Raw genomic sequence first — 67,767 nt, 5'->3', positions numbered from 1 at the left:
ACGCCGAATGTCTTACATGGCACTTCCGATACTAACGTAGATAATTTCTCTAAATTTTTTTATTTTTATTTTTTTTCCTTTTTTTCCTTTTTCTGTTTTTTTTTTCCTTTTTCATTTCTTTTTTTCCTCTAGCGTCGGGCGAGGGCCGCCCTCGCCAAATCGCCGACATTGGGCGAGGTGGCCCTCGTCGGTGTCTTGCGAGGTTTGAGCTCGCCGGGGGCAAGTGGGCGGGGGCTACTCGAGGCCCACAAGGGTCGCTCTAGCCCAATCCAGCAAGGGCGGCCCTCGCCCGGCACCGGGGAGAAAAAGGAAGGATAAAACATGAAAAGAAAAGCATAAAAAGGAAAAAATAAATAAAAATATTTAAAATTATTCATCTCAATGGTGGCAGTGCCACGTAAGATGGCCGACGTCCGTGTTAGCGATTTACGGCTAACGAGACCGAATTGGCAAAAGGTGAAAATGTTTGGAATTAAATCGATAAACTTAAAAGTTTAGGACTATATTAGCAAAGTGTAAAAAATTGAGGACTTTTTTTTTATCATTTTTCCTAATTTTTTCCTAAGCAAGCACCCACATAGCGATTTTCTAACAATGTCAACTTCACATCGGCAAAAACCGTCATTGTAGATGTTCAATGACTATGAGGTGCACCTTTTAAAAGATTTTAAAAAAAATTTAAGCAAAATCCATCATATTTAAGATTCAGTTGTTTACCCGCTTGAGACTGGTAAAGTTATTAGATTGAAACTTTGAACTTCTACATTTGAGCAGCCGTCGGTCGCCGAACATGGATAAACGTCGTAGCAATGTAAAGTTTCCCACATGTACTCACGGGTGCAAAGAGCGCTTCTCTCGCCGATTGGTCGTGGTGGGGTGCTAACACAACGAATGTCATGATCATCGAGCTTAATTATAGATGGCATCAAAGTGTCCTGGAGGAGACATTGCGATGTTTCAGCCTTGTTTTTCCAGCGGACAAGGTTGACAGCTCATCTTTCAACAAAAAGCATGAACGAGAAGATTCCAGATCTGTGATGGGGCAAAGCCCTACCGGGCGTCTCAAATCTTCGCATGATTGGTTTCTTGGAGGGTCCCGCGGGGATAAGATTGGAGCGCGGTGCTGATTCCCCGCGGGGTCCATCGGTCAAATGGACGAATTGATTCGATCCAAATAAATTCATTTAATCTTTGTATGATTTACTTATTTTTTTGTCAAAATGTATGACTCGTTTATTTCAATATGAATGCAGCGACTCATATCCAATACATACCTGATCGTCCTAAATTCTTAAATCACTTGCATATTTAATCCATTCTAGAAAAATCGATACTCAAACTAAATTTAAAGTATGAAGTGAGTGAGCACAAAATCAAATGAAAATAGAGAGAGTTATAGAGATAGATTGAGTTTAAGTAAGTTGTAAATCAATTTACGATCAATTTATGACACATTTAATTTTCACATTATGTTTAAACCTGTTTATGACTTGTTTATTGAATGTGCATATAACAATTTAGCCTAGGTTAAAAAATGAGTTTATAACCCATTTTGGTAAGTCTATTCATCTCGTTGCCCGAGCCTACCATGAGAGTTTTCTACTCGAACTCTTTCATCATGTGATGCGGCAAAAAGACAATAATTTGGTTACGTAATTTTCACTTATTTCAATTAATCACGAGTGGATTTTAAACTTTCTCAACACATATAGCATTTTTTTCAATGAAATACGGACAACCCATATAATCGCTTAAATAAGAGTCTATGTTGGCGCAACTCATAAGGCTTAAAATTTATACTAGAGCTCCATTTATTTCGCATAAAATGAACGATTTAAAAAATATTTTTTAAAAAGTTATTGCTTGAAATAATTAATCAATTAAAAATATTTTCACTGTCGATAATAATTTGTATCTGAATAATTTCGTGGACGATAAAAATATTTTTTTATTGATTTATTTTGTAAACGATACAAGAGATCATTTTTAGAATGATATTTTCCAATTTGTTCATTTTATGCGAAATAAATTGAGCTTATATACGTAATAAGTGATGGGATAAATCGCATACCATGACTCATGCACTGCTCTCATTCCTATTTGTGGTGATCCGTCCCAATTCTTATGGATTAAACCTCCAAAAGGAACACTATAGTCATGACAATTTAGGAGTGATCGCACTTATACATCGCTTGTTATTACCTCTCTTGGTTCGTGGGAGACTTTTTCTGTTAAGTATTTAGGATTAATTACGAAAAATCCCAAACTATACACATGTGACAAATTAACCTTAAACTAATTTTTTTCCACGAAAGACATCAAACCGGTACACTCGTGACAAATATACCATCCGATAGTTTTTATTAAATTTTACATCAAATTATTGAGTTGAATGGCATGTGACGGTTGACGTGTGCACGGGTTTAGAGTTTTTATTATATGTTTGTTACATGCGTATCGGTTTGGAAATTTCGTGATATGAACCTAATTTAACGAAAGCTAAGGAAGGGTAAATTTGTCACGTGTATATTAGTATGGGATTTTGGTGGTTAAAAAATTAATTCGAGGAAAATTTATCATACGTGTACCATAGCACTAGCACTTCCATACTAGGTAAACACACAACTTACCCTAATAGGTTAGCTACTTATCGATTTTCTATTGGGAAATTCTACGATCCGATATAGAAAAATACGAGATCGGTCTTCTTCAATACGAGCCATTATATTAAAAGAATGGGTGGATTGTGGTGCTACCGTTCTTTTAGGAAACCTTCTGGCTTTAGTAAAAGCTCTTTCCCTTCATTCTCGGTCACACCTGTTCTATTCAGCCAATCCCAACTGCCACTCTTATCATTGAAACAGTCAAGCCTTTTCCTAATGTCCTTTTAAGGCACCAAGACCCAGATCACTATTCCTTATTGCCGAAAGACAGATCTTAGTATCTGCCACGTGGTAACCTTGAAGCACGATGGATCCCCTATCGAATGACTTTGAAAATCAATATTTAAGAACAAATTATTGACTATAGAATTAACAGCGTTTCTATTGGTTAGGGAAAGTGGTGACGTATATGGATAATTATTTACAAAGCCCTCTAATTTACAAACTACTCGGGAATTTTGCGTTGTTGAGGTAAGTTACTAAGTTGAAAAAGAAGAAGAAGAAGATAGTTTTAGGGCGTTTTATGATTTTTTCTCAAAAGCTACAAACGCTGAGATAATCATCTACTTTGACTTGTAAATTATTGAATGTGAATGAGGGTTATCTACTGGTTATTTTCAAGGACTTGCTTGAATAAGTGTACATGCCATAATTTACAACAATTCGATAAATATTGCTAGGACATTAGGTAATTACTAGAAGCCTTTCGACAACCCAATTAAGTGGCAGAAATTAAAAGATTCGGCACTTAATAGATTGTTTGACAATCACAACAGCAATGGCTTGATTCTATTAAGTCAAAAACTAATTTAATGGGATGAGTAAGGAATATGGGGAATTATTTTAAAAAAACTTAAATTTATTACAATTGTATCAATTCAATTTTAATTTTTTTTGAACTTGCATTTGCGTCAATTCAATTCATCAAGTCAATTGTGGCCGAAAATCGCTGACATGACACGACCGACGCTGATGTTTATAAATTTTAATGATATTGTAATGTTTTCTTTATTTTTTTAATATTCTGTACTTACTCCACCTAAAACATACGACGAGATCGACCTCGACTCGTGCCAAAACTTGATCGAACTCAACGACAATTGCATATAATAGGACAAGTCCCTGTGCAAATCGAGGGAAGGCAAGATAATTAGTAATTACCATTTCAAGAAATTTTCCACGTGCCACTTTAAAAGTGATGTTTAAATGATCGACAGAGAAATCGCCTCAAGTTACACATTTTGCATGTGAAGAATATGCATTGTTTCCAAGAATTTGAGGTCAAGACGCCAACGCAAGCACGTGCTCCATGAGTCTCGACTTCTCCATTCATATACGAAGGGATTTTTAGAAAGAGGACGCAAACGAGAATCCTGCGAGTCTATGAATTCTATCGGACATTATGAAAAAACGAAAGGGAGAAAATAAATGGTTTCTATAACACTTCTCATATTAGTTTCTTACCGACTCTTCTTTCCTTCTTTATTTTTTACCGAAACTAATCAGCATCGTTTAACTCCAACTTAAATTAACTCCGTGTATGAAACTACTACCATTGTTATCAACTTTTCTTGATTAAGTTATCAACTAGTTGGCTACTAATCATCATTTGGAGTTACGGAAAATGTCACAAATGATTTATGAACCTTGACCCCAATATGCAATGTAATACATGAACTTTTAATTTAAAAAATACGATCCTTGAATTTTAATTCTGTGTGTAATGTGGTCCTTGAATTTTTAATTTAACTAATATGATTCATGCCGGGACTATAGGAAGATATTCAGTGCGGTCCTTCCATTAATTCAAGTTTAAGGATGACATTGGGCACTTTTTTACATTTCAAGGACTTGGTTGAATATGTTTCAAAAGTTCATGAACGATATTGAACAAATTGAAAGTTCGGGGACCGCATTGCATACCGGGCTAAAGTTCATGGACCATTAATCAAATTAAAAATTTAGAAACTACATTGCACATTGGGCCAAAATTTAGGGACCACGTGCGTCATTTTCCCTTTGAACTACTTATCCACATGCACTTTTTTTTTTTAACCAGCTTCTCTTTTTGAGGGGATGAGATTAATCAAGCAATCGCTAATTTTTATTTTTTTACGCTTACCAGCTGTTTTATAAATCTATCAGCATGTAACAACTCGGTTTTTTAGAAGGCCAAGGTAGAGCTTCAATCAAAAGCTAATATAATACCTTCTAGATGGTTGGTCTGACGCTAAAGGGGTCACCATATTTTACTAGGTCATTATACAGACTTGCCAACCTTCAAATCTTCGAATCAAGGCGGTGCAAAGTGATTATGACTCAAATCAAACATTCTATAGCAGGTATAAAACTCTATGGTAACGTCCAAAGGGGATTGCTAATGCTAGTCGCTTGTCCTCACCCTTTTCAATTATCGAAATTGAAAGAAAAGAACAAGAAAAAGAAAAAGCTATTAGATGCCTTATGAGGATTGAATTTCGCTAGCAAAAGTGAATATATTTGCTTTTCAATGAAGTGATGAGACCTTTATTTTAGGTTCTTATTTGGTACAATCGCCTTGGATGCCTTTGACTTTTCTACTTTTCTAGATGGTCCTTTCGCGTCTTGTTAACGCACAAAACATATACAAGAAAAATTGTATAAAGTTGCATAGAGCATAAAATTTAGAAGTCTCTCATAGACTAAGTACATATGAAAATCTCATAAACCTTTCGGAAAAACATAAATTTACTCTTATCAAATTGTAATAAACAGGGATATCGAGTACATCGGTTGGTCATGAATCGATGGGCCAAAATAGCGAACGGAAAGCCTGCCGCCACTATTGGACTCGCCGTGCATGTCAAAGTACATACATTCCTATGTTCCAAACTTCTTGTAGAGACGGATGAGCGTAGTTTTGGAACCATGTGACCAACGGATGTTCACGGTGCAAAACGATACAAGATGGAAATCGAATCGGAACTACCGTGAGAGCATCGGAACGAGGAATTTCGACTCGGATGGATCGATTCCATTTTCGAATTCGCCCACGAGCCCAATGTGGAGTTTCCCTGTGGAGATAAAGAGCGAGGGTGGTCTTTTAAACTGACTCGTACTTGCCTAACCAAAACTGGACTTCCAATTGGCAACGGAACAAACAAAAGTCAGGGCCTCCCATCACCGATCGTGACAAAAGGACGCTCGCTGGCACTGCATTTATCACCGTGGGATCTTCGGTGGGGGCCCACTTCTGGCCCGGGACCTGGGTCCGCGCGGGTCGGGCCGTAGGATCCGTTGGATCACGTGCTCGTTGGAAAATTGATGGCTGGGATTGCGAAGAGCTGTGTGGCCCCCGCGAGTGTTTGTTATGCGCAGTTGTGGGCTTCTGATTGGGCGACTGTCCTTCTTTCTCTTTACTTTCCTGACAGTGATGGAGATTGGGAAGAGACCGGATTTGGCATTGCCAGCTGCGTATGCTTTCTGGCTGATGAGTTCAGAGAATAAAAAGTTGGGAGACAGAGATCGGAAAAGGAATTGACATTGCACGGAAGGAAGTGGGTCTTAGGGGCCCCCGCGGTTATCCAATTTACAGCTTTGATCCTGACGGCGGCCTCGTTCCGTGATGCCGATACGCGTGACAACGACTCACCTCCAATGTTAAAGTCACGTGAGTTCCATTTGAAATTTCATGGAGCACACACCTCATTATCTAATGGTGTGTATGAGTTTTAAGTGCAGCCAAGGTGCTTTTCTTAAAATAGGAAAATAAATATTGCATGGAGTCGGGTCTGTCGAACCAAATCTATCTTAATCATGATCATTTGGGATGCAAATAACGGTTTAGACGAACTCATTCGGAATTAGGAAGGCAATAATCCGATATATAGGGATATGGAGTGCAAATATCGATTCAAACTTTATTACGATAAGTGAATCATTCCAATGGTAGATGACTTAAATATAATAAACTCATCGGGATCTACTAAAGCTCGAATACGGATGAGAAGACCTCCGAGTATTCTTTGAATGTCGTTGCTTGAGGCTATTTGCTCCGGCCACACATAAGTAATTCGATCAAACAATGATTTATTTGAGGATTAGGGTGATTTGGGAAGTTGTGATCCTTTTAGCGTTTACTTGGACAGTGGTAAGAACTCCTAAGGTTGACAGCCAGTTACAATTAGCATGTGTTTTACATGCTAATATCATTAGACTCTAACGTTGGCTCGATAATGAAGACCACTGGGCCTCTTGACCAAAAAGTACGCAGTTGAAAAAGAAAAAAAAAACTGTTAATCGTAAGCCAGCTCAAGCTGACGCCAAAAGTAATCTCATCATTACTATGTCATAACATAACAATGATGGACCTCAAGATCTTAAGTCAATCTGCAAAGACAGTCTCAGTCTACCGATCTCTATGCAAAATCCAGTGGACCGTTCTGTGATTATCGGCTTTAAAGAAATGGAATCGCGTATCATCGTCAGAGATTCATCGACCATCGGGAACTAAAAACCTTGAACTTGAAGGCCGCAACAAATAGCACCGTTAAGATACGGCCCAAATTCTCGCGAGACGATAAAATGAAGCTCTCTTCGTCCAGCTCGTGTTCCTTTCTGTACGTTGGGTTCATGTACTTGCCGCGGCTCGCGAGAGGTACGGAGGGGCCCCGACGCTGGCCGGACTCAAGACGGCGGATGTTAAGGGTGCGCGTGAAAACACTTCTTGATGAGAAATTAACTTCTAATCAGAAGTTGATTTCTCTACTTCTTCTCAAAAGTAGAAATTGATTTTTTATTTTTGTTCCAGATTGACTTCTAATAAGAAAAATTCGTTTGATAACAATTGAAAATTTCTACTTTTGAAATATTATTAACAAAATCTTCGGTGACAATGGTCGATAGTAGTAGTGGTCGGCGATGGTCGGTGGCAACGGCGATGGTCGGTGGCGGCGGCGGTGGTGGTGATCGGTGGCGGTCGCGGTGGCAACAGTGGTCGCGGCCAGACAATCATAGCAACGATGGTCGACGATGGTTGGTGGTGGTGGTCGGCGGCAGCGGCGGTCGGCGGCAGCTGCGGTCATCGGCGGCGGCGCCAGTCGGCGAGGCCAGTGTGATCCAAGAAGTGATTCCGGGGCTCGGAAGTTAAAATTTTTTACTTCTCAAAATTGGCCAAAAATCCTATCAGAAGTGAAAAATCTTGCCATAAGTGAAAAATCCTACCATAAGTCAATTTTTTTACCAAATGGATCAAGTTTTTATCAAACACATTTCTTTGCTAGATGGGCTTCGCGCAGAGAAATGCAATTTCTAAAGTATTTTCATGCGCACCCTAAACCGCTTTTGTTGACCGCATCACATCTCGTCGCCATGCACCCATCGGACAGTCTAGAAGCGAGGCAATAGGTATACTAGTTTCTCGCACCACGAGAGATTTTCATTGGTTAAAAAAATTTGGGATGATTCACAAATGATTTTTGAATTTTAATTTAATGTATAATGTGATCCATAAAATTTTAATACATTCATTAGGATATCTAAACTTTATTCAACTTTCATTTGTTAATATAATCTCTAAAATAAATAAAAAATTTTAATGTGCTTCTTGAACTTAAATTAATGAAAGGACAAATTGAATAATTTCATATTTAGTTTATGGAATAAATTAACATGTACCGCAAATTCAGAAACTACATTAAATATATTTAAATTTCATGGATGACGTTGCATGTTGGGCTAAAGTTCATGAACTATATTGAATAAATTAAAACTTCATTAATTACATTATATATTGGGCCAAAATTAATGGACATTTTTTTCCATATTTCCTAAATTTGTCGTCCTAAATCTTAATCATTTGACCATCAGCACCATCGCCGCGAGCATCTATATTTGAGAAAAAAGCCATCATTCTTAATTAAGGAATAATGTGGTGCAAAAATTGCATGAAGGCCCTGCAGTTTTGTAAGACTCGATATGAATCCACCGATTGTCGATATGTGAATAGCTTAACTCGATAAAATGAAAATCCATGTGGTATGTTTGAAATCACATGGTAAAGAAGTCATGTCCTACTTCAACTAATATGTGTCAAAATATGTGTATTTGTCAACACAACATAAATTTTCGATGCGATAAAAATCTCATAACTACCATGAAAATAGGAAAAAGTCCAAATAAGGGTTTGAAGTGGCCATAAATATTTCAAATAAGGGCCTAACTTCATCACCAAGCTAAATATTCCAACCGGTCAATGCCATTTTCGTTAAGGGGTTGAAGTGGCAATATCAATCTAAAAAAGGGTCTGGCTCACCGAGTTAGTTAGGGGCATTTTTGTCCTTTATATTTATATTTATGTTTTTTTCTCTGTCTTTTCCTTTTTATGTTTGTTAAAAAAATTTAAGAAACTAAAAGTTAAAATAAATATAAAAAACACAGCCCTCCCTTATTTGAGAAAATGAGGGCACTTCGGGCCTTTTTTATTATTATTATCGAAAAGGCCTTTATTTAAAACGAACTCTATTTCATGCTTTTAGTTGAAAAAATAAGGGTACTTTCAGATTATTATTTTTTCATAGAAATATGAATGATGTTATATAGTTGAAAAGCATTAATCGAGCACGTGGAGATCCTGTCATATTTATAAGTGAGATTTGTTATGTTCAAAATAGTTAATACGGGTATTACAAATATCATCAGAACAATCGTCGGGAATTGTACCTTTTTCTTACTCGGTCACTTAACAACTGTTAAAAGGCATTTTGTTGATAAAATCCATTTTCGAAACGCTCCTTATTCTTTCGTATCGCATTCGCATCTAATCCATGCATGAAAAAATTAAAGCCGGCGGCTTCCAATATGAAAATAAGGATGCTAGACATATATTTAACGTCTCCGTCAGCGTCGCCGTCTCGCGTTGGAGCGATGGAACCCTCCGAGAAAACCTCACGGCGAGAAGTGACTTGGGTGCGCGACTCCCGAGGTCACTGTCCCTTCAACAGTACCAGTACTACTAATACCGTCCCAGAGTGGCCAGCCAAAACACAGAGAAAATCTCGCACCACCCGAAAGTGGGAGAAGCAGAACGCCCAGTGCTCTCCGCTGTGCACCGATTCCCACCGTCCGAGGAGATCGCCCAGTTCACATTCGCTCTCTCGCTTCACTGACCGGCGATCTCCCCCCCCCCCCTCTCTCATTTGCGCGCATCCTCTCTTTGTCATTCTGTGAGGCCAGTGTCGTTGCCATATTCTTTACCGCGAGAAGTGCGAGGATCGATTGCTGGTTCATTCATGGTGGCGAGTCTCGCTGGGGCTCGAACTTGAAGCCAGGGAGCTGCTTCCTGGAGCGGCGATGGATCCACCCGCCACGATGATCAACGGCGGGGCCTTCCCCAGTGGCGACGCGGTTCCGTACAACCTGGCGGACATCTGGCAGCTGCCGACCGGCGGGGGGTTGGGGCTCGGGAGGCCTCCTCCGGTGGCTCGGAGCATCGGCCAGTTCCTGACCGGCCGCAAGGGCGCGAATCTCGAGGCCTCCGGGGGTGAGCCGGTGAGTGCGGAGGCCAGATGTGGCGGCGGCGGCGGCTCTAGAAAGCGGCGGGACGCGGAGGACGAATCGGCGGCTAGGAGTAGGAGCGTCTCCACCAGCAATGGCATGGTATTCACTCCATCTGGGCACTTGGTTTCCTATCGATCTGTGCCGGCGTTGACACGTACACAGCTGGTTTTGATTTGTTCAATTGCATTGACTTTCTTTCCTCTGAGGTCGTAATCATCACGTGCCAATCTGCATCATGAAAAATAAGGGACTGTTGAGGGTGATATAATTTCTTTGATTGAATCCAGTTTTTAGCCGTCAAATAGAATATATTCCTGTGGCAACTGGGATCTAGCTATGTAATCAGGTAAAGCAGAGAGCGAGACCAATGATTAGAAAATAGTTGAGCGAATTCCACTCAAAAGTGTGCAGCCTCTGATTGGCGAAGCTAAAAGTCAGTCGAAATCAGTTTCTTGATGTGAATACTCACTGTTCTTCTGTTCTATGAACGAAGCCGAACTGTGTGGATGGCGGTAAACGGGTTAAAACTTCCGGATGCGAAGACGATAGTGGAGGTACCAAAGCAGAGGGAGAGCCCAGCTCGGCCAAACCTACGGAAGAAAGTAAGCCGCAGCCAGAGCCGCCCAAGCAAGACTACATCCATGTGCGAGCCCGAAGAGGCCAAGCCACGGATAGCCACAGCTTAGCCGAAAGAGTAACATCTTTACCCCTAAAATAACCCGTTCACACGTAGTCGGAAAATTGGAGATTATGCGATTGAAATGACGAAAAATGATTTCTTTTTGCTGATGCGATTATGTAGAGATGCATGTTATAGTGATAAAGTATGCAGTGGACAGCATATGGCCTAGAAATTCTACTGATTGAAGCGACTGACTGTGATGGTGGACAGGCCAGAAGAGAAAAGATAAGCGAGAGGATGAAAATTCTTCAGGATCTAGTGCCTGGATGTAACAAGGTATGGCTTTTGCAATCCTTCTACCTAGATAATAAGCAATCTCGTGCGGCCTAACTTACTGAAGCCTAAATGTAATGCCTGGTTTCTATCGATGCTTTCTTGGGTGAACAACTGTTAGGTAATTGGCAAAGCGCTGGTTCTTGATGAGATAATCAATTACATCCAATCGCTACAACATCAGGTTGAGGTATGCCTTCTTCGCTTTATTGCTGGCCCGTTACATGACAGATCAATTTCCTTCTAATAAGGACTTTTGAGTGATGCAAAAATTACTGATATTGCAGTTCCTGTCAATGAAACTCGAGGCTGTTAATTCGCGAATGAACCCCCACATCGAAGTATTTTCTTCTAAAGAAGTAAGTCCAAGTCATTTTGCTTTTCGAAAGCACTTTTTCAATACACTTCAGATTGCTTCTAGTTGTAGCTTCACCAAGAAACTTTCGGTCAGGAAACTTGTGAAGTTAAGCCACAGTAATCTGATAAAGAAGAAGTCTTCTTGTCGTAGCTTGCAGAAATGGACTTGTTATTATATTCATAGATAACCCGCTTGGCAAGATCTGGAGACAATAGTAGCTGCTCATCCTTAGCTTTTACATTAAATCAAACCGACTTGATCGTCTCATCTATCTCTCGGAAAGAGCTTTAACGGTTGTCACGGTACGAGGGTCTGTTTTCTCATACATACAGATACCGACTGCTCAACTTTCATTTCACTATTTGTTTGGTGTTGACACATGCTTCAGCTGTCAATTAGTTGCCACTGAAATTAAAAGACTTCTTGGTTCCTCATTGATGATCTTTCTTAATGGGAATATATTGCTACAGAGTAGGCATCAGTTCATTAACAATTAGTGCTCGGTTAGGAGAAGGGGACATACTTGAAACAAGTCAAATTAATTAGATATTGGCTTTCTGCTGTTTTTCAATTCTCATACAATCTCACGTGCTTTCAGTTTGGTCAACAGCCATATGATACTGGCGGCATGCCTTTCGGGTCACAAGCTTCCAGAGAATATGGCCGTGGTTCCTCGCCGGAATGGTTACATATGCAGGTTGGTGGTGGCTTCGACAGGACAATTTGATCTGCGATATCCACGTCTACTAGGAATAAGAGTATAAGAAGCAAAGCTTCATCTCAATTCTTCGTTAGGTTGAAAAAAAATACTCTCCCGTGTGTCAGTGGATAGAAAAAGACAGTAGAGCTCCATCTTCAAAATCACGCCTTCAGCTGTGATTGCTGTCAAATAAGACTGATGAAGTTAGTATTCTGGCACCGGCATTGATCTTCTAAATTAATTCTTTTTATCCAGCTTTCTTAGACTTCCAATTCTCCCACCACACTGATATGCAAATGGGCTGCCTGTAATGAATATCGTTAAATATAGTGACATTCCTACTGCTTTACATCTTGTTAGAAGCCCTCCTATAGCGATTTTTCCACGTAGTGAATGAAGCTCTGTTACGAGATCGAATTCCTCGAGTGCCTGCATGCTGTTAAATCCCAAAACAATTTTCGGAGCCGCGAGTAAAGTGAGTTTTTCCTACTCTTGGCAAAGAGTTGCACTATTCGTCGAGTTTACAACATGGGCTAGAGTCTGGTTTCCCGATTTTGGGAACTTATCATTGCTCTGCTTTATGTGGCACTAGATAGCCACTCCCTCGCCACTGCCTAGGAAGTTTACATGGCAGTCCTTTAAACTTGAGCATCCAGAATGCTTAAAATCCTTGCCCAGGATTGTGCGGATGTGTCTGTTTGGCCGAAATCTGGTGCTAAAATGGGGTCATGTCATCTCTGATTGTTCCGTGAACAATTAAATGGCGTTTCCCGAATGAAATCAGCTCATAGAAAGACTCAGAATTGCAAATCCACGGTTTTATGCACTTCATGAGAATCTGCAAACCACGCACCCTCAGAAATGGACTCGGTATCAGAGAGCTCTAACCGTCTGTTAAAGCGACGAATCTTCAGGAACAAATCTCACCTGCTTATTTTTGGAGTGACACCACCTTTATTTTCCACGCCTACAGTCTTGTCGTGCTCTAAAGAATGCTCCGGGAAATGCTAAAGAGGTGGTGTTTTGTGCGTAAGCGCAATTGAAACCACTTCTCTTTCGCAAGTACGACGAGTATTAGTTTCTCCTGCTCCAATCCAAGTGTGCTCCTCACAACGGGTCCTGGCCCTATTCTCAGTAGAGCCGGCAATATGGGTCGTGTACCCATTTTCTGACTCAGATTTAAGGGGCCCAACTTTAAATGGGTAACTCGTTTTCTGGCAAACTGGGCTAAAATGGATTGAAAAAAATTGAAGGCCCCAATAACAGGTAAAATATGGGAATCCATATTTTCCCCAACTCCACGAACGCGACCCCGACCCTCTTTTCTTTCCTTTCGTTTTACTTCGTCTCCGTTTGCATCTTCTTTAGCTTCACTGAGACCGAGAGCAACGAGCACAAAGGAAGAACTGGTTCTATGAGCCGTGACTTCAATAAGCGGCTTCACTTCATCTTCGTTTCTTTTATCCGTTACAAATCTTTGACTGTTTGATTCCAAGGTGCGTGTGTTTGATTCTAAGGGTTCTTGATTCTAATTTTGTCACATGTCCATCACCTGAGGATTGGGTCAGAGCTAGGAAAGTTGCATTCTTGTTGCAACCTTTTTATGAAATTTCTACTCTCTTCTCTGGAGTTAGATATCCGACGGTAAATTTATATTTTTATGGAGTATGGCAAATCCAGTTTCGTTTGATAAAGGCGAGGACACCGGGGACTAGTGAGGATGTAGCTATTAGTTTCATGGCTAAGGCAATGCTGAAGAAGTTTGAAAAATATTGGCAGTATTATAGTGTTGCTGTTATGTTAGATCCTCGTTATAAGCTACACTTTTTAGAGTTTTGCTATTCGAAGTTAGAGATGGATGATCATGTCGCATATGTACGAAGCATTCGGGAGAAGATGTATATGCTTTTTGATGAATATTTGGCCTCAACGTCGATAGATGATCGCTCTACATAGACGTGGTTGGTTCCAGTTCCTAAAAAAGGTGGAACCGCCGGTTCCGATTCCGATTCGGAACCGCCGGTTCCTAGGCCCAACGGTTCTATATCTCCGGGCCTCCTCCCTTTTAAAAAAAAAAAATTTCGAGTCGGAACCGGCGGTTCCAACAAATATGGAACCGTGGGCTCGGTCAACGAGCCGGTTCCTTGCCTCGGTTCATTTTGGCCATGTATAGGTCTACATTTTCAACAAGTCGAGGTAATATTTCAGCTGAGAACACTGTTGAGAACATTGGAGACAAGCTTGATGAGTATGATGCATTCAAGAGTGAATACTTTGGCTCGCAGTCTACCGAGTCACAATTGGATTTGTATTTAGAGGAGAATAGGCTTGACTTAAAAAAATACCAAGATCTTAATGTCCTTGATTATTGGAAAGGTCATTCACATCGATATCCGGAGTTGTCTCTCTTGGCACGTGATATATTGAGCATTCCTATCACGATTGTTGCCTTGGAGTCGGCATTTAGCATCGGAGGACGCATTTTAAATAAATATCAGAGTTCTCTTTTGCCTAAAAATGTAGAGGCCAAGCTATGCACCAGAGATTGGTTATTTGGAGTTCCGCTTGAAGAAGATTTTGATGACAAGTCTCTCATTGTTGACTTGCAAGACTATTTGGACTAGGTACTCTCTTTATCTCATTCTTTTGGTCTACTCACGTGCTTCTTAATTTGTATAACCTTTGGTAAAATGTGTTTCTTAATTTGATATAACCTCTGCTACAATGTGCTTGTATTAAAGACAATTTTGTTGCTCGTGAGTGCTGCAGGCTAATATTATTCCTCTCCCTCACCATGCCTAGAACCGATGACGGCAATGATGGGAATCATCATTTGCGGTTTGTTGATTAGAGCGTTGATTCATCCGCTACATGCATTGATGGTAGTTCATGGGAGTTGTTCGAGCCGCGCACAAGTCTATGCAATATAGGCTTTAGGAGACTCTTTGAATGTCTCAATTCGTTTACTGCAGTTGTAATTTCACTTAATATACCAATGCATGTTGATGTAAGAATTTCCTTATTTCCTATACATCACACATTATGTTTAAGGAGTTTATTGGGCGAAGGGTTTGTAGTTTTTTGTTCCAAACTGTCCTCCAAATACTTAAGGTTGGATTGTATTGTGTATATTCGATTTTAGAACTTTTAGTGCACAATTTGTCTGATTGTAAGGTATTACTTTCAATATCACAGTAATTATAATGTCCCAAAATTTCGAGATAATAACATTTAGCACTTTAGATCCCATGACTTGCTTGAGTGAGGCGTGGGTTTCGGAAAACGGGTTAAAATATTTGTGAACTTTTTTGTGGGCTTTATTTTTTCTCGACTCATTTATAACTCATTGAAAAAAAATGAGTTACCCGTAAGAAATTGGACTTATTACCGAGTTTGTTATCAGTATTTTAATTTATAGAATTTTGCATTTCTTATTTTATTTACTAATTTTTTCTACTGTTTAATTTTTTTAAAAATTCGATGTGAAGGTATTATCCGAATAATATATAAGCTTAAAGTGGGTTAAATAGATGGGTATTGGTTTTCCTGGAATGTTAAAATTATTTTGGTAATATGGGTCAGGTATGGGTCGGGTTGGATATGGGTCATTGATTTTGCATTAGATGAATATGGGTCAAAACGGGGTTAAATAGGTCAATATGGGTCGGACCATATTTGACTCGACTCAAACCCGACCCAACCCACTCATTTGACACATCTACTTCTCACCTGCCGGTGGTACTTCTTTATTCTAGGATCCTCACCGATAGTACCGCACTCTGAGTATTTCTCTTCTACGAGTGTGTAACATTAGATATGGGGCTATTACGTCGTACAATCTCTTGTCCGACGTACATCCAACGGCAATTGAATCGCTATACCACCGTGAGGCGGTCCTATAAATTCAACTTTTAGGAATGGGAGTTTTTCGATTAAAAGCTCTCGGCCCACTCGGCATTGTGGTCCAGATGGAACCTTAAGCCCGGGGTCGATCCCCGCGGCATAAGGAAATTAAAGCTTGGGCTGCGTACTTCAAGATTGGGTCTACGCTCATGCAAGCTCGTTTGCATCAAATTGTTTAGTCTTAAAATGCTGCTGCGATACACAACCCGGATGACCGGAAGGTTTGAGGTCAGATCGCGGATGAACCCCTCCGTGGGCGATTTCCGAATTAATTTGGGATTTCGGTCTCTTTCGACTTGTCCGAGGTCCGGCTAACGGACCCGTGCGACCGGGCCCGTCGACCCGTCCTTGCTTGTCTCCCCCATTAACGACTACTGGGCGATGCCGTTTCAGACCGGGCCTTAGTCACCTTTAGGCTAAATCACTGACGTGGGCCGAGCCCCACTCTCTAAGCCCAATGCTTGTTCCCATCTCCATTTGCCTTCATGAAGACGACAGGAGGAGGAAGTCCCGTGGAAACGAAGTCGTTTTTTCAGCATTGATTCCAACGAAGGAGAAGACTCTTCTTTGACGCATTTTTGGTTTTGGGCCGTTAAGCGAAACTCCCTTCAACGCCCATTACCAACCGCCGGACGACCCCCCAGCGTCCCCCTCACGCGCGTCCGCTGCACCTGACCGACGTTCTCGTAACACGCGCGTTGGCGCGCGTAAACAGGAAGCTCCAGCTCTTGAAAATGAAAATGAAAGGGCAAAACGAAATAACCAATTAACAATTTACGCGGTTTTAGGATTGGGAAGGGAACCGAATCGATTAAGATCAGGAATAATGGGGCGAGGCGAAATTTTAAAATTGACGGTAAAAAAGAATTATTTGAGAGGGTTCTAACGAGAACGAAATCGAGGAAGAGAGTGAAAAAAAGGAAAAAGCAGAGGATGAATCAAGTCAAATCAGAATAGGGGAGAGAGAGAGAGAGAGTTCAGCTTTGGCTTTGGATAGTTAATTTTTTGGTTTTCCTTGTGCGTGGGGGGTATATGCTCGCTGCGTTCCTCTGTTTCATCGTCGCCAGTTTGTGTTTGGGGGGGAAGAGCTTTTGATTCGCTGGAGCTTCGTGGATCGAGCGATTCGTTGAGGGAGGAGGAAGATGAACGGATGGGAGAGGGTGAAGTCGTCGAAATCCAGATTTGGCCGCCTCTCGCACATCAGCAGCGACGACCGCGCGCCGTCGTCGCGGACGGTCCGGCTCGGCCGCGTCCAGCCTCAGGCCCCGACTTACCGCACCATCTACTGCAACGATCGCGAGGCCAATCTGCTGGTGAAATTCAAGGTCAGTCGCGTTTCGTTTCGTTTCTTTCCGATCCGTTCATGTTAGGTCGCGAGATTTGTGAGGTGAAAGTGTTGCGATGAGGAAATTCGTTTGGTGGAGAGGTCGCTGGAGAGGCTCGGAAATGGAGCTCGAGTGTACTTAGTTTTTTTTTTTGGTCATAGAGTGTCCTGAGTTTGAAGCGATTGATTTTGTTTAGTTTTGTTTCCTTTTTCCTGTCCAAATATTGCGGAGCGTGGATGAGTCGGTCTGTCATGGATGAAGATGTGCTGTGGGTTTTGTCCAGTTGTGATGTGAAAATATGCTTTTCTGAGGTTTCAGTGATGAGTAATTTGGTTCCTCTCGAGGTGATGATGAGTCTTTGCTACACTTAATACTGCAGAGTATGATTTCGTAAGAGTTGGTGCTATTGTATGGTGTACTGGTGAATGGTGTAGATCAAGCCATTGGTGTAGCTGTTGAACTGAAATGTGATACTGCTGGGCTCACGTTAAGGAAATTATTCTGGGAAGCAACTGATCTGTTGATATGCTCACGCAGTTTGAACCATGTGAATTTTAATCTTCCAGCTGGGCAAAAAAATTAAATGCTCTAGATTCGATTTGTGATGAGTATCGTCTGAGACAAAGTCATTTTACATACATGAAAAGCTGATCACTGGTTTGGTTTAATGTCCTTGTCCTTCCTCGAACTTTGTTTCTGTTATCCACGATTGTGGGCAAGCCTTCTGTTGTTGTTGTTGTTTTTTTTTTGTTTTGTTAGTACCTTCTGTTGTTTGAGAAGATGGACAATCAGCAAGTTTGTTCTTTTTTTCTTTTGATAAACTAGTAGACAAGTAATTTGCATAATGTTTACTAGTTCATCCTGCAAATAATGTGCATGTTCGGTCATTTGGCAGGATAAAGAACCCTCTATATTTCCATGCCTACCTGCACAAACCTGTCATTGTAGGAAATCATAATCTCTTAAGATGGTCTTGATCGTTCCCATCCATGGTGAAGCTGTTGGAATTCTCATCAGTAACCTTAACTGCATTTTTGTGGGCTTTTTATACCCAAACGACTGCATCACCTTAACTGCATTTTTGTTGGCCTCTTATGAGCTGAGAAGCACCACACATTTTGATGACCCCACTTGTAATCACTTTAACTGCAGTTTTGTTGGCCTCTTATGAGCTGAGAAAAGCCACACCGTGTGATGACCCGACTTTGGAATGCATTTGAAAGCTCGGAAACCTTACAAACTCACATGCACCTATGATTTCCTTCAATTCCTTGAGTAAAGTCTTATTTTGAAAGTATTTCACTTGATGATGCTTCTTTCACTTTAGATTAGTTTGATCCCCACGAAAGTTTAATTTTCTTGGTGATTTCAAAGTGGACTCAAATAAAGAAGCTGTACTTTGATGAACTAGTTGTTGCTTAATTTCATTATAGAAGATCTGAAACCTGTTTTTTCTTTTATTTTTAATTTTTTGTTATTATCACTATCAAATTTTCTGGAGTGCCGTTACACCTTTGCACCCTTTAGGACACTTCATTGTGTCATATTGGGTACGAGGTTTTTGTGTTCGGCTACTTCTCTGTATTGAGCTCTTTGAAAAGTTCAATATATACTTACTTTACCCAATAAAAAAAAAAGAAAAATAATTTCTGGACCTTATTAAGTTTCTTTAAGACTGATAAGAGCCTTTTTCAAGGTAATTGTTATGTGAATTGATTCATTGAAAGGGTTCTATTAGGAGAATTCATCAATAATCTATGGTCATATCTTGCTCTCTTGCTGCATTTATTGTTCTGCTAATAGGATCTGACTGGCGACACTAATATTTGAGATTGGACTCTCCATCTTGACCAGAAGCTTTATGTTATATCCAATATATCATGGATGGAATTTCCATAAGTTTGATACTTGAATGAGATTATCTGCAGTTGTCATCGCATTCTATTATTTATGAAGCTTCCAAGTGTTCTTGCTCTCTCTTGTTGTCTTTAACCGCCATGTTTTTAATTGTCAAGGGAAACTCAATATCGACAACCAAGTACAACTTCTTCACATTTATACCTAAAGGGTTGTTTGAACAGGTAAATCAGTGTGAAATCTTTCATGCCCTAGAGTTTATGGTTTCTTGTACTTGTTGCTATGTAAACGTTGTTTTGTGTTGGTGCATTACTGGCCATGTGAAATTTCAATTGTTTAGATGCCTGACATCATATATGTCATCAAATTGACAGTTCAGGCGGGTTGCTAACCTGTACTTTCTCATGATATCAATTTTGTCGGCGACACCTTTCAGGTATGTTAAGATATTCTTGACCGTATTGGCCAGCTGATTGTATGAGTGAGCGTTGAGACTAGCGTACTCTTGGGTACCATCATTTTAGAGCTTTTCATAGCCTGTTTCTAAGATTCTGTACATTGTCAAACCTGGTAGTTATTTTCTTATGGTACGATGGTCTATGCCGATTCATGCCAAAAAGTAAATATTGAGGAGCAGAAAATGAAGAACCTGGCTGGTGATTGATAGAATGGAGCGCAACGTGCCTTTCCATCCTTCTGAACAGCACATTTGAGAGATTGAACTTCAATTTGGAATTAATGTAATATCATAACAAAAATCTTAGAAGTTCAAACTCTTTTGGATTCTCTTTCAATTCTGGTTTCATGCATTTGGTAGAAACTTTGTGCAAGAACCAGTGTTGTAACTTCAAATATCCTATCATGCTTTAACACAGGTTTCTAATTGTGAATATGTTTTTGAAAACTTTTGTGTGTTTTCATGATTTTATGTGCTTGTAAATGTTTTTGGAATGAATGCCTGCTCTGTAATGATCACCTTATTACTTGTTTTCACCTCAGACCCTTCATAGACACGTGTAATTATGTCGCCTTCTTGGGCTTTTCAATCAAGCAAAACTTCATCATATAGATAGATGTATGGAGTTAGGGACCTTGGTTTTGTTTGTATTAACTGTTGCTTTTTTATTGTGCTTCAAAGATGATATTTTGCTGTAACGAACTGCTTTTGATCTGTCAGTCCTGTGAGCCCTGTAACAAATATGGTCCCCCTCAGTTTGGTTCTTCTCGTATCTCTTTGTAAGGAGGCATATGAGGACTGGGTAAGTATAATATCTCGTGCGTAATTCTTCTTAATTTGCATGTTGTCGAGATTTTTTAGTTTTTTTTTTCTTTTCTATTCGGTAATCTTATTTCTTTTGATGCTATTTGGTGTTTCTAAAGGGTTCGTTTTGTTTCCTATGTACCAAATATAGTCTTAACCTGTTTTTTTTTTTTTTGTCTATTTATGCATGACAGAAACGTTTTCAAAATGACATGGCAATAAATAACACTCTTGTGGACGTGTTACAAGATCAACGGTGGGAGCCCATCCCCTGGAAAAAGTTACAAGTTGGAGATATTGTAAAAGTGAGTAGTGTTTATGTTTTTGGACCATTGTGTATGATTTGTCATGTGATTGTGTTTCTTCCGGTGAAAGACCTTGAATTTTATCGAAGTAAATCGTTTGTGTGGGAAGGTTGTCATCTTCAGAGTGTTATTTCTATGTTGGAGTTGGCAATATCATGCATCACAGGTTTTGTCATTTTGTGTTAGTTCTCCTATTTTATATGGGATGGTTATTGCTAGTTGAGCTTCTATGACCATGCCGTGTTCACTGTTTATTCCGCAAATTCTAAATATATATGTTTCTCTCTGACATCCATGCTTGTCTTCTGCCTTTGAGAGATTTTGGTGCTTGGAAGAAGCCGATTGCTCTTCTAATTCCGGAGTATTACATGCTCAATAATATTAAGTTATTTCATAGATCTTTAGTCTATCATGCTTGAAGATGGAAAAAAGATTTAAGTTATCTTGCTTATCTTGTTACATTTTATTGCTCCGCATGGTTTCATCACATTTTGGGTATGGTGACTAAGCATCGTGTGGCTCCAATTAAGGGTAAGGTGAGAGAAGTTCATTTGAGATGATTTGGTCACGTTGAACAAAGGTTAGATGCTTCCGTAAGGAGAGTAATCTGGGTATGGAGACTCGGGTTAGAAGGGGGAATGGAAGGCCTAAACGATGAAGAAAGGTGTGGACCACATCGAGGTTAAATGAGAAGACATGATGCAAATAGCTAGCTTCATTTAGAGAGGGATAAGTCTTTTCTTGTTGTCATTGTAGACATCCCTGTATTTGGGGAAGTGTAGCTTTTGAAGGATTGGACCTTTGAAACTGAGAGGAACCTGTTATGAGAAGTGTAGTTTTTCATAGATGTGCAATAACACTGCATTCTGTTGGCTGTACTCTTCATAATCTTGCATTTGGTGTTTCCCGTCTATCAATAAATCTCATTAATTTGGCTATGGCTGATTCACATTCTGATTTTCTTTTACTCTGGTGAAATTGTTTCTTGCACCCATTGCAGGTTAAACAGGATGGCTTCTTTCCTGCAGATTTGCTTTTTCTTGCAAGTACAAATGCTGACGGAGTCTGCTACACTGAGGTTTAAGAACAATCATTCTCAAATCTTGATATGCTGGTTGCATTTCGTTAGTTATTTATCTTTGTCACATTTGGTTTTGCTTATTCAAATTTTTAGACTGCAAATTTGGATGGTGAAACAAATTTGAAAATCCGGAAGGCTTTGGAGAGGACATGGGATTATTTTACCCCAGAGAAAGCGTCGGAATTCAAAGGTGGAGTTTTCTTTTGATCTCCCCTATTCTCTTCTCGTCTTTCTATGGACTCCATGCTCATTCATGTTTCTTAACCAGGGGAAAGGGCAGTATTAATATTTCCATATGACTTCATTAAATTTTATTTGTGACAAAATGGACATATTGGGATTTTATGCTCTAGGAGGGGAAGTGTTGAAAGATACTCATAATTATTAGTATAGGATCATATGGTCTATGATGTAGAGTGGGATATCTATAGTTACTATATTGAATTATATGAACAGTTAGGGAGACCAACCCCAATCTTTCGGAGAGAAGATCCCTCTCTTGGATATCATTTTTACAGTCATTTATATTTTTTGTGAGTAACTTTTAAGCAACAACTTTGTTGTTTTGTGCTTTTATTATGCTTCAAACTTTCAATGATAAGATCATGTTATTTGTTAAGAATACTTTGGAGTCTGAACTAGACAAACATACAACTTAAGTTAGTTGTTCACTGAGCATTGCCCAATGCGGACTGGTTGCAAATGTCTTTTTTCTGTATAACTTCTTGGATACTACACTTTAAGAGCTCTTATTAAAAAAGGCTTTACTATTTTCACGGGTACGAAATTTTTCCACAGTTGTCTCTACTCTTCCTCTCTCTCACACATTGCAAACTTCACTTCTCCTCTCTCTGTTTTCTATACCTCCTGCTGTATTAGAATGGGGTGGGAATTATACTCTTTCTACCTTTAATTATGTTGGTAAGAGGTACTTATGTCTCTTTTTGCTGTGGGAAGACGATATTACTTCATTCTTTTTGCTGAACAGCTTCTGGTGGACATAGCTTGTTCATCGTCCTCAATTTTGTAATATCGTAGTGGAAGATTAGATTACTTCATTCTTTTTTATGAATAGTTTCTGATGGACATAGCTTATAGCCTTTATATGTCCTTGTTGTGGAAATTTGCAGCAAGAAGAATCTTAAATATAGAAATATCTGTCTGTTGCTTTCCTTTGCTTACCTTTTACAACTTCATGTTGTTCTGATTGATATCTCCGTATGATGAGCTCTAGGATCATTGATGGCCGTTGAGGATCTTCCTGATGGTGGTGTATATTTCTGAATGATACATGAAGATGTGAATGACCTCTCTAAACCATCCTTTGATGTGCTGTACATGGACTTGTCTTAGTGATTGTGATTTGCACGATTGGTTGATTTTCTTATGCCAATGAATCTTAAAGCCATTTTATGTGATCTTTATTCTTCCCAGAGTCCTTTTTGAAGCCAACAAAACAGCATACCACTTCCAGTTAGTTCTACTTTTTAAACCCATGCAAGGAACCAAATGTGTTGGTATTCTTGTTGATGGGTTGGCATGCTGAGAATTTCCTCTCGAAATAGTATTGTGTATTTTGTTACTTCTGAAGCATGAGATCTGGAACTTTTACTTACAGACGTGTTTGCAGCTTCAATGCTGGAACGTTGATGGATTCAAATTATGGATTTATGACTAGTTTCGGAAAAATCATCATAAAGCATTCTTTTGCTTGCTCTATGGTAGATTAAACCGCAAGCATTTGCCCTTCGGTTGGCTTTTTGAGAGACCTTGGCAGTTATGGTCTTCTCTGCTTCTGTGAACTAAATGTAACATGTGTGTGCTCTGTGAACTAAAAGCAACAGCTTCCTAGCATGCACTAAGCAATCATCTTGTTCTACCATTTCTACCTTACAAACCTCACAGATTTAGCATCGAACAGGAAAAAACTCACGATACTTTTTTTGCCAATTGCAGGCGAAGTGCAGTGTGAGCAACCAAACAATTCGTTGTACACGTTCACTGGCAATCTTATACATCAAAAGCAAACTTTGCCTCTCACCCCAAACCAAATTCTGTTGCGGGTATGGTTGCTTTTCTGCTTGTTTATTGTCTTTTATATAGTTTGTAGGTCTTCATTTTTATTCATTAGGTTGCTATAATGTTTTTGATGCATGAACCTCTTACTCGAGTTCTCTGCATCTCTTGTAAATATGTGCTTTAGAAATACATTAGATCACTCAAGTACTGTGGATTTAATCTGTTCTTCTGCCTCTAGATGTTATTTGTGTTGATGTGGACTCTTCATTCACTGAACTGTGGCACCATGGCATAACATGTTCTCAGGGATGCAGTCTTAGGAACACCGAATACATTGTTGGTGCTGTCATTTTTACTGGTCATGAGACTAAGGTATGCTTCCAGAAATCTATTCAGACCCCTTTTTGGTCTTTCGTTACTTTCCTTAATAGCAAAGATCTCTGATAGTGCCAATGAAGCATCGGACAAGTTGGTGAGATGCCTGGGCCTTAGACAGTTAAACTAGTGAGGTTCCAGGTTTGACTCCCGGTGACCACGTCTTGGGGTACTTACTTGGTGGTATTGGCAAAAACCCCAGCACCCCGAGGAATAGTCAATTGCACGTGGGAAATCTCGGTTATCAAAAAAAAAAAAAAAGATCTCTGATAGTATGAAGCCGATTTAATTCTGCTGACGTCAATATGGTATTTTTGTAATACAAACATGCCCTGAATCATGGCATGCATTCTCCATCTATCTTGAGAACACTGATTTTATTAGGTTCATCTTTTGTTGGCACAAATAATTGCAGGTTATGATGAATGCCATGAATGTTCCTTCCAAGAGGAGTACATTAGAGAGAAAACTGGACAAACTTATCCTCACCCTTCTTGCTACTCTCTTGGTCATGTGTATCATTGGCGCCATTGGCAGGTTCGGCAATTTTCTGCCATGGATTTCTTGAATATGCTACCATCATTACATGAAATCTCTTATTCAACAAAAAAAAAGAAAGAATCTGCACCTCTGCTATTGCTATATTTTCTCGTCATTATCTTCACATTATCTCACACATGGTTTTATGCAGTGCTACTTTTATAGATCGCAAGCATTATTACTTGAGTCTTGGGAAGGGAGTGGAAGCTCAGTTTAATCCTGACAACAGACTAGTGGTACTTTATAATAGCCTCTCTCTCTCTCACACACGCACGCACGCACGCACATGCACGTACTTTAATGTTCTTTGCATATAAATTTTTTTTACAGGTATTTGCGGCGACGGTGCTCACCCTTGTTACCCTTTTCTCAACTATTATCCCAATATCTCTGTATGTATCCATTGAGGTTAGTCTTCCAGGCTTGTGGCCTGTGCAGATGAACAAGTTGTCTTGCTCTACAACAGAATTTACTTATCTAAATATAATTCTTTTGCCTCCACATTCATTTTGTGTTTGTCCTCCTTTTTGTGCAAACTTCAGATGATCAAGATTTTTCAGTCCACGCAATTTATCAACAAGGATTTGCGTATGTACCATGCTGAGACCAATACCCCAGCACTAGCTAGGACTTCCAATTTAAACGAAGAACTTGGACAGGTAGATGGGTATTATGGTTAAATTGGTCATTCTCATAATTTTTCTGTACAACCGTAACTATAACAGTGTAGATAGATGACCTTGTTTTACTTTGTAGAAAGATAAAGCTGTTAGAGAGGTTCTTTGTCACTTGCTATTATCGTTTTACTACTGCCATGTCAAGAAATTGCTTTTCCAACTATTAATTGTGGGAATTGCTGCTTGGTACAGGTGGAATATATATTTTCGGATAAAACTGGAACTTTAACTAGAAATATGATGGAGTTTTTCAAGTGTTCAATTGGTGGAGAGGTTTATGGAACAGGCATGACAGAAATAGAGATGGGTGGGGCGCAACGGACTGGCAAGAGAGTGGAGGTATAGTGGGACATTTTTGAAAATTTGTGATGCATCTGTATCAGTTGATAAATTTATGTGCCATCATCATGCAGATGCACAGGTCAGCCAATGCGGTCCACGAGAAGGGTTTTAATTTTGATGATGCGAGGCTCATGCGTGGAGCTTGGAGGAACGAGCCAAATCCTGATATGTGCAAGGTTGGTGTTACATTATAAGGCAAATTGCCCATCAGCTTTTCTCATTTGGTGAAGGTTTGAGTATCAAGTATGCTGAGATTTAGGATACACTTCACTTGATATTGTCGTTGATTTTTAGGAGCCAGTTTTTGCCCCTACATGCTATTGAAGTTACAGTTAGATACATGTTTATGGTTTAGGTTGCGCATATGTATGTTTGTGTGTGCACATAGTTGGATGGGTGGTTTGCAAGCCCACATGGGAATGCACAAATTTTGACATCTCCTTAAATGTTTTGAGTCATCTCTAGTGTCTTTTTTAGATGCACCACGTCCAAAGTTATGCTAAAAAGGACTTAGATATCTTCCTTATGTGCATTATGAGAAAGAGGTATGATGTGTGATCCTACTAGATGCAGAGATCATGATTGATAAGTTGATGTTTGCAAGATCAATTGTACATTTTGTATATAAGATGCAAGTAAACAAATGGAAGATGTTAACAAGAAATATAGGCGAGGTAGCTTATTTTCTTTAAATGTTATGCATTTGGGAATATGCTTTTAGATATAACCAGCTATTCGAGAGATGCTCTCCCAGATTTAATTTTTGTTCGTCTCCTTTTATTGATCCATATTGTATGTAATCAATAGAGCCGGCAATATCGGTCATGTACCCATTTTATAACTCAGTTTGAGGAGGCCCTATTCTACATGGGTAACTCACTTTTTTCTAGAATGGGCTAAAATGGGTTGAAAAAAACTGAAGCCCAAAAAACAGGTTAAAATATGGGTCACTTTATTGACCCATATTTTAACCCATTTTTCAACTCTACAAGGCCACACCCACGATCACGAAGCCATTGCAGTCTTCATCTCTGTTTCCTTCTTCTTCCCGGGGCCAAGAGTGACGAACACAGAGATAGATCACCCGTACTTTCTCCTCCTCATGGCCGTTGCCTTGGAGCTTGGAGGAAGCAGCGATGGTGATGATGATGCCATTGATGACGTGGTAGATGTAGGGAGTCTCGAGCCACAAGACAAGCGAAAGCCACAGGATCTGGCACCAAGCATGCCGAGATCTGACCTCTAGCACGAGATCTAGCGAGCAGCTCGCCGGTCTCGAGGCTTTCGAAGACGCCGCGAACGGGAAGACTTATAATGCCCAGAGACCTCTGCCAACAGGCAAGCTCATGCTTGCCTGGATTGGCTGAACTGTAGGTCGCCAGGACGTGGCCGGTTGCTGGGCTACTGATCGTCGCCGAAGCCCTGCAACCCGCGGATGGAGGAGGAGTTGCAAACGGAGGAGGGAGAATGAAAAAAGAAAAATGGAAAAAAGAAAAGAAAAAAGGAAAAAAAAAAAAGAAAAATATCTTTAAAAAATAAAAAAATTTTGAAAAATTTTACTAAATTTGTATTGCATAAAAGTGTTTTAGCAGCTTCATTTTTTTTTTATCAAATTATTAGAACAAGTATTATATGATTTAGTTAAATATGGAAATGTTTAAGAAATATGGGTTGGGCATGGGTCGGGTCGGGCATGGATCATTAAATTTGTGTTGTATAAAAACGGGTCAATATGGGTTGTACCACATTCGACCTGACCCAAATCCGACCGGACCCACTTGTTTGACACCTCTAGGATCACGATCCAAGTGTTTGAACGGTAGTAATTACAAAGCAAGTTTAAATCTTGAGAATTATCGCCAGTGATCTTGTTTTCTCTTATTAGAAATTGGATGCTAAATCTAAGATATTTTTTATGATGAAGTTCTGGCAACCTTTCAGTTTATGCTTTATATGGTTTTATTGATTGACTAAACAAAAATATTCGTGATATCTGATTTGTGGTCCTCTTCTCTCTTAAATAATGCTGATATGATCTTAATCTGCAGGAGTTTTTCAGGTGCCTCGCCATATGTCATACTGTATTACCTGAAGGAGATGATTCTCCAGAAAAGATAACATATCAAGCTGCATCACCTGATGAAGCTGCATTGGTGATTGCTGCAAAGAACTTTGGCTTCTTCTTCTACAGGTTTGCCCTTACTACAACTGCACATGATGAATTTTTTCTTTAATTTATAGCTTTCTTTGGCTACTAACAAGGAAGTTTATCTCCCATATAACTGAATATATGCGGTTGATCTAGCACCCATGCTTCACTATAATGGTTGGCGATATTCGTACCTAATAAGTTGCTGTTTGACTAGTAATAGTGTTTGTAGTGTCATTTCAAATCATAAAGCATGCCATGGTAATGGTTCTCATGTTTGTCTATTTGCAGGCGTACACCTACCATGATATATGTCCGAGAATCTCATGTGGAAAAGATGGGTAAAGTTGATGACGTTGCCTATGAGATTCTTAATGTCCTTGAGTTTAACAGGTGGTCTACTTTTCCTTTATACTTATTGTGTATGTTTTCAAATGGGGTGAAACTAACATTTTTGGTGTCTTTGTTGAATATGTAGTACAAGGAAGCGTCAGTCTGTTGTGTGCCGTTATCCAGATGGAAGGCTTGTTTTGTACTGCAAAGTAATAAGATTTGACCTTTTTTTCCCTCCCTTATATGAATGAGATTGCCAAATGCTGCTCAGAATAAAATTTGACTTCCTGAGGAGCATACTTTCTGCAGGGAGCTGATTCTGTGATCTACGAGAGGTTAGCTCAGGGACAAGATGACTTGAAAAGAATAACGAGGGAAAACTTGGAACAATATGGATCTGCTGGATTACGTACCCTTTGCTTGGCCTATAGAGATTTGAGTCCTGAGATATATGAAGGGTGGAATGAGAAGTTCATCCAGGCTAAATCATCATTAAGAGACCGTGAGAAGAAATTAGATGAGGTACGTGGCATCCTAACACGTCAATGTGACACTGATAGAATAAGCATAGAGTAAATATGCTTTGTTCTCTCTTTCCTTTTCACGTGCCTCCTGACCTATATGGAACGTAAGAATTTTAGCCATTTGAATCTCAATGTGCGTCTGTGGTTGAGAACGACCGTCTCTGCATGAAAACCAACCTTTGCGGAGTCTTGTGACTTATGTTCAAGACTTCGACATTTCTCTCTCCCACTCACAATATCTGTTTTTTTTGTAAAAGATACAAGATAATCTAAAATTTGTCTCAGGACTCCTTTGTTAAAAGGGATTTTTGTTGTCAATTTCAATTTAAAAACTAGGGTTCTCTTTTGCATACTGCAAATTTAAAGGAAAAGAGCGTAGGGAAGTACAGCCACATCCATCCATGGAGATTCCACAGAGGACCCAAAAAAATGATCAGCATGCGAGTTGCTTAGAGCTCTCTGGAATACTGCAAGAGCTATTCAACCCTGGCCAATGTTGAGTCCATGAGAATAAAAACAGCTTGATACTTTGGAATATGAAAACTCATGGTTGTCTTTTCAGTGAGAAGATCCACGTAGCTGACTCCATGAAGTTGTCATCACTGCTGTTCTGTCAGTGAAGATGAATATCATTGATTAAAGGGGTCAATTACATGGATTGTCATGGTTTTTCTCATATGCTTCAATCAGTAGTATTTAAATTGTGATTCTTGTGTAGGTTGCAGAATTAATAGAAAAGGAGCTTATATTGATAGGATGCACTGCAATTGAAGACAAACTTCAGGAAGGAGTACCAAATTGTATAGAGACTCTTTCTAAAGCTGGGATTAAGATTTGGGTGCTAACAGGGGACAAGTTGGAAACCGCTATCAACATAGCTTATGGTTTGTGACCTATTACAGAACTGCTTGTTAGTATGTAACTACCCAGATGTGACTGAAATATAAAACCTTTTTTGCTGCAGCATGCAAGTTGATTGATAATGATATGAAACAGTTTATCATTAGCTCGGAGACTGATGTGATAAGAGAAGTTGAAGAAAGGGTGAGAGGAACTACTTGATTCAGCCGTTTGTGCTGTGAAATTTACAAGATCTGTTCATATAACTATGTATTTGCTGGCCAGGGTGACCCTGTTGAGCTTGCACGTTTAATGAAGGAAGAAGTCAGAAAACAGCTGAGTAAAAGTCTTGAGGAAGCACAGCACTATTTTCGCACTGTATCTGGCCCAAAACTCGCTCTTGTGATCGATGGAAAGTGCTTAATGTATGCATTGGACCCAAATTTGCGTACAATGCTGCTGAATTTGAGCTTGAACTGTACTTCAGTTGTTTGCTGCCGTGTCTCTCCTTTACAGAAAGCTCAGGTAGCCACTGATGACTCTTGATATTGCATGTTACAAGAGGTCGAATTAGATCCATGCTAATTGATTATGTATTACATAATTACAGAAATATCAGCTCCACCTTATTGGCATTATGGCTCACATTTTTAATTGTCTTGTCACTGGTTTCATTTCTTTGGAAGATAAGTGGTGCTTTGGATAACATTCACACTGACTTTGTGAAAGTGATCCTGCGACTGGGTCACAAAAACTATAACAGCAAGAAGTGTAGGAAGAACATTTACAATGGAACAGCAAGCAAACTAAGCCCTATACCACTTTGTTTGAGTCAGCTATGGGAATCCTGGGGGACCATACATTGTAACTATAGCGAGTCTTCTGTAAGTTGTGAATACTGCACGTCCTTGTTTATCATCTCCTTCCATGTCTTTTACGAAAGAGTGAGCAAGAGCTTACAGAAGATTTGATACAGAACACAGCACTATAGCGTAATAAGATGTTGCATAGCTGACCGGACTTATAGCTATATGGTGAAGGTTTTATTTTGTTCTGGTCTCATGAGTTTCCTCCCTTTATTTCAATGCCAACATATATTTACTGCGATGTGCGGAAGGGAGTTCATGAAGCATATAAAATTTCAACTCTCCGTTCTTCTTTTATGTGGGAGTAATTTCTTCGATAAAGTTATACGTAGTTATTTCCCAGCTGGACATTTTCTGGAGCTTACTCTACATCAAGTGTAAAGTATTGAGGGAACGCTGCTTTAATATTCAGTTTGAGGTAATATCTTGAGTTTCTGTTACTCTTTATAGGTGACAAGTCTGGTGAAGAAAGGAGCTCGCAAAATAACACTTAGTATTGGTGATGGTGCCAATGATGTTAGCATGATTCAAGCCGCTCATGTTGGTGTTGGCATTAGTGGGTTGGAAGGAATGCAAGCTGTGATGGCTAGTGATTTTGCAATTGCACAGTTCCGATTTCTTACAGAATTACTACTTGTGCATGGACGGTGGTCATATCTCAGAATATGCAAGGTCAAGCATATGTCGTGGGACTTTTATTTTATCACATAAGATAGTTAGCCTAATTGGCTGCTTTCTGTCTCTGCAGGTTGTTACTTACTTCTTTTACAAGAACCTTACATTCACCTTGACTCAATTTTGGTTCACCTTTCAAGCTGGATTTTCTGGTCAAAGGTTCTATGATGATTGGTTCCAGTCATTGTATAACGTCATGTTTACTTCTCTTCCGGTGATTGTTTTTGGGCTTTTTGAGAAGGTAAGTTTCATTTATTAAATATACAGCATCTTTTTTTTTTCACTAGAAGGATAAAGGCGATTTTAACTTTAGTTTTTTTGACTCAATGAGTACTTGAGTTCTTGCATTGCGGATGATAAAATCTGTTAGTTGTACTGTCTGGTGGCAAATTGTAAATCTTCTAGGATCTTCAAGAGAGAGGGAGAGAGAATCAATAAATATTACATCCTTACTTAATAATACCTATAAAATAGAACATAGATGGCTCTATTTGTGGATTGTGAGAGACACTAAGAAGATCCTGATTTCCTTAATTGTGACCACCCACTAACTGTTGACTAATATTCTTAAACATACTTAAACAACAGTCCCCCTATAACTGGTGCATCCAGTTTGCACAATGCAGGTACTACTTTCTCCCAAAGTCAGTGACCAAAGCGCTCTATAGGTTGGATCTTACACTAGATAATGGGTGCTGTCGGTACATCGGTTTTTTAGACAAGGACAATTGCGTAAGCCGGACCTTACATGAAAAATTAAATATAATACAGATTAACGCCATATTTGATGGAGAAGCTGTGAAGAAACACGAAATTGGCACTTCTTTCTCAACAACTGGGTCGAAATATGTGGGAACCTGACTTCTGAATTGTGCAAACTAAACTGCATCACCCCCATGTAGTTGACTCTCGCTGCTCGACAGAGGTGTGCTCGACTCTGGCACTCATAGTTGCCTGGAAACTTGACAGCGACTTCTCTCGTCGACGATGTTATGCACTTGAAGATGAGTCTCATGGATGATGTCCACATTAAAAATGTGGAGATTTCAGAGAAATGGAACTGGGAGGTTTGGTGAAGACAATGACCTTTTCAGTTGACAGGGAAACATACTAGGAATGAACAATCAGACACACATGAAGGACCAGAAAATAGTAGAGAGCATAGTTGGACTTGATGAAGAATAACATTATCTCGATGAACACGAACTGGAAATGATGGAGAGGACATGAAGAAACAAAGATGGCGACTTGGGCAAGACTCGGCGGACAGAGGGACTCGACCGGTAGTGTTCTCCTACCATGAAGAAAGACGAGGACAGAGTTGGCTAAGCGAGAATGAAGTGGACAGATCCATGGCGGACAGGGCTCGTGTTTGACAGACGAAGGTCAACCGGCTAAGGCTTGTGTTTGATAGACGAAGGTCAACCGGCTAACTGATGAAGGTGAGCAACGAAGATGGCTCACGGTTGACGACAGACAATGAAATAAGAGGGAGACTGATGAGCAGCAGTGAACAGCGAGACTCCCCTTGTCAATAAGTATCAACGGCTACAAGTGGCAGAGGTCGCGGCTGGAGACGAGCTTGACTTGTGACTCTATAGAGTCGATGAAAAAACTTGCTTGAGTCCCCAAGGCTGGCGAGCTTTAATTGACACTGTAGATTGATGCTTCATCGAGGACTATTGCTGTGGACAAACACTAAGAGATTGTTCAGATGGAGTTGACTGAATAGTGGTGGCTGGGGTTTTTATACTAAAGGCAAGAGGAAAAATAAAGTTGGGGTTTCGATTTGGGTCCCTCTCTCTTGGTGGCTCTCATACCATGTAGATATTTCTATGATATGCAAGAGAGGGAGAGAGAATCAACAAATACTACATCTTTGCTCAATATCTGAATAAAATTATACATAGTAGCTTCATTTATAAAGCACGAGACACTAACCAAGCTCCGATTTCCTTATTTGCTACTACCTGATAACTGCTGGCTAATATTCATAAATATACTTTAACTAAGATCCCAATAGGAGCAAATACTTGACAGTGTCGTTGCGTGTTTTCCAGGATGTTAGTGCATCACTTTCCAAGAAGTATCCACAACTGTATAAGGAGGGAATACGGAATTCATACTTCAAGTGGAGAGTTGTGGCAACCTGGGCTTTTTCTGCAATCTACCAGTCTCTCGTCTTTTACCACTTTGTGACAGCTTCTAGTTCTACTGGTCTAAATTCATCGGGAAAATTGTTCGGCCTCTGGGACGTCAGCACAATGGCATTTACCTGTGTTGTTGTCACTGTCAACTTACGCCTTCTTATGATGTGTAATACAATCACAAGATGGCATCATATTGGTATCAGTGGAAGCATCCTTGCTTGGTTTGTTTTTGTTTTCATATATTCTCTTATAAGGGTGAGTCTTTTCCCTTTCTTGGGGTTCCTTCCTTCTCTTTACCTCAGCTAGTCCTTTATTGGATAGCAATTATTCTGATATTCTTCTTATTACATGTATGTGCAGGAAAATCTCTCTTATGTCATCTATGTAATAATGAGTACAGTCTACTTCTACCTGACATTACTTCTGGTTCCAATTGTTGCGCTGCTTGGTGACTTCTTATGGCAAGGGTAAGGTTTCAGACTTTTATCTGGCGAAAAAGTAAAAGGCTCAGGCTTTTTCATTCTTAGACATATTTGTTTCTTACAACAGGGAGAAACACTGTAACATAGTCCTTAAGTAAATTTGTTCATGAATACAGATTGCAAATCTGCAACTTGGCTTTGCTAAAACTAACGGAGGACGCTTGTCATGGACAGTATAGTGGAAGACCTCCTTTTTCTTTCAAATGGCCTTCCTCATCTTCATTGTCTATTTCATGGCTACTTTTGTCCCTATTTGGTCCAAGACAAGATGGCTTGTCATGTCTATACTTTTCCAGTTTTTCAAAAATTTATTGGTGTTCTCATATGTTTCATCATTTGCAAATTGCATCTGCCCTACTTCTCTCACTGTCTCTCTCTCTCTCTATACATACATACATACATACACACACACACACCCCTCTTCCCTCTCTGGGCTGAACATTGCCCTATTTCTGGATTGCGGTTTCAATATAAAGCCATATATCAACCTTAATTGGTATAAGTGTTTATTGGCTCGGAGGAACTTGACAGCTGGCACATCTCAATTGATTGTTTTGTGGACTCACCATATTCTGTCTTGCGGATTCTGTTTATTAGCAATGAGTGTTTTTTTCTAGTAATTGCCATAAATAATTCCTCTGATTTGTTTCTTTTTTTTTCCCCACTAATTTTTCATGCACCTGGTTACAGGATTCAAAGGTGGTTCTTCCCATATGATTATCAGATAGTACAGGAAATTCACAGGCATGAGCCCGATGATTTCACCGGGGCAGGTACCTTGGAAATCAGGAACCAGCTCACGCCGGATCAAGAGAGGAGCTTTGCTATTTCTCTACTTCCACGCGAGACATCTAGGTACACTGGTTTTGCTTTTGACTCACCTGGGTATGAGTCGTTTTTCGCTTCACAGCACGGTGTCTATGCTCCGCAAAAGGCTTGGGATGTCATAAGAAGAGCCAGCATGAGGACTAAGCCGAAGACATTGCCCAAGAAATGAATTTTAAGTACTACACTTAGATTTTGGTAGTGAGCCGTATAGATTCAAAGTTGTAAAGTTAGCTGTACCATAATTGTAGCTTTTTCCTTTTATTTGTTATATATGGACATTATAGTTGCTCGCCATGCTTCGAACCTGGTACACTTTAGAGGAGCCACAGTGGCCTGTGCTTACCTAGTTACTAGCTCGGATGTACATGTATGCATTTCTTACTACTGCGAAATGAAAATTTTAGACGGTTCGAGTTTCTCCATTATTAACAGATTCGCAAACGTACGATCTTTTGTATTAGCCCTTGCAAAATTGCCTTTCTCGACAAAGGGTCGTACACATCCCTGGACTGGAGGGAAAGGAGGGATGCAACTATACCAGACTTCCGGACTCTTCCATATGCCAAGAGTATCACTGTTTTTGAGAGCGGTAGGAATGCTGCTTGCATTCATTGTGTTATGGGCTACTTCTAGCCAAACCGTCAAGTATTCGTATGTCTTCCTGCTCATTGTTTGTTGTCAAAGCTTTGTTCATAATGGTGGCTCGCTGTTTATTCAGGACTGGTTTGATGCTCATTTCTTGCATTGCAAATGATCGGTTGGCGGCAATAAGGAGTTCCTTTGCCTGTTCTATTTCATTAGTTCTCTGGATGAGCGGAAAATCTGTTAGGGCTATTCGGGTGCTACTCTGGGAGCCATCGCTAGTTGCATCCCTAAGTTGTTTGAGGATGACAAACCAACCGGCCAACCTCTCAAAAAAGTCAGGGCTGGTTATGAGGAATTGCTAAAAGCGTGGTTGTTGAAAGTACCTCATTAATCGAAGAAGGAACATTTTCTCAGATTTTCAAAACTGATTAAAACTTCTGAGTTCTTGCCCTATGATCCCCTTCGAACGCAGCAGTAATTATGGACTTGGTCCTTGTACAGGTACTAGCGGCTTTGTGCTTAATCATTCGGTCTCGTGCAAGAGAAAGGCAGAGGATATCTGTCGAGCAGTATCCTATTCTATTCTGTAAGCAAAAGCCGTGTGCAAGAAAACGTGTATAATCACCTTACATCCCCAATCCTTTTTTTATTGGAATGAACCCTGGACCAAATATTGCCGAAGGAGGCATGTTATGAAGAGGTGGTGGGACAAAAGAACTTCTAAAGTAGAAGTTTAGATTAGCTTTTTGTCACTTCGTTGTGAGGATAAAGGAAAAAGAAGATCGCACAAGGAGCTGATGGACTTGGCCAGTTTCTGAGACACCGACTGCTGGGATTCGTCCTACCATTCTTCATTAACATCATAATCATCGTCATTCTCAAAAATCAGATATATCCCGGGCTTTCTCAGAGAGAGCCCAGGAAAGCGTGCCAGGTCTCGCAGGACTATATCTATCCTGTCTCCTTTCTTTAACACCCGAACCATTGGCTTGAATTCTGGAAATCTATCGAGTAAAGCTGGTCTTCCCTTGTGTCGGGGACCCCCATCAGGTTTAATGTCATGGAATTTATTGAATCTTCAAGCTCGATAAGCCTTCTGTTGATGTATCCCATTGCCGGCAGTGGAATGTTTCCCCAGTTTACACTTTCTAGAGAGACAACAACAGCAAAAATTACTCCTATAATCTCGCGGTTCTTCAGAGCAGCAAAATGAGGAACTTCCTGAAAAAACCATTGCCGAATCTCACTCCCAGGGACACTCAAGTTATACAAATGCTTTAGAGCAACCTGCATTATCCATGAAAAACACATTTGAGGTCGAATGCATTCATGATTGAAGATAGTAAACAGAGGGGCGAAAACCTGAAAACTGATGTTCATCCTTCCTTTTACCTTTTCAATTCTTCTCCACTGCTGGGAAGCATGCCTTGCGACCAACCAAGAATAGACGTCTTACAGACTTCAATACCTGGAGACCAGCGATGTCAACTAAATTGCTGCAATTAGTAAAATTTAACTCCCTTAAACCCTTCGCATTTGTCAAGTCAATTCATGCTCCAATGCAGTACAGTTCGCCATATTCAACTCAAGCAAGCTCGAGGGAAGTGGAGGCAGATATGTGAACTTGTTACAATGAGACAAGTTGAGTTTTTTGAGAAGCACAAGGCCCCCCCGACTGGATGGCAAAGCTAGAAGAATCGTTACTATCCAAATTCAAATCATCCAAGGACGACAACCTTCCAAAATTATTGGAGATGCTTCCTGAAAATCCCCAAGCATGAGCATCCATCTCCTTCGGTGAAAAGATATTTGTAAAGGACTGTGGAAGAACGATATGATTTAGGGCATTGGACTGATTGGGTTTTTAGCTAGTTCTGGATGAAAAATTGACTGTGGAAGTTGTGCCAAGCATGACATCCATTCCGCTCATAAAACTTATCGAAAGTGTAATTAAATTTTAAAGCTTTCAAAAAATACAATTTAGTCCTAAAACTTAATAACATTTTTCTATCGGTCCAGATAAAAAAAATGTTAAATGGTGTGCGATTCTGTTGATAAAAAGATTGGGGATGAGGAACTTCTAATCTAGAGACATGGCAGCAAGTCTGGCGACGCCGGCTCGTCCATGGCTATGAGCCTTGAGGGCAAGGTGAAGATCCCGACGGCCATGGAAGAGCTGTTGCAACGGGCAATAGCTGCGAGCTCAAATAGCAAAAGGCAAAACAGAGGAATAGAGGTCATGCTCAGGAAGACAGAACCGACTATAAAAAACAACGGAGGCGGTGGCTCGGCTAGGCCGGCAACATTAGTGGGCCTAGGCTAGCAGCGGCGACAGACGATGGGAAAGGTGCGGAGGTTTGGCTCGAAGGTGCTGTGGATGGAGAATGAAGAGAGGGAAAAATCAGTTTTTTTTTTAATTGGATGAGGAGTAACATGTCATAACATCATTTTCAATATTACTAAATATGTTTCGTTTTATTCCAACGGAACCCCTACTTTTGTAGTTATAACTCGATTTGAATTGCTTCGAAAAAAAAAAAAAAGAAGAAAACTCGATTGGACTGGGTGTTAGTAAAATATCAGATTCGATCTTGAAAAATGCTGGCAAGATTGAACCCGTCCAAAAAGGGCAGCAGCTCCACCAATTGGACGGGCATCGCTTTCTGCAATGCTTTGGAGTTTTTGACCCGACCCGAGGCAGCCACCGGAGGAAGCCAATTTGAAAAGTCTCCTCTCTTTCGACTTTTGACTCGGGCATACATACGATCGAGACAATTCTCAGGCCACGTCAGCTTTCCATTCCCCCTCTTTTTCTAAACTTCATCTTGCTATTGTCGCGTAATTGTTCGCCGAAAATATTACCGAGTTCCAACCTAACCATACCTCAAAACCCCGTACGTCGCAACGCCAAGAGGGAAAAAAAAAAATTAAACATGGAGAAACTCTTTAGTTTATTTCTACAGGACATCTAACAATTGAATTGAGTAAATTCAGCCAGATTCTTTTGTCTATCTAATCGGTTGGAGTTCGAAGTCACGAAAATCGGAGACATTTCGATATTTCCAATTTGGATAATGATATCGCAAGTCGTGTGTTACTAAATCACGATTACTTAAATCAAGAAAAGTTCCAATTCTATTCTAAAATCCAAAAATTAAATACCGAGAACTAATGTAAACAGGTGTTCGTGCATCGCACGGGCCCCAAAATTAGTACTCAAAAGATACATATTTATTAGTGTCCAGGAAATACCTGTTAGATATAATCCGCTAGAGGAATCGATATACCATATTTAATCCATAACTCGTTAGCATGAATATATTAGATCTTACTAGATATGTTAACGAACTTTATACTTGAGCTTCCTTTTGATGATCCTCGTCTAAGATTTGGATTTTTAATGCATGTCCCAACATGAGGTATCGAAATTAATTATTTGGATAGGCTCGGTCCCAACATAGGTGGAGTGACGTTTGTTGATTATATCAATGACAGAATTTCATAAGTAGACTCCCTACGAGCACGACGTCTCTAGTTTTTCCGATGAAGATATAAGGTTTCTGCTGTGCAACCGAACATGTGTGCTCGGGATTTGATAATTGTAATAAATTTTATTAAAGATAATAAGTTAAATAAAAACGTTAGTCAACAAAAATTTCCTGGAGAAAATAATATGTTCCTATTTCCACTGCAGGTGAAAAGAAAGGACAACCGCAGAGAAATGAGTAAGATAGGGCAATGCTGGAAGCCTTCGGAAAGATCTTTTAAAAATCGCTTCCCACCCCGAACGCCCCCGTTTTGGCCCTTCTCCCTCTTCTCCGTCTTCAAACCCTAGTTCCGAGCCCTCCACGGCGCCTCTGTTCGATTCGGTTGAGCGCGACGACGGGGTGCGAAGCGAGCCCATCCGACCGATCGATCCGCCGTCTCCTGTCCGTACGTCTGTTCACGATCCACGCTGAACGATGCCGTCGCACGCGGATCTGGACCGTCAGATCGAGCAGCTGATGGAGTGCAAGCCGCTCTCGGAGGCGGAGGTGAAGATTCTCTGCGATCAAGCCAGGGCGATCCTGGTCGAGGAGTGGAACGTCCAGCCGGTGAAGTGCCCCGTCACCGTCTGCGGCGACATACACGGCCAGTTCTACGATCTAATCGAGCTGTTCAGGATAGGAGGCAACGCGCCTGACACCAATTATCTCTTCATGGGCGATTATGTAGGTCAGTTTCAGCTTGATCTCTGTATAGTCGACCGGATTTCGCTTTTGTCTATGGGGAACGAATTTGGTAGTTCTTTGCGTCGATGGAGTGGAATCTGCGGCTAGGACTGGCGAAGTTGCTCTGTTGCAATTCGTGTTTTTGGAGCCTTGGCGGTCATGCTAATTTTGTATATTTGGGATTTGTGCGGAGTTATGGAAGCTTTTAGGGTTTTCTCTTCCAATAATAGATTAATGTGCACGGAGCTTATGGTGGTAATTGGAATGAAGCTCTTCGTGTGATGGAAATGGCATGGCTTAGGTTTGCAATAATGAATTTCCACTCGTTCCCTCTCAAGATGTATTTAGAGTACCAATTTGGAGGCATGAATGATTCATTTATTATCTCCATTGAAAGCCCTTAAGTCACGTTGAGAAGAACGGTGTACTTTTTTGGGAAGCTGTTGGCAAGCGGGCGAGATGTATCTCTACCAATCGATGCTTTGATCTACTGCAAGAAGCACTGACGCCATCTCAGTTCAGCGAAACATAGAAAATGATCACTGGAAACCAAGACGGAAGACTAGAGCTTTTCTTTGAGAGTAATATCCGAAGTTTGTTATGTACCAAATGATGTACAATCTAGAATGATACTCCAAACTGTCTTTCTATATTATGAAAGCACATCAAAGTTCCAATTATCTCTCTCCACCTCCCTGTTCACATGTTCTAAACGCCTTCTCTTTCTTCTCTGTATTCTGTCATACCCATGTGTCATAAAAGTTTGCTTTTACCTTGCAAGTTCTGGCTTGAAATTGTCAACTGTTGCATATTTGGGATCGACAAGTCGATAGGGGGAGCTAGTGAACATAGAAACTCTTTAAAACACAGAGAAGATGGTATTATTTTGGGCTTCATGGCATTAAAGTTTTTGTGGGCTGAGTTTTTCTAGAGTATGTTGGTGTTTTTTTTTTTTTTAATGTAATCAGTAGTCTTGAGTGATGCTGATCATGAGTGTTTTCCTCTTAGATTTGTTGGATTATTTTCAAAGGATTCAAATGCATGTTTTATCTCATAAGGATTATTGCTATAAGGTGCATCATCTAATTCTATCGATTACATTACTGCAGATCGAGGGTACTACTCAGTGGAGACTGTCACTCTTTTAGTTGCTCTGAAAGTTCGTTATAGAGATAGAATCACAATCCTTAGAGGAAACCATGAGAGCCGGCAAATAACTCAAGTGTAAGACTATAGTTTTGAGTGCATCTTTTGTATCATGACATTAAGAAGTTAACATTTGTCTCGTAAGAAGCACAGGGCAGTTGATTTGTATGCTAATAACGTGCTTACTGTTCTGCATATGGTGTTTTCTGATGAATATGCGTGCTTATTTTGAGAAAGAAAAATATATTTCTTAAGATAAATTCTAAAGCCATTTCTCCTGGTTGGATGATATTAGTAAGTGGCCCAGTAAATTGTGGGCAACAGTAATATGATTAAGTGTTTGATTTGAACTTGATGCTTAAACTTCGCCTATTAAGACTTGATTCAAAATCGAGAGCACTGGCATATCGGGATTCATATGGTCGATCCCACTTATTGCCTGTCGCATGATTAGGGCTTAAGTAGTTTATGGCTGCGTATTCATTGGCTAAGATAGATGTTACTTTCCTATGATTTGATTGTAGAGGAAGCATACTCCTGTGAAACAATGGCGTTTTTAAAGTTCATGAAAAGTGGAAAAATGTAGAACTTGCTGTAATCAACTCAACCTTTGATTTCTCTTTTAGCTTACGTTCTCTTATTGCCAATTTCAGGTATGGTTTCTACGATGAATGTTTAAGAAAATATGGAAATGCGAATGTGTGGAAGTATTTCACTGATTTATTTGATTATCTTCCCCTCACTGCCCTCATTGAGAGTCAGGTATTGGTACACCTTCAGACTTTGCAACATAATCGATGATGCTCCAAGCGAGAAATATTTATCAATAACGTGGATTCTGAATGATCCTGCTTCTTCTTGTGTTCTAGATCTTTTGTTTGCATGGAGGTCTCTCACCTTCTTTGGATACTTTAGACAACATTCGAGCTTTGGACCGCATACAAGAGGTATGTTTTGGACCACTGTCCTACATCAGTATAAACCTGCAATTCTTCTCTTTTATGCCCATGTTTGAGAGAATAGAGGAAGCTTCTGTTTTGGAATTGTAGTCTAAAAAGGATCCTATGTGCCTGGAGTTCTTTGGAGTTTGTCAGTGCAATTGGCAAGTAACCTTGCTTGTTAACTGGACTGATTTCGAAATACAAGACAGTAATTATTGTTCTGATTGGTGGTTTTGACGGTTGGTAATGTGCACCAGCAGAAACATGTTTTATTTTCGTTAAGTTGCTGTCCTCATCATTAAATCAACATCCAAGGTGTTCTATTTAAATAGTGTGTAGCATTTTAAAAGGCTCTGTCAGATGTGATGAGCCGCCACCTGACTCGGTTGTGCATGGAGTGTAGGTTCCGCATGAAGGTCCAATGTGTGACCTCTTGTGGTCTGATCCAGACGATCGCTGTGGGTGGGGCATATCTCCACGAGGTGCTGGCTATACATTTGGACAGGATATCGCAGCTAATTTCAATCATACTAATGGTCTCACTCTGATTTCAAGAGCCCACCAGCTTGTCATGGAAGGATACAATTGGTGTCAGGTCTGTGAACTGGGGCGCATTCCTTTTGTGTTGAAATCCAGAACAATCCTGGGATGTTATCTTAAGTTTTGGATTTTCCTTTTTCCATCTAGGACAAGAATGTGGTGACTGTATTCAGCGCTCCAAACTACTGTTACCGATGTGGTAATATGGCTGCAATATTGGAGATTGGAGAGAACATGGACCAGAATTTCCTACAGTTTGACCCTGCTCCTCGTCAGATTGAACCTGACACCACACGCAAGACTCCTGATTATTTTTTGTAATTTCAACATATTTGCAGTTTGTAATACCTGTTCGCAGCCATATCAGTGTAGATGTGTCTTAAGAAAGAGGAGTTTGTTATTTAAATTGAGCGTGATTGTCAATTTCATTCTTTCGTTTTGAGTATGCTCTGCTGTCTTGTTGACACTCAGGAAGAACAGAGAGAAGGGACTAATTGCCTTTCTATTTCCTTGTATATTTAGTGAGAGTAGGAAGTAGCAATTACACAATACCTTGTCATGTGTTGGATGATTTGAAGGTAGAAAGCAAAATTTTGAGGTCTTTTGGTTTCCATACATGCTCTTTCCTAATCTCTGGTTTGGGTTTGGGTTCTCCAGATTGGCCGAGGAGATAGCTTTTTACGGCCAGGGACTCTTCAACGAGACTTTTGGTCTGCTGCTATCTTCTACAATTTGTGGATCCGAATGTATCTATACAGCAGATGAGCATATTTGACATTATAATGCATTTAATGATTCACTTGTTCTTTGGATTACTGCAGTTCTTATATCTGATGGACTTCCAATGTAGATAGAGTTTGATATCAGGTTACAGTTAGAATGTTAGAAGACTATCCACTGATCTTCAGAAGCTGATGCATGCCTTTCTCAATGATGCTGAATCTTCTTGTACGTGAGTAATGGCTCGTCCTCGTTGCTATCCTCAAAGCTCTTTACGAGTTCTACCCAGCTCAGTGGATGTTCCCCGCTCGGATCACTATTCAGAATTCTGGTTTATCAGTTTCGTACATGAGAGAGGTCGATGAAATTGAATCACAAAATCACTATACTTGGGAAAAAAATTTTTTTTTTAGACTGCGATTTTTGTGTGTGCGAAGACAGTGAAGTTTAATAGGGGCTTTCCAACCATCCGGTGAAATTGTTCCTTTGCACCAGTGATCTTGAGCAGGTGCATGCTAGACGCTTATGCTTAACGTGAAAATGAGCAAGCGGAAGGAAATGGTTCGCACTCAGTTTTTTTCGAATATCAAATTAAAACCTGTAGTCGTGAGTTTCGCATGTCTCGTCAAAAGTTAGATCTCCATTCCCCACCCGAATGACGGGTAGGGTGAGAAGAATGAAGAGAAACGGACGTAAAAAGTAAGAACTCAGGAAAAGAAAGGCAGCTAAAAATTCCACTTAACAAGTCAGGCTTGTAGGATCCCAAAGTCCAAACCACAAATGCTCATGCAATTGAGTACTTTCCATCTTTACAAAGGGTTTTTACACTGCAGAAACTGAACGCTGGAAGAACTTACAAAAAACTGGAGAGAACACGTAAAATTGCCTCAAAGCACTATTATATCCTGCTGTTTGGCTAGCTTACTGTGTCCTCATGCTCAAAAGGCTGGACGAAATCTGCAAGAATGACCGGCGGAAATATGTTCCACTCCATCATGTCGAATCATTCACAGATCATGCACAGACCTGCCATCAGCTAGATACCAAGTGCATACAAAAATCGCACACAACTTGTGGGAACTTCTAGTTTTTGACATGTCAGTTACTTATGGGACACGCCTCAAGATGCCACCAACTATGTGACCTAAAATCTAGAATTTGTTGGGATCCTTACTGCTGCGACCCCTGGCATTGTAGTGACAGAACGTTTTTTCCTGAGGTAGATAAATGAGCCGCTCGAGAGTAACAGACATAATAGGATGACCTGCCAAAGAAGTGCAATGGATATGCATCAAAATTAAGGATGCTTGACAAAATCCGTCTCTTATTCTTATTTTCGTTTATGCATATGTTCTGAATGCATATGCATATTTCCATGCTCCTGAAAATTCAGACCGAATCAATCTAGAATTCCTTCCAGCCTCAAAATGCATCTCATTATAATGCCAGAGGGTGATGTTATGAACTACATGCAACTCGATCATTGTGAAGAACAAACTTTGTCATACTTAGTTGCACTACAGGAAGTCAAAACGGAAACTCAGTGTTGCAGCGCAACGTACATGGCTGAAACTGCAAGCTTGAGCAGGAACTACTCTGAGATGACACTTATAGGAAGATGTGCACCAAGCAACCATAATAATAAGAGAAAAGAATCACTACATCACGTACCTCAAACCCAATGACTGACAGCTTCTCCTCATTTACAGCTGGTATACAGCTTCTGTAAGTGAGGTATTCTCCATGCCCATCTTCTGATTTGGACGAGTCATCCAGTAAAGCTCTGCCACTCATCGACTTAATACGCTCAGCATCTTCATGCAGCATATCAAGTTCCTTTCCTTTCTTACGAAGAGTTTCCATCGCCACGCGGCCCTTCTGAGATTTTTTGCCACTAACAACCTTACTATCCCCTATCTCTACACATTTCAAAGGGATACGATATCCAGTCTCACTGCAGCGGTACTTTTCATCTTTCTACAAGAAAATAATGCTGATTTAAAAAAGGTAAGAACTTTTCCTCGAAATGACAAAAGACAAGAGGCAAGCTAGGCTAATTTGGTAATTTTAGAGATATGCTGATACCAGAAGCATACTACTTATCCAAACTCTTGATATAGTGGTTCGCTGCCTAGATCTTTCAATCCTAAAGAAGCTCAATTATGTATGCAATCATTTGAGACTTTTACCTGCCATAATCTCAATAAAAGAACTTGGACCTGCTGAAAGTTCCGAATGTTTAAATAAAGTAAGCGCTTACATCAAATTCTAGAATTGCTTGTGCAGCTCATATACACAGTCGTAGAAACCTCTTTCGTCCCATAATACAAGCAGAATCTCACTTCGAAATTTTAGTAACTCTAGGATGAAAAGCATGGGATATTGGCTTAGAAAGAAGAACCAAATATTGCAACACGTTGTATGCATGCTACTTTAAGAAGCTTGTAAGACCTCTGTTGGTGTACGCTGAAGGTTAATCATTGATTTCACGGATGAGGAGTAAAAATATTATCCGCATTGTTTAAGCCGAAAATTGCTTTTAACTAATAAAACGAAGCATAGATACCAAGATCCACAGCCATTTCTCTATTGAACACCCATGCATGTCTCTTCCGGTCTTTAAGAAATTTTGAGTCATTGATTTCCTAAATTAGCAATGGCCATCCAATGTCCTATGCTGTCAAATTTCAACCAAAAGAAATCAAGTAAATCTAGGTAAACAGTTTAATCTCTAAATAGGTGTTCTAACAACCCTAAGCCTTTCTCTTCTTTGTAAGTAACAAGTTCGCACTTTTATGGCGCCAACCAATTGAAGGCAGATGGTTCTCATGGTAAACAATTATTACTTTCTCTACTCATTCTTGCACCCATAGCACACCTTTAAATCTAATATTTCGGTTTCTAGCATCCTTGAGAACACTTAAACTGTTAGTTGTCGCATATCACGTGCACACCGTCTACCTGACTGAATGGAATCTACGGTTCCACAAGACACCGCCTTGGCTCGTTACATTATCTCTCCTGACAACTAATTCTGGCCCTTATGCCATGAAAATTTCGCCAGTACCCCACCATCAGCGAGAATCAAAACAAAAGCAAAGCCTGATGGGTCTAGTCAATGAGTGTCCCAAGACACTTGTTCGCTTTTCAAAGCGCCGACTCCACGTATCACAAGAAACTCCAAATTTTCCCCATTTGATTATTCAACAAGTCGGTACACTTGGTGGCAAAATCCAAACAAGTCTAGGCAACGTGACTGTTGAGATTCATACCTAAATTACCAAGGCACACATAACAAGAAGTCGCCTGATTCTCACTCGCACCGAATTACAAATAAAAAAAATCTAGGGGACTTCGTTGGCAAGGTTTGACATTATAGCAGTTTAAGAGCGAATTAAGTTATTTCAAATACTAGAAAATAAATGTTTTTGCGGGAAAACCGAAGGAAATAATAAGAGAAAAGAGAAACCTTTTCGGAATAAAGGCAGGGAACGCAAGCCCCAGAAGGAGAGCAATCGTAGGAGGCGTTACTACCCTTTGGAGTCTCCTTGAAGCTGAGGAGAGCTCGACGCGCGACGATTGATCTACACAAAAAAAAAAAAAAAAAACCGAGTCTTCAGCAACCACTCCAATTCAATTGCCTGAATCTTCTACAACAAGCACGAACCGCGTAGACACGCGATGCAAAGATTCGAAATTGGGGCTTTACCTGTGTCGTCCTGAGAAACGTTGAGAAGAAGCCGGAACGTGAAGCGACGAGAAGATTAAACACGAGAGGCACAACAGGAGCAATGGAGATTTCCAAGACTTCATGGGATCTCTCTTCTTTGCTTTTCCTCTGTATTCTCTACTCTCTGTTCTGTTCTCTTCTGTTCTGTTCTTCAGTAATATATGTTCTTTTCTTAACGAAAAGGCCCAGAAATTTCAGCCCACAATGACTTGTAAAAGCCCATATCCCTTGCATTTGACTTTCATTCCTTTTTCCGAGAAATGAGAAAAAAATGCAAAAATAAGGCGAAAAATGTTTTTATCCGCTCCGACGAAAAAAACTTTCCTTCCTTCAATGGAAGCGGGAATTGCTCTCCTCCGCGACTTCCTTCCCTCCGACAGCCGTCGCCTTCGCCTCCGTCGTCGTCCGAGCCCTGCTTTCCCCCGCTCCATCAGGGCTTCTTCATCTCCGCTGGTAGAGGCGCTTCCACGTCGCTTTGCTTTGTGCACAGTATTCTTCTTCGATTCGCGTTCGTTATTCATATGCTTTGTGTTCGTTCTCGAGCGAAGGGACAGTACAGAGGACCGCAGCCGAAGAGAGATCTCGTCGCCGACTGGGTCGCGGACAACGACGGATTCGTCCGGAGCTTGCCTATTTACGTCGGCGGTTCGTCCCTGTTGGCCGTCCTCTTCAATCGCACCGTCTCTGGTATCGCTCCCGTGGCCGATGCGAGCAGTGCGCAGTCGAGAGCGGATTTGTTGACGCTCGGGCTAGCCGTCACCAATGTACTGGCCGGCCTCGTCTGGTTGTCTATTAGGCCGAAACCTATATCTGTGGTGAGCTATCTACCATTCTGTAAGTTGTCTTGGTTGTCTTGGCTCTTTCCGTCAGCTAATCCAGATCCTTCTGTGATGTACGTGACATTTACATGTCTCGCGTGAGTTTTGAGCTTGATTTCAGGTGGAACCGCTGGGTGTGGAATGTAGGAGAATACGTTCGGACTTGCCCGAATCAGTAGTATCCGAGTTGTTATGGTGAATACTTTTTTTAGAACTCCCAGTACAATTTGTCGAATAGCCATAGCTCTTGTTGGTGTGAACTTAAATTTATCATGACAAGCTCCTCTCTTTCCGTATCACCTGCCGTGGTCACTTCCTGTATTGCAGACTTAAAAAGCTAGAACTCTCACCAACCACTGCACATTATACATTCAATGTCTTTGCATTCTGGTGGCCTGGCGCTTTCTCAATTTGTACGAATTTCAAGCGAATTGCTTGGCTCTCGTGGAGAATCTCTCTCTGAGTTTGAAGGAGAATAAAAAAATTGGACTATAATCCGAATGAATGGCCTGGTTTCTCATTGTTGTTGTGGAGCTGTTAAAAAGGATCAATCAGGAACTTGGGGTACGTGACCAAATGCTGTAGGAGACAGTGGTTGTATATAGGTTTTGCATCCGATCCAATAAACTTTCGGGTTCTCTGAAGAAAGAAGTTGCTGATCCAATTTGTTTGAGAGTTTACCTTACGGATCTCAATTTTGAGAGCCACATCACTGTCTGATGGCATCTTAATTTTGGTTAATAAGTTGCATTCATCATCGATATAATTTTCTCATATGATTGTGTATTTTCATGCAGTATTCTTTTAGGTGGCATTTTCTACTTCTTTGAACACTGCTTGTGCCATATGTCTGTTAAATGCCAGCATTGTCTCAATATCATCATGTTTGATTTTAAACATGAATGGGCTGTGAAGTTGGATTTGAAAGAGATTAATGGTGACCTGAGTAGAGGAATAAGTTGTTCCTCTTTCTTCATTAGATTTTTCGTTTTATCCTAAACTGTTCCTTCTCAGGGTGTGGGAATCTCTGTCCACGGTGACATGCTGCAGGTCTTTGGCCATTATTTATGATGGCCATTGCATCATGCAAATTGGCATGGCAGCTAAATCATCTGCTAATGATGGTGAAGCAGAGGATGTGGATGCAAATAAGCTGATGCAAGGATCTCTTTATCAAGGCATTATAAATTCGAGAGCTCGTAAGTAATTTGCAGGGACGGTTCTTGTTTAGTTAGTCGTCTGACTCTTAGTTTACTACAATTTCAATAAGAGAAGCATTCTATTGAATGCATAGAATAAGCTGACTGTTGTTTTACTATGATTTCCAGAGAGTTACTTGGCCAACCTATCTCTTTATCCTGGGAGGTCTGAGCTGCCTTTTTTGCCCTTTAACACTCAGGTGGAAATAATGGATTTATGAGCACAGGATCTTTTCTTCTTGGATATCTCTCTCATGACTAAACTTTAACAGTTGGACTAGTGGAGACAGTGAAAGTATTGTCTGTTTATCGCATTGAAAAGTGAATCAAATTTTGACTTATCCAGGCAGTGATCTTGCAACCACTTGGAGACAAAGGGGTTGCAGTAATTGGCGGTGACACAATCAGGGGCTTCACTACGTCTGATCAGGTATCCACTTCATTTCTAAATTTATTCTCTATCTGTTTTATGACTAACTGATGCGCAATGCTACTTGGGACATTCACAAATCATTAACGCGGCCCATCGACTACCCCTTTTGGCCTGATCTTAGGCCCTGACTGACCTCCGTGGACAAAGAACGAACCTGTTCTAAGAAATACAATGTTATTTCTGATCTTTTTTTTTTTTTTTTGGGCAGAAGATGCCTCATGTGTGCTTGAGACATATTTCTTGCATGAACTTGCTTGAAGTCAATATTTCTCTTCATTCAATTTTTTTTCTGGAGTGAGGTTTTTAATATCTGTTTGCAAGACCCTTCCGTTTATCCGCACATAGTGTCTTTGGTTGAAGTATTTGACTGGCCTTCGCTATATTAAATGACCTTGGCTCAGGCGAACCTGAATTGAAGGGTTTGCCCAGGAAAACTTAGTTGTCTGATTACATCTTCTTTACCTCCTCATCCTTTTATTTGACACCTATATTGATAACAACAGGGTTAAACGGTTCATAATGTTAATAAATGTGGTCAGAAGCGGCCTGAAGTTTGCATTCATGTTCTTGCTTTGGGACCAAAGCGACCCTCAGAATTTAACCTTTTTAGAGTATATATAGACATAAGAATGTAATGGTCCTAGTTCTGCACTCTGATTATACTTTGCCGCTTTCAGACATGGATAACATATATTGGAGAGAAGCTGGATGCGGCACTTGCAAAATATGTAAATGACAGTTCAATCCTTATGCAGGAAAGAGTTTGACTCTGACACCAATAAATGGTTTACTTGTGTATGCAACGTTGGTTTTTGGTTGATCTTGGGAAGGTTCTTTGTGTATTGAGACTGAACTTTAAGTTGTGTTTCCAATATATGAAGTTCAAACACATAAGAAGTCCACTTTGCATCGAACCTTCACGTGGGAGGAAAAGATTTGATCTAACAGATGGTGGCGTTTATATGATGGAAGAAAGGTCTTCAAATTTCGGGCATTAATGACTTATCTGGATTAATGTCAAAATTCTGGTTATTAACTGTTTTCAGTGCTGAATTACCACATCCAAGTGACAAAATTTTACCAAGATGAGCAAGAGAGACTAATAATATAATGCCAGAATAGAGGCTGCATTGCTTCGTTGTTCTATTAGTCAAAGCATAAAGTTTCAACATCAACATCACCTTTATCCCAAACTAGTTGGGATCGGCGGTCGATGAACCAAAAAATAAGTAAAATAAAAGCAAGACCGATTGAGGGAAAAGAAATAATTATATATAAATATATATAGGGAAAAATGGACTAAAAGGATAGCCCGAAACATAGGAATTCTGCCCATCCACAATGCTAATGGCTTTCATCCATTCCGTCTTAAGACAATTTATGTTCTTACCGGAGCATGTAGGGATCTTCGAAGAATATGCCCAAACTATCTCAATATATGTTCTCTCATCTTTTCTACTACCAGTACTACTCCAACTTTTCGTCAAATATCTTCATTTCTTATCTTATCCATCCCCGTATGACCACAAATTTACCTTAATATTCTCATTTCCGCTATTCCCATTTTATGCTCATGTTGTCTCTGTGCTGGCCAACATTTAGCTCCATATAGCATTGCAGATCTTAGTGTTGTTCTATAAAATTTTCCTTTTAGCCTAAAAGGGATTTTGCGATCACATAAAAATCCTGATGCATTGCGCCATTTCATCCACCCTACTCTGATTCTATGGTTTACATTCTCATCAATCTCTCCTCTCTTGAAGCATAAAGTGTCAGCTTTTTTTTTTTTAATGCTTAGTTGGTTGTTACATCTGATTCTCTTCTTATCATACATCCCTGGCGCAGAGAAAATTGCCGCTCTTGCTTGTCAATTCTGTCCTCATCAATCCTCTTTGTCAAAGGTTATCATCCTCTTCTTTTATATAAAAGTCCATGCTGATATTAGTATCTTTAGGCTTTAGATCCACTTGCCAATATTCTGTCAAATCTTTACTTGAAGATTAGGCATCTCTTTTCTCGTAGCAGCTACGACCTTCCCCAGTTGCTTTACATGAAAACCTAAAACTTGTGAGTTTTGCCTTCAGGCTGAAAGTTCCTCAATTCTGTTGTTTGTCAAACTCGAATGGATGGGGTAGTTGTCATCTAATGTGCCCACCATTTTATTTTAATTTCATGATTCCCTTTGCAACTTGAACGACTGAGCAAGCCCTTTTTTTTTTTTTTTTACCTCTTAAACAAAAGAACAAGCATCACCTAATCTTGAATTTTCTTCGGCAAGGGAAAAAGTGATGGATCGACGTTTTCAGGCGACATGGATTGAGTTCTGCATTTCGTATCTCTTATGATATGGCCTCTTGACTTCTATTGGAAAGAGAGGGGTACGTGTTAAACCTGAACCTCTGATCAACTTCAGTCGACTATACTGCTGCAGGCAATGCCCAGCAAGAAGCAGCATAGTTAGATCAACGAATCAGCCCGTAATAAGCATAAAAACGAAAGAATCAATTGATGTCAACATATTACATCTGTGTGAGATCCCTATGATCTACCATTGCATATTCATGGCAGGAAGAAAGAAAGGTCAGATGCAAAAGGACGGGGTCCCAAAAAAAAATGAATCAACAAAAAAAGAATTGGTTCTCTGTATAGTGTATCTGTGTTTTACAAAGGCAGGCAAGTAATCTGTGTATGAACTCGAATGTACTTCTTGTCACCTCGTGGGTGAAGACCTCTCCCATGGCAGCATACTGGATGCAGGATGAGCAAAGTTAGCCAGAACAAAGTCTCTCAACCCTGTGTCCCAAACCTCACAGAACTGCAGTCTCCAGTTGGTAGGCTCGATGGCCTCCGTCCCGAGCCCCGGTGCCCTGTCCTTAGAGCCCTTGTTCTGATCCTCCTGCCAATCCACCACGTATGTGGCGACCCTTCGGAAGAACTTGGTACTAAACGTCTCCCACACCTGGTACTTGTAGTGGTTGATCACCGCAATGCTCTCCGGCGCATTCAAGTACCTGAACCCTTCCTTCAACCTGAAATGGTGCACTTCATTGAGGAGGGTTGGATCGAGCGTGTCGGGCCGCACGATAGACTTGTGCCGCTCTGGCTGCTGCAGCCTACAGGTGTACCCGACCGTCACTCCATGTCGAGGCGGTGAGGTCAACCCTGACGGCCCGAAGCTGTGGCAAGCTGTCCTTATCTCCGCGATTATCGGGGATGAGCTCGAGAAGTTGGCGACCATGGCCCTCAGCATGTCTTTGCCAGGGATGCCGAGTCCCCTGCGGTGGTTGCTTGGGAATGGGAAATAGAAGAACTCGTCGACGTCGAAGAATCCCACCCAATTGCACTCATCCCTCGCCCTCAGCACGCAATGCGAGAACCCGGCTTCTTGGGTCTTTATCCACGGCCAGCTCTGCCTGCTCACGTTGTAGTTCTGAGAGTCGAGCTCTTCGATCACTTCCTTGATAGCGTCGTCGCTGTTATTGTCGTAGATGAACCAGCGCTCAATGCCGAGCCAGGCGTGGTACATTATCCACTCCCGCAATGATGCTGCTTGGTTCCAAACCATGGTACAAGCGCAGAGCTCGTGCTTCATCATCTTCTTCCTTCCCACTTCCTCACTAATCCCCTTGGAACTGTAAATCCTGGCCACGGAAGGCATGGGAACGTGAACCGAGGACCTGCCGTGCGTGTGGAAATTAGAGGGCAACCCGATAGTGACCCGAACCCCCTGAGCTTTGATTGGTTTGCTCCGAATGCTCCGTGGCAGCGAACACCTGATCACCTCCTGCGCTGCCGAGAGAGCCTTGGTCGTTAGCACAGAAGTCTCATCCTTGTCCCAGCTGCCCCACCCGAAATGGCAGCTGAATTTCGCCGGGACGGATCTCCTGTGTGGCCTCAGATTCAGCCCCTTCACAAACACCACCGCGGTCTCTCCGTCCAGCTCAGCCTCATACACAACCTTGTCCCACGCCTGGACTGCCGCTGTCCCATTGGACCGCACTCTTTTCCCACCGTGCGCCGGAGTGCCGCCGCACCTGTGCAAATCCACCTCGGCAGCTGAGAAATTCGCCGGCGGGAGCGGACACCTGACGATCGACCTATGCTCATTGTAAACATCAGCGGACATCGCAGCCTCGGCATGCCAATCGGACCCATCCGAAGCCAGAGCGTAGTAGACGCACTCCAGGTCCTCGCTGGGTCCGACTCCGCCGGACACGAGGAGCAGCACATGGTCGGGAAACAGGACCCGGTCCTCGACCCGCGGCGCCGACGAGAGCGGGCGGCGGTGGTGGAGGGAATCGAGAATGGAGCGGCTGGCGGAAGAAGACAAAAGCGACAAGGTGGAGGAGCTGAGGACGGGGCGGAAGGAGGCGGTGGAGACGGTGAGGCTGCGGTCGGAGGACAGGAAGAGGACGAAGACGAAGAAGGAGAGGCAGAGGACGAGGGATCTGATGGAGAACAACTGGGAGGAGGCCGAGTAGGGCTTGGTGGAGGTGCGCTTTCGCTTCCGCCGCTGCTCCGACTCCATTCCTATTGCTCTCTGTAACGGAAGAAATCACTATTTCGGCGATGATAACAGCAAAAACGAATGGATGGTATCCGAGACACAAGAAGAAGAAGAAGAAGAAGAGAGGAGTAATAAGTGGAATTGGCCTGGGAATGCGCAGATCTGGAGCCGACAGCGGTTGTTTTCTCGGGCAGTAGGTTGCGTCGATGCGTGTTCTCGGACTATGACATGATTTGATTTGCGGAGTGTGTGACAGAGAAAGAGAGAGAGAGAGAGAGAGTTTTTTTTTTTACCTTTTTTTTTTTTTTTGGGGTCCGCGAGAAACGGGAAATTGGATTTTGTTTATTTTTGGGGTTTGCAGTCAATGAAGTCGCGATGGGCTGATTTTTGTTTCGCCAGGAAGAAAGATGCTCTCTCTCTCTCTCTCTTTCTGTGAATGCACACCTGGCTTATCTTAAACCAAAAGCAAAAGGGCAAAGAACAGATTATTCTCGATAAGCTTCCCGCAGAAGCGACGAAGAGAGAGAGAGAGAGAGAGAGAGAGAGAGAGAGAGAGTTCAATCCAATGGCCTCCGTCGCTCGCGCAGATTCCTTTCCGGTAATCTTGTCGGCCTTTGCGTCTTCTTTTAACTAAGAGAGAAGAGATGGTGGGTGGCACTGGTGTGGCCGCAGTGGGGGGCTGGGCCTATCTATTTAGCCTAATAAGATCGATAGATAGTCGCCACCAAACACGAACACACCGATTAAGTAAAAGCGTGTAAAAGAGGACGACTCTACACAGCTTTATGACAACATGTGCTCCGTTTCGTTTCGGAATGGAGATTTTTGGGCTGTCCGGACACAGAGAGAGAGAGAGAGAGAGACACTTTTTCGTCTGTGTGTGTGTGTGTGTGTCAGAGTGGCTTAGCAGAGGAAAATACTGATAATGGGTGGGTGGGGTAGGGGGACTGGGGCCCAGCCTCCCAGGTTTTGGTTTCTCTCTTTATTTATATATTTATTTTTCCTACGGTCTAATTTTTAATTATTGGGGTTGCTGCTAATAAATTAAATTGCAATCCCCAGCCGCCGCCATGACTGCTCCTTTCCTACCGCTCTTTTGTTTTCTGAATTCCTCCTGCTATTATTATTATTATTATTATCTGTCATTAATTATTGATGCGTAATCATTCCTCCCGAGGAATTGAAAATTCGTGCCTGATAATTGATGCCCGCGAACGGAGATGCCAATCAATCTTGGTGAGGGCTTGAAATGCTATTATTTTTTTAAATGAAAATTTGAAGTAAATATTATTTTAAATAAGAGTTTGAAGTGTATTCTTGACTAAAGATATTTTTATCTTTTGCTTTTCTTTTTATTATTTCTCTTTCCTTTTTTGTTTTCTTTTTTATTTTTTTTCCTATATCATTCCTTTTCCTCTTCCTTCTCGTCGGTGGCCGGCCATCAACTAGTAGGAAGGGAAAAAAAGTAAAAATAAAAAAATAAATGACAATAATGTCCTTGATCCTTTTTTTTTTTTAAATAATGAAAGTGCTTTAGGTCCTTATTTAAAAAAATGAAAATATCTTATGTTCTTATTTGGAATTTTTTCCCGATCTTGATGACGATAAGCAACCTTCTTTTTATTTTTCTTTTTTTTTCTATCTTTTGATTTTTTAATTAATTGATTTATCTGCTTGATCTGTTTGGCGCTTTCTCAAGAGCCTTAGTATCATAGAATAATTCCTTTTAAGATGGTTTTGCCCGATGGCCGAGATTATGGGATGGGAGGTTTGCCTGTCAGGCATTAATTGACCTGCTCAAAGAAATTATATCATGGATCAATTTAATTAGGATATATTATTTCCCTATTTTAAAATTTACAGGTGAATATATATATATTGGTTGAAAGACTCCACCTTTCATCATGGAAAAATGAGATTTCAAGAGCTACTTGCATGTTTAAGGATCCCGAACCCAATGTTTTCTCCGATCGGACCCTCAACCGTAACTTTTAAGCTGCATGAAGGAGAGTGAAAGATCTCGAAGTAATTTTTTTTTTTTAAAAGGGAAAAAATTGAACCCTTTTTGACAAAAAAAACATGGGTTGTTGGCTTTGTATATTCAGACGGCTTTTGCGTTTTCGGACAAATGGTCAGGAACTGCAATGTTATAGGAGGAGGAGTATGCGGAGTAGAGTCCAAAGAAGCTCGGGCAAGAATGCGAAGCCGTTCTTGTCGTGGCAACAAAAAACATTTAAGGAGGCCATTAGTTCTTGCTGGCTAAAAGCGTTTGGTGAGGTGGTCCACGAAGTTTCGTGTGGACGGTTGGCATTATGATATATTCTAGTGAGTTTCTTTCTACTTTGAGAGCAACCTTTACTTGTAACATCTTGTTGGATGTGTTAGCACCCCGTCTTCCGGGGCGGCACATTTTTCCCTTCAGATCAATCATCAAGTGACGAGTGTCTTTGTATTTTACCATTTCTGAAGCAAGCCCGTTAAAATATGATATTTGATGTTTGAGATAAGTGCACTCGGAGTTTTATAACTTGTCAAGAGAGTACAGTTGAGTTTTAAAACTTTCAAAAAGTACAAGTAAGTCTTAAAATTTATCACAAAAGTGTAATTGAATCATAAAGCTTTCGAAAAGTGAAATCAAGTCCTAAAATTTGTTAGCATTTTCTATTTGTCAAGTTAGACGGAATTCGACCAAAAAAAAAAAGTTAAGACGGAATTAATGGAATGAGTCGATTGTACAAATTTGACAAGTTTTAAGACTTGATTGTATTTTTTGAAAGTTTTCGAACTCAATTTAACTTTCGTAACGGGTTTTATGACTTGATTGCACTTTCTAAAATTTTTAGGTCTCAATTATATTTTTGTGACAAGTTTTAGGGTTTTTAATGCCAAGTAGTAGCCGGGCATACAACCGCCTCTCGGTGGTCACCGGATCGACGGGTTTTACCGTTGGAAAGAATACAGAGAGTGCCTTCAGAAGTTGCATTCTTTCATTTTGGGCATTTTCTACTTTCCTTCTGCACGATTAGTGGGAGACAACTTCCAAAAGACGCACGACAGATTGCTATTTTCGCTGCTGTTTCTCGTATCTGGATTTATGGAGGTTTTAGTTTAGTTGAGTGGGCGGGCTTCCACAGAATGCACCGCTGGCAGAACATGACAATTTCGATCCGTGACACCCTTTCGGTTCGTCGGCATTTGGGCAAATAGTGTTTAATCAAAAGGCCTTTCTCTATCGGAATAAGACGCGGAGTCTAAGAATATTCCTCAATTCAATTTCAGGCTAAAGGTCTACATTTCACATTAACGTGTGAACCACCCATTTAGCTGTCTCCCTCTGCCTCGCTGTTGCCGACTCGATGGAGATCGTTGCACTAGGATGAGTATGAACATCGGCTCTTGTAGGTCTTACACAAAAGAAGTCTCGCACTGCAATTGTTGTCGCGTCCATAGTCCTTTAATTTTTCTAAAACGGAAGTTCCAAATCCCGACACGCGTTTTATGGTAGAGAAGTTCCCATCGGATTTTCGCGGGTAGCGTTTCCAAGGTGTGAGGATGTCGACAGCGGCAAAAACCCTCGTGGGAATGGATTGGTTCTGCCCATCTCCCAGATTAGTTTATGGGAAATGTATCTGGAGTAAGAAGTTGTTCGAGAGAGTCGCGGCGATGTGGCGCTTTTCATTTTGGCACGTCGACGATCCCATCTTTGTAAAACACATGAAGCCGAGTCAATGGGGCTTTGTCGTCATTCAGAACATAATTTACCTTTGACCCGGCCAATTAAAAGGAAAAAAAAAAGACACGTGGAGGAACAACAACTCGGGATTTTCAGCAACATAAATTTTGGGGACAAAATTCACCGTTCTGAACAGCTATTGAGCTTTTCTTTTCTCTTTTTCTTTTTTTTTTTTTGGCGGAAGAACAGCTATTGGGTTCCACAGAAGTATCTTCGAGTGAAATCTCCCGAGAAGGGATTGTCTGGAATGTACTAGCCAGAGTCCCGGTTATAGCAGAAAAGGCAGTTAATTTAAGACCGTACCAACCAACCCCTGCACTTCCGATCCTCTTCGTTGGTCCCGGACCGATCGGTTTCTTTTCCACTAAACGATTCATGACTAACTGGTGGAGGCCGTTCACCACAAGAAGTGGGGGTAAGGAATTTATCTAGATTAAGGGGCACGATACTGTTTCGATGCATCCGACGTTTGTGCCACTTATCTGTACTTTGGCCTGCTCGTTTCCTGGTCCACGAGGTTAATTAGACCGTTGTCATCGGCCCCGGACAAAGTACTTAGAAGATCAATTGTCGTGGAGCTTTTCCGATCCACAAACAAAAGCTGCTGCCACCGGATTGATTCCAAGAGACATCGGTAGATCTTCACAGGATGGGATTGAAAGGGACAAAGAAGTTAGCTGGATGTGCGAGCTTCGTTCATTTGCTCGTGAAGCCTGACATTAGTGTGACCTCAGCGCGTAGGCCGGTTAACCTTTGTGCAAGTTGGGTTCAAACTTGAACTAACAGGGACATGCGCGTCCTTTGAACTAGGCATCTTTAGCCCCAAGCTGGATTCTGAGCTTACTTTTATCTCGAAGTTAAGGACATTCCTCCACGGTATCGAAGCTGATTGTCATCTGCTCCGTACTCAAGAATCTTGAAAGTAGCCCAAATAGGAAGTGCTCGGATTATCCGCCGGAGGAATGATAGCCACAAATGTCGAATGCGAAAGATAATGACTCGGTAGCTTCTACTCAGCCACTACCTTTTTTTTTTTGGTTAAAAAAGAAGCCACTCTAGTTTAAACCTCTCTAATGGATTGCACTAATCGGTCTTCTAAGTCTCAACTCTTTCGACCGAAGAAAATGTCTCAAATTCATTCATAAATTAGAATTGTGGGTATCACTATCAAATTATTGCCAGAAGAAGCCCAAAAATTGTGGTTATCTATATGGTGTTGTGTTAGAACAAGCCCATCATATATCAAGAAATTTGGAAAGACCGGTGATAGAATCCTTATGATCCAGCCCAATCCAGGTAGCACAATCCTTCAGAACAGAAGACCACTCAACTTCTGGCCCTGGGGATGGATCTTCACTTTAATATCACCGCACCAGCTTTCTTGTCTACATTGGACCGTGAGGCCGCATTACCGATGTGTGAAGTTAGGCGGTATCTTTCACTTTTATCTTTGCTGTTTATTACAACCACTATCCAAATAATACCAGAGTGCACGCGCCTGTGTGGCTCCACTGGAGAACCCAGAATCCTGATAATCCCGGTCAGAAGCGTTTCAAAATCCTTTCATGGTGAGGTCTAGCAGAAGCATCTGCTATATACCCTACGATGGCTAAACGCGCTTGAACATTTACCAAACCATTTAGCTAAAACTTTACTCACCACCACATGCTGACCTTGACGGCTTAACACGCCTCCATTGGAGCTGTCAAATAGCCGAACACTGCTCATCCCATTACATTCTCAGTTGCATATCGCACTAGTCCATACAAAAACATGACATGCGGCAAAACTCAACCAATTTCTCGGCATTGAATTCATCACAGTATCCGCTTAGCAAAATGTCAATGAGCAACTACACAGGTGAACCATTGCATTCCGCGCAGATCAATTCTGCTGAATGGAATGAATTGTAAATCAAATAACTCAATCATCCTGCACGCTCAAAGGCTGCTTTTTCATGTGGTCAATCTACACCTGTGAGGTGGTTTGTCTTGATTCCAATCATCCTCGTCCTGGGACCAGCCTCAAAATTAGGCGTTGCCTCTTTCATGTCACTTCAAAATGATAGGCAATACTTTTTTCCAGAACCATTTTCAGCCTGCGTGGCTTCACTATTGTGATGCAGTTGTTCGTTAAGAGGATTGAGTATCATCATCTCTACTGAGAGATTATGAACATTGAGATGAATCAGTCCCTCCAAAAACTATGCAGACAACCTGACAATGGAACAGAGGAAATTTTTACAATTGATAATAGAACCAGATTGGAAGTCAACTCACAAGCTTGCAGCTTGCAACTCATAGCAGATTATTCGACATAGATTGACAAAGGAGACAATGAGAGATCACAAAAGTAGCATAGGAATTTAGCACATATACCATTTTAGTCCGAAACTTACTAATGAGGATTTTGAGCCCTTTAAGACAAGATCATACACACACCGGGAGTTTTAAGATGTTGAGACAATCTTAACAAGCAAAATTTCTATTAGGATAAGGAAAGAGAGAAAAAGTCTACCTGCTACGCAGATTTCCCAATGCCCCAAAACTACCAGATGAAGACCCATTTATCCCATTGGCCATGTGAAATTGCATTCTCTCAGTGCTTAGGACCATCCTCTTCGATGTTTTGTTTAGACATGACTCGAAACTTTCCCTGGAATTACTTTGAACATCCGCTTCCTGGTGCACAACAGATGATCCACTGTATTGGTTATGTACTCGTTGACTCCCTAGTTCATGATTTTCTGCAACACTTTTATTGCTAATACCATGCAACACAGTTGTCAATGGGACACCATCAGAAGAAGATAATCTTGTGGTTGAACACCGGCCTTCTGCCCTCCTCCAGAATTTGGAACTCAAGAATTCTGTACCAGGCAACTTGCAACAAGTGTAGTCTGCACTATCCACATTTGGAAACCTTCCAGTGGATAATGCTATATCATATGAAATCTCCTCTATTGCCATCTCTAGACCATGCACACGAGTCTCCAGAGAGTTCATCCCACTCTGAGATCTTCCAATATAATTCTGGATTCAACAAAGCGCAGAATTTAGCATGAAGGTGAGGTACTTTGTCCAGTGTGGAATACACATTTATGAAAAACCATAAGATGGCGGCAACAGAAGCTACTGACTGCAATGTTCACAACGAGATTCCAAAACCAACCAATGGAAAAGGTCATTAAATGCTTCCTTACCCATGGTTATTTATGGTCCATAAAAAAAAGGAGCCCAAGCTAGAAAAGGCTGAATTTTGTTTCTTAGAAGTACAGAGGCAACCACCAACCAAAGCTTCTACTCATCATGGCAATGATTTAATTGCAATAAGCAAAGGAATGACATCACAGTAACACATCGAGCAGAGTAAGCGGCGCATAGGCTATAGTTTCAACAATCAAACGCTGCATGAATCTCGCAATATGATCTTGCCTTAGAATTTACATATATTGTATCACTCAACATGAAAAGAGAAAATCAGAGGAACTTTAACCAGAATAATACAAAGGGCCTGTAATGTACCTGAAGGAGGTCAAACAGACTGGACTGCTGATTTTCAATTTGTGCAAGTTGTTTTCGGATCAATGATAAGTCTTCCATTTCCTCATCTCTGACCGCAGCACTTAAATCTGAGTCCTTCAGATCATCAAATGGCACCACACGAGAACCAGATTTAGATGCTACAGACTTCTGAACTTTGTCATCCTCATTCTTACCAAAGAGAGCACGTCTCACTTTTCCTTTAGTGTCTTTCTTCTCATCACACTCTCCCGTTTCTAAAACTCTGGTCTCAGTTATCTTAATGTCATGCTTGTGATCCAACTTTAAGGAGGTTGAGAGTGGGTGTGCAATTTGAACTTTCGAATCAGTCGATCTCGCCTGATCCAAAGCAGATGAGATGGGAGAACTTTTATCACTGTACTTTAGGGGTATTTCCTTTCTGGTGAAATTTTTGGACAGAGACGACAGACTATTCGACGGAGATGACCTGTTGATCTGTTTCTTTGGCTCAGGAGTTGTAACACTAATGTCTTGCAAACTTTTTGACAAGGCAGGCAGGCAATCAGCGATGCCACTACCTGGGCCCACAAGAAACCCAGAAAACCATGATTAAAATTTAAGTATAAAAACTCATGCAAGTTAATGCTCTACTGTAAGAAAATCAAAGGGGGAAAGACATAACCATGTCAGGGTACAAGACATAACCATGGCGTCGGTCTTCTTTTTGAATTCGATTTTAAGTTTTCAACAGTTTGAATTCTCACCCAAAGACCTTACTCTATTCATTGCAAATTAGAAGGAGTGACCAATAAGAGAAGCAAGATTACAATGTTTTAAGTAGAACATTATTTTTCCAGAACAGCATGAAACATGATTCACACAAGTCACCAATCCATATTTCATGATCACGCAGGATAAGTCTCAAAAGAGTGATAGTAAATGAATTGAACTGATTGTATCCGACTGATCCATCTAAAGACTGACATACGACTAATGTTGCTAAGCTGATCTTAATAGATCAAGAAAATAATAATCAAGAAAGCACGGGACCCACGCTGATGCCACATGTTTCCTATGATTAGCTCCAGCTACCAATTAGTCATTGAAAGAATCCATCTTCTTATTCTCTGCCCAACTGCCCAAAGATGCCCTAAAACAGTTGAATGAATAGTGTATTAATCATCTTTACCGGATGGAGAAGACAGGGAGTGAGAAACGGCTGAGCCGTCTTCGCAAAGATCTGCAACCTCCTTCCACAACTCCAAAGTGCGATTCATTGTTTCCCGAACCATTTTAACCTGTGAGTCGCGGCAAAAGTCAGGGTCTAAGCTACAGGATGAACTAACTCTTTGATTTTCTAGTACATTATTCTCCGATCGGCTCTCGAAAATGAGAGCCCAAACCCAAACTTATTGTTCTCGTCTCCATCACGAATCTTCATATACATGCGCATTCCTAACTTAGAGAAACCAAACAATTTTAACAATACCTTGTCGAATCTCCGACTCTCCAAGCACTTTACGCAGGAAGCCTTGTGTTCCACCACCAGCTCCCTCTCCGCCACGGCGGCGACTCTCCCCAGCGCCTCTGCTGCCGCCTTCCTCGCATTCCAATCCTCACTACTCAAAAACTCCAGCGCACAAGGCACGAGCCAATCCAAAATCCCCTTATTCACCACTCCGCTAACGCCTACAATGCTCCCTATCATCCCCATTGCAGCTGCCTTCCCCTTAAAGCCTTCGCTCTTCAACAACTTCGCAACCCTCGGCAACGCCCTCCTCAGCACCTCCACCTCCGGCTCCGGCGCCGCCTCCACCGCTGCCGCGATGCACATCGCCGCGCCGATCTGCGAGTTCGCGTCCTGCTCGGCCGCGAGCGTCTCCATCAAAGGCTTCATCAGCAACGAGAACGGAGGCCTCGTGACCTTCGCCGCCACGGCGGCGGCGGCGGCGACGCAGGCCAACCTCACGGCCGAGTCGGCATCGCGGAGGCGGCGAGTGATGATGGAGACGATCTTCGGCAGGTGCGGAGACAGGGCGTCCCCGTGAGAGCGAGAAAGGAGGGCGAGGACGTTGACGCACTGGCGGCGGACCGGCGACCGAGACGCGTCGTCGGTGTTGTGGATGCAGCTGAGGAAGGAGGAGAAGCTGTCGTTAGTGAGGTTGAGGGCGATGGACTCGAGCTCGGAGGTGGCGAGAGCGAGCGTGTCGCGATCGGAGAGGCGGTTGAGGCAGGAGATGACTCGAGATTTGAGGTCTCGAGTCGGAGGCGGTGGTGGCGGACTTGGAGACGGAGACTTCTTGCGGGAGGACATTGTGGAGGCAGCCTTCGTTCATTTACTTGGCGTCTCCGGAGTGCTGAACGGTGGCTGTACCGTCTGCGATCGGCGATATACGGTGGTCGCGAGTCCTCGCGAGGAGAGAGAGAGAGAGAGATTTGGCGGCAGAGGAGAGACGGGAGTTTTTTGATGACGTGAGTGAAGCGCCAGTTTATAAATGTTCGTGCAGAAGAAAGAGTGGGGATGGCAGGTCGGCCCTTTTCTTTTGTTTTTTTATTTTTATTTTTCTCTTTTTGGCCACGATGAATAATATATTTTATGTCGGGGACAAATTTCAGATGCATTGATATAAATCATCGCTTAGAGGTACTGAACAGAGAAGTATCGTCAATGTCGAGAGTTTCCAAATATGATCCATTTCATAAAAATATATATATGTATATATACAGGACACTAGGTAATCCAACATGCGATTCTAGTAACAAAATCACATGAGATCCTTTTGAAAGATCGAGTTGATGTCCTTTGATAACTTTCACGCTCAAATCTCAAGTGCCAAAAAAATTCTATTAACCCTGTGTTATACATTATTTGCCTTTTCGAGATTTTACACGTCCGATACTAACATGAATTTTACATAGCCACTTAGACACACGGCACGGTGGTTGAGGATTGGCGCGTAGGGCTAATCACAACGACGATTATGATAAAAAGAAAAGATTCGAGCTGCACTTTAACATTGAAATCTCGAAATTTAAAGCATGTCAAACTATTTGTCCTTTCGATCTCGCATCTTTTTAAACGGAAGGCAGTCTCTCTACGGCACGATGATGGGATCCCACGGGGTGCTATCTAAATTGGAAAAAAAAAAAAAGATAAAAGTTCTGAAAATTTATATTATGATGGATCGATTACGTTACATAAGCGTCCGGTGAATCCAAAAAAGGTTTTTTCCTTTGTGACAAATTCTCATCCGTGAGCTCGAGTCACTTGGACAACGCCTTTCACAAGAGACCTTTACTTAATTCGCATCCTCCTAGTCCTAGGGACGCTCCACAATATGTCTATTGGCTTTGAAAACTCGGACCTCGGCCGTACGCTGAAATACATAGAAACTAAAAAGAGACGATAATAAAAGTACAGGCTAGACGACGCTACGATGATCCGAAATCGAAAAATTGACCATATCCTCGAGCTTATACTAGACGGGCGACAAAGACAAAAAGCTCGTCACAGGGAGTCTCCAGCTTGAAGATGTTCCTCCGGTTGTCATCTAATTCTAATCCGGTCTCGACTTAACGAATCCCCCTGAAAAAAAAGACATATACACACGGACTCTACTTAAAAGGAAAGCTACTTCCTCCCAAAATTTATTTGACCTTTGTACCAGCCAAAGGGGAAAATTGCTCGATCAATCTTAAAAGTATTTTGTAGATGTCAATTTTAATGTGGTCATAAATTGTTACGTGAAATTGCAATGTAATTTGTCCGGTCATCACTGGTCATCCTATGTAGCTCGGCGATGTGGACACTTATGGATCGTCGCATTAGTGAATTTTGGCCTATATTAAAATTCTGCATTAATGTTTAGAATTAAATTAATAAAATTGTAAAATTTAAGATTAAATTAACTTATGTACGTCGGGTTTAAAAGTATTGGGTAATTCTATCTTGGGATGAACTTCGAAATAAATCTTTATTTCTTTTTTGAGCTAGAGAAGTAATGGGAATTTTCTGCCATCACTGGCAATCAACATTCACCGTCCGATCACTACTTGGGCTTGACGAGATGCGAAAATTGTTTGGCTTAAGTTCTTCTACGGAGATTCTCATATGCCGGATAATAAACAATGGACACCCCCCACACTTGATCCAAATGTCAAATGAAGACAAGACACAACCTTATCCATGTGCGGATCACGTGCGATGGTGACTGTTCACGACGCTGTTGGAGCATCTTCCTCTTGAGGTTATTTCATTTGGGTATCAAATGGCGGGACGCATCACCTTGAGTGATTGAGAAATTATCAGGTACTTTTCAAGTGCATTCTTTTCTCTCTTTATACCCTTAAATCATACGGTAAGTGATTCCATATTTCATGGGAAATAATTATACTCGAGGAATAAATCTCGATACTGAGGGTCTTACTATCTTGCGATAAGTCGTTTTTCGAAAATGATCTCAATCTTTTTATTGGAAAATTTTTCAAGTGTTGGCATGTTAAAATATTAATACAATACACTTATACACGCGGCGATGATGGATTGATCCCTCGATGCCGTAGAAACTTCGGTATATACAGAGATAAATATGAGTAAGCCAGAGGACATGATGGATCGTGCGAGGGTCGATGCTTGGAAGCTGACATTGGTAAGAACAAACTCACATAGGCAATCACGTGACATTGTGAGTGCATGTTCGACGTTACTATATTATTTCTGTATAAAGTAAGTTGGGCGAAGCCGCTGTCCCTTTCTAGGGTAGATTTTAGGACCCATCCCTACTTCTTGCTTGGCTTTATTTTGCTTGGTCAGCAGCCGGCCTAGGTAAAAAGCCTTTTTTTTTTTGGGCTCAGTTATTTATTTCGGTCGGTGCCTTGGTAAGAGTTCCGCGACAAATAAAGGGGCCTAATATCCAAAAAAAATCTCAAACTTTAATATTTATGGTAATTATATTAAAAAAAATTATCTCATGAAAAATCCCGAACTCTTACTTTTTTCTAATACCCAAAAAAATCCTCAACTTTAGCATATATCCTAATTATATCCAAAACTTTTTTTATCTCATAAAAAATCACCAATTTTTACTTTTATCCAAATTCTACCGCCGTCGACCTTTCGTTCATAATCACCATTAGTTAATCATATATGGCTCGAATTTTCTCGCCGAACTTACCAATGAATCTTTGAAATTTAAAAATAATAGGTTTTAGGGACGATGACATTTTAGATAGTTCATCCGAATATATTCATGTCTAGCCATTTTTTGGGCTGCTGAGTGCCGAAGAGAATATGAAACGTCTTGTCTTGAGTGACTATATATCTTCCGGTAATATGTAGATGAAGCACAAAACAAAAGAGAAATTCGAAATTTTTCATGCCGGCTTTGCTGAGGAACAGATCATTAATGACGTGAAGATGCCACGTAAGATTAACTGATGGTGATTATAGATGGAAGGTTAACGAGGGTAAAATTGGAACAAAAATAAAAGTTTGATATTTTTTATGAGACAAAAAAAAAACTTTGGGTATAATATGGGATATATTTTAAAGTTGAGGGTTTTTTTTTTATACTACACCAAGTTCGGGGTAGAATTGGAACAAAGGTAAAAATTAGATGTTTTTTATGAGATAAAAAAAGTTTTGGATATAATTATCATAAATGCTAAAGTTATAGTTTTTTTGGGTGTTGGGCCCAAATAAAAGGGTGAAATTGCAAAACTTTCGGTACTTCCAAATTCCAATGGCAAGTTCCCAGTTTGATGCCTCTTCCTAGCAAATCCACCCTGCTGAGAAGAAAGTCTTGATTTATCAGTCGTCGGAAAATTAGCGAGGGGAACGGAAAATGGGTCCTGTTCCTTTTATTGGGCTTAGTTCGTTTTACAAAAAAATAATAATAATAATTTAGAAAATGTATTCTTAAAAATAATTATTTGTATTGTTTGAGATAATTAGCCGATGAAAAATAATTTCACTATCGATATCAATTTATGTCTAAATAATTTCACGAAGGATAAAAACATTTTCACGTTTGTTATTTTTTGCAAGCGAAACGATCATATTTAGGAAAATGTTATCTAAATCATTCATTATCTGTGAAATAAACGGAGCCTTAATGTTGTCTGATTTATTGGAACGAATCAAAGTGAAGAATGCTCTACTATTGTACTTTCACCAACATAGGAGGCAGTGAGAAAGAGCGAGAATGGATGGGAAACGAAAATTGATAAAATGAGCACACTTGACCATTTTGCTTATGTGTAGCAACTTGAAATTACCACAGCTAAAACGACTGTCATCTTATTTTACAAAGGAAAATGCGTACCAAATAATTGACAATACTATTAAGCTAGTAGCACCTTTTTACAAATTTCCCATTAACACAAAAATTAACGTAAATGGTTCTATTATTCGACGACATAAATTCTTTTTTGAACAATTCAAATCATGCCTTTTCCTCTTTTGTCATATATTTCCTATTTACCATTTTTTTACGTGTAAATTGCTTGCTCCCGACCAAAAAAAAAATAAAAATTTGCTTGTGCTTTGTTAGCAGGGGTATCCAAGAATCAAGGGTAAGTTAGGGCCTCAGGATTTCGGGAAGTCTGAAATTGACTGATCCCCTCCTTAAAAAATCCCATATTTCTGCATAAAATCACCTCAAAAAGCACTAAAAAATTTGGCGTTTTGGCAATCGTTTGTTCAAGGTCTCGTACTTTCCCGTGAGATTTTCGCTTTTTCGACAGAAGCATAACATTTGTAATAGCTCAATCATTACACACACAAGAAAAGAAAGAAAAACGACATGCTAGATGTAACGAGATCTACGCACGAGGACTCCTAAATTCGCTTTTTCGACAGAAGCATAAAAAAGTTGCTCCTCGACGAGTTTAGCACAATCATTATATTTTTCTTTCTTGACGCAATCTGTCCATTTCGTCAACGGGCGCACTTGGCTT

At 40.7% G+C, this 67,767-nt stretch overlaps 8 protein-coding genes and 2 long non-coding RNA genes across 19 annotated transcripts; 5 read left to right on the top strand and 5 right to left on the bottom strand.

Moving 5' to 3' along the window:
* The first annotated feature begins 9,671 nt into the window (after positions 1-9,671).
* On the top strand, positions 9,672-12,529 carry LOC115757341 (transcription factor BHLH089-like). Of its 3 annotated transcripts, none has more exons than XM_048280953.1 (6): positions 9,672-10,298; positions 10,693-10,893; positions 11,092-11,157; positions 11,276-11,344; positions 11,442-11,513; positions 12,210-12,529. In XM_048280953.1, exons 1-6 carry the CDS (start codon positions 9,993-9,995, stop codon positions 12,237-12,239), a joined length of 744 nt encoding a protein of 247 aa, XP_048136910.1. In that variant the 5' UTR covers positions 9,672-9,992; the 3' UTR covers positions 12,240-12,529. The 3 variants fall into 3 exon arrangements, with proteins under 3 accessions (XP_048136910.1, XP_030553411.1, XP_030553404.1); XM_030697551.2 differs by having other exon boundaries at positions 12,123-12,529; XM_030697544.2 differs by having other exon boundaries at positions 9,673-10,298; positions 12,111-12,529.
* A 4,394-nt stretch (positions 12,530-16,923) lies between these two features.
* On the top strand, positions 16,924-35,161 carry LOC115757205 (phospholipid-transporting ATPase 3). Of its 2 annotated transcripts, none has more exons than XM_030697343.2 (27): positions 16,924-17,440; positions 19,456-19,521; positions 19,672-19,733; positions 20,475-20,556; positions 20,753-20,863; positions 21,864-21,941; positions 22,038-22,134; positions 23,901-24,007; positions 24,270-24,335; positions 24,754-24,875; positions 25,030-25,114; positions 25,209-25,286; positions 25,421-25,537; positions 25,748-25,894; positions 25,969-26,073; positions 27,946-28,088; positions 28,338-28,439; positions 28,525-28,588; positions 28,689-28,901; positions 29,622-29,787; positions 29,868-29,947; positions 30,029-30,268; positions 31,060-31,281; positions 31,358-31,525; positions 33,345-33,689; positions 33,795-33,901; positions 34,607-35,161. In XM_030697343.2, exons 1-27 carry the CDS (start codon positions 17,258-17,260, stop codon positions 34,911-34,913), a joined length of 3,663 nt encoding a protein of 1,220 aa, XP_030553203.1. In that variant the 5' UTR covers positions 16,924-17,257; the 3' UTR covers positions 34,914-35,161. The 2 variants fall into 2 exon arrangements, with proteins under 2 accessions (XP_030553203.1, XP_030553208.1); XM_030697348.2 differs by having other exon boundaries at positions 17,390-17,440; positions 19,677-19,733.
* LOC125315386 lies at positions 23,400-35,665 on the bottom strand. Its single transcript, XR_007198627.1, has 3 exons — positions 35,653-35,665; positions 24,383-24,386; positions 23,400-23,549 (listed from the first exon to the last, which is right to left on the bottom strand). It is a non-coding gene; the product is annotated as an uncharacterized LOC125315386 (long non-coding RNA).
* A 570-nt stretch (positions 35,666-36,235) lies between these two features.
* Positions 36,236-36,781, bottom strand: LOC115756313 (the record flags this gene model as incomplete). The annotated part of the gene is made up of 2 exons (XM_048280015.1): positions 36,236-36,616; positions 36,722-36,781. Coding segments are annotated over 2 exons (378 nt in total), but the record flags the coding sequence as incomplete, so codon positions are not given.
* Positions 36,782-39,079: 2,298 nt separating this feature from the next.
* On the top strand, positions 39,080-42,780 carry LOC115726970 (serine/threonine-protein phosphatase PP2A-2 catalytic subunit). Its single transcript, XM_030657073.2, has 6 exons — positions 39,080-39,544; positions 40,650-40,764; positions 41,340-41,448; positions 41,556-41,633; positions 42,031-42,222; positions 42,315-42,780. The coding sequence occupies exons 1-6, from the start codon at positions 39,292-39,294 to the stop codon at positions 42,486-42,488; spliced, it is 921 nt and encodes a 306-aa protein (XP_030512933.1). The 5' UTR covers positions 39,080-39,291; the 3' UTR covers positions 42,489-42,780.
* Positions 42,781-43,580: 800 nt separating this feature from the next.
* LOC115726621 lies at positions 43,581-46,759 on the bottom strand. Its single transcript, XM_030656580.2, has 4 exons — positions 46,597-46,759; positions 46,357-46,471; positions 44,559-44,864; positions 43,581-44,151 (listed from the first exon to the last, which is right to left on the bottom strand). Exons 1-4 carry the CDS (start codon positions 46,698-46,700, stop codon positions 44,032-44,034), a joined length of 645 nt encoding a protein of 214 aa, XP_030512440.1. The 5' UTR covers positions 46,701-46,759; the 3' UTR covers positions 43,581-44,031.
* On the top strand, positions 45,402-45,910 carry LOC115726628. Its single transcript, XR_004013578.2, has 2 exons — positions 45,402-45,520; positions 45,586-45,910. It is a non-coding gene; the product is annotated as an uncharacterized LOC115726628 (long non-coding RNA).
* Positions 46,760-46,866: 107 nt separating the features above from the next.
* Positions 46,867-49,954, top strand: LOC115726587 (protein COFACTOR ASSEMBLY OF COMPLEX C SUBUNIT B CCB4, chloroplastic). 6 transcript variants are annotated; one of them, XM_030656541.2, is made up of 7 exons: positions 46,867-47,070; positions 47,172-47,432; positions 47,557-47,630; positions 48,450-48,634; positions 48,764-48,834; positions 48,981-49,064; positions 49,745-49,954. In XM_030656541.2, exons 1-7 carry the CDS (start codon positions 46,909-46,911, stop codon positions 49,832-49,834), a joined length of 927 nt encoding a protein of 308 aa, XP_030512401.1. In that variant the 5' UTR covers positions 46,867-46,908; the 3' UTR covers positions 49,835-49,954. The 6 variants fall into 6 exon arrangements, with proteins under 6 accessions (XP_030512401.1, XP_030512430.1, XP_030512408.1 ...); XM_030656548.2 differs by having other exon boundaries at positions 46,881-47,070; positions 47,166-47,432; positions 48,486-48,634; XM_030656556.2 differs by lacking the exon at positions 49,745-49,954 and adding an exon at positions 49,389-49,564 and having other exon boundaries at positions 46,882-47,070; positions 47,166-47,432.
* Positions 49,955-51,548: 1,594 nt separating this feature from the next.
* On the bottom strand, positions 51,549-53,816 carry LOC115727287 (glycosyltransferase family 92 protein RCOM_0530710). Of its 2 annotated transcripts, XM_048281022.1 has the most exons (3): positions 53,698-53,786; positions 53,633-53,652; positions 51,549-53,601 (listed from the first exon to the last, which is right to left on the bottom strand). In XM_048281022.1, exon 3 carries the CDS (start codon positions 53,593-53,595, stop codon positions 51,778-51,780), a length of 1,818 nt encoding a protein of 605 aa, XP_048136979.1. In that variant the 5' UTR covers positions 53,596-53,601; positions 53,633-53,652; positions 53,698-53,786; the 3' UTR covers positions 51,549-51,777. The 2 variants fall into 2 exon arrangements, with proteins under 2 accessions (XP_048136979.1, XP_048136980.1); XM_048281023.1 differs by having other exon boundaries at positions 53,633-53,816.
* Positions 53,817-58,799: 4,983 nt separating this feature from the next.
* Positions 58,800-63,281, bottom strand: LOC115727023 (TORTIFOLIA1-like protein 4). Its single transcript, XM_030657135.2, has 5 exons — positions 62,300-63,281; positions 62,000-62,108; positions 60,832-61,388; positions 59,825-60,339; positions 58,800-59,523 (listed from the first exon to the last, which is right to left on the bottom strand). The coding sequence occupies exons 1-5, from the start codon at positions 63,122-63,124 to the stop codon at positions 59,511-59,513; spliced, it is 2,019 nt and encodes a 672-aa protein (XP_030512995.1). The 5' UTR covers positions 63,125-63,281; the 3' UTR covers positions 58,800-59,510.
* Between the last annotated feature and the right edge of the window lie 4,486 nt (positions 63,282-67,767).

This window comes from Rhodamnia argentea, chromosome 6 (assembly GCF_020921035.1).
Source record: "Rhodamnia argentea isolate NSW1041297 chromosome 6, ASM2092103v1, whole genome shotgun sequence".
In the NCBI taxonomy this organism is placed as follows: domain Eukaryota; kingdom Viridiplantae; phylum Streptophyta; class Magnoliopsida; order Myrtales; family Myrtaceae; genus Rhodamnia; species Rhodamnia argentea.
This window is presented reverse-complemented; position numbering and strand designations above follow the sequence as displayed.

What these genes read in the sequence shown, in the direction of transcription:
- LOC115757341 (XM_030697544.2), top strand. Translation starts at nt 9,993, where the DNA reads ATGGATCCACCCGCCACGATGATCAACGGCGGGGCCTTCCCCAGTGGC. An exon ending in GCCACAGCTTAGCCGAAAGA is followed by an intron (nt 10,894 to 11,091) that starts GTAACATCTTTA and finishes GATGGTGGACAG; the next exon opens with GCCAGAAGAGAAAAGATAAG. An exon ending in AAGTATTTTCTTCTAAAGAA is followed by an intron (nt 11,514 to 12,110) that starts GTAAGTCCAAGT and finishes ACGTGCTTTCAG; the next exon opens with TTTGGTCAACAGCCATATGA.
- LOC115757205 (XM_030697343.2), top strand. Translation starts at nt 17,258, where the DNA reads ATGAACGGATGGGAGAGGGTGAAGTCGTCGAAATCCAGATTTGGCCGC. An exon ending in ATCTGCTGGTGAAATTCAAG is followed by an intron (nt 17,441 to 19,455) that starts GTCAGTCGCGTT and finishes TTAATTGTCAAG; the next exon opens with GGAAACTCAATATCGACAAC. An exon ending in TTGTCGGCGACACCTTTCAG is followed by an intron (nt 19,734 to 20,474) that starts GTATGTTAAGAT and finishes TTGATCTGTCAG; the next exon opens with TCCTGTGAGCCCTGTAACAA.
- LOC115726970 (XM_030657073.2), top strand. Translation starts at nt 39,292, where the DNA reads ATGCCGTCGCACGCGGATCTGGACCGTCAGATCGAGCAGCTGATGGAG. An exon ending in CTTCATGGGCGATTATGTAG is followed by an intron (nt 39,545 to 40,649) that starts GTCAGTTTCAGC and finishes ACATTACTGCAG; the next exon opens with ATCGAGGGTACTACTCAGTG. An exon ending in AGCCGGCAAATAACTCAAGT is followed by an intron (nt 40,765 to 41,339) that starts GTAAGACTATAG and finishes TGCCAATTTCAG; the next exon opens with GTATGGTTTCTACGATGAAT.
- LOC115726621 (XM_030656580.2), bottom strand. Translation starts at nt 46,700, where the DNA reads ATGAAGTCTTGGAAATCTCCATTGCTCCTGTTGTGCCTCTCGTGTTTA. An exon ending in CCTGCCTTTATTCCGAAAAG is followed by an intron (nt 44,865 to 46,356) that starts GTTTCTCTTTTC and finishes ATTTTCTTGTAG; the next exon opens with AAAGATGAAAAGTACCGCTG. An exon ending in TGTCAGTCATTGGGTTTGAG is followed by an intron (nt 44,152 to 44,558) that starts GTACGTGATGTA and finishes CTTCTTTGGCAG; the next exon opens with GTCATCCTATTATGTCTGTT.
- LOC115726587 (XM_030656532.2), top strand. Translation starts at nt 46,909, where the DNA reads ATGTTTTTATCCGCTCCGACGAAAAAAACTTTCCTTCCTTCAATGGAA. An exon ending in GGCCGAAACCTATATCTGTG is followed by an intron (nt 47,433 to 47,556) that starts GTGAGCTATCTA and finishes GCTTGATTTCAG; the next exon opens with GTGGAACCGCTGGGTGTGGA. An exon ending in GCTTCACTACGTCTGATCAG is followed by an intron (nt 49,065 to 49,744) that starts GTATCCACTTCA and finishes TGCCGCTTTCAG; the next exon opens with ACATGGATAACATATATTGG.
- LOC115727287 (XM_048281023.1), bottom strand. Translation starts at nt 53,595, where the DNA reads ATGGAGTCGGAGCAGCGGCGGAAGCGAAAGCGCACCTCCACCAAGCCC.
- LOC115727023 (XM_030657135.2), bottom strand. Translation starts at nt 63,124, where the DNA reads ATGTCCTCCCGCAAGAAGTCTCCGTCTCCAAGTCCGCCACCACCGCCT. An exon ending in CTCCCTGTCTTCTCCATCCG is followed by an intron (nt 61,389 to 61,999) that starts GTAAAGATGATT and finishes TTGTGGGCCCAG; the next exon opens with GTAGTGGCATCGCTGATTGC. An exon ending in GTCTGTTTGACCTCCTTCAG is followed by an intron (nt 60,340 to 60,831) that starts GTACATTACAGG and finishes TGTTGAATCCAG; the next exon opens with AATTATATTGGAAGATCTCA.